The following is a 69,500-nucleotide window of genomic DNA, read 5'->3' as shown; positions in this document are numbered from 1 at the left end:
GCTGGTGTCAGGGACATTGCTCACAACCTCAGCTTTCCTGGTTACTGTATTTAACTGTTCATTTAAAGACAGTATTTTTACTTTTCCACGCCTTGTTTTTATTGGCTGCTGCCTCTTTATCCCCGTAAAAGGTTTTCTTGTCAAGCGGCAAAATAGTTAGTTATTGCAAAGCTGTGTGATATTTTGACCAACCAGAAAGGCACTATATTAAGTAAGGTCTGTGGCTCTTAGCTTTTCCTCACCTTTCCTGTGGTCGCTATTTCATACAATACCAGCTGAAAAATGGAAGTAGGAAGGCTCTGTGTGAGGGGACTTTAGCAGTAGTAAATACTGGCCAGCCCATCTCCTTTCTCTCGAATCCAGTGCTCCATAAATGCTGCCAGAAGTTGTTCAGGGGCCATCTGGGATTCCTCATTTAGATTATACAGGAAGTAGGAAATAAGACTAATTTAATGGCAATTTTCTTATAAATCAAACTGAATTACTAAAAAGACCTACCTGTCAAATTTAGGTTTTGTCAGACAGCAGTTTCTATTTACCTTATACAAGTCGGCTGGAGAGAATGAGATCATTGTGGACAGGCAGAACAGTCATAAAACTCCCTGAGAAGGGGCAGGAAAAGAAACTTCGGCCGAAACCATTCCAGTAACAGAGTATATGAAATCTGATGTCTTCCCGTAGGGGAATATTTGTGGGACACGCTTCTCTGCTCCAGCGGTTTTCCCAAATTGCCACTCTAGGAGTCTTCACTAGGCTTCTGAAATCACACCAGAAAAAAAAAAAGGCTTTAGGGTGGCTATTGTAAAAAAACATACTGACCTCCCCTCTTCTACTGGCCATACACATGTAACACTTCAGTCTGTTTTAGTACCACAGGCTTACTTCAGAGGAACATTTTTTACATTGCCATGGTTTGTTGACATAGACACAAACACTCCCATAGACTCCCAGCTTCAGACAATTTCACAAACACATTTTTCCACTAGTTCCTATTAATCCCACAGCAAATATTTAAAATTACTTTTCTTTCAGACAGTTTTCTTGAACGGCAGTTCCTTTTTCCATTCTTTTTCCATTTGCTTCTACATCCATAAACTATAACAAAAGCAAGGCTTTAAATTAGTCATTATGATTAACTGTCTGTTTCAACACCTCTCATTTGGGGCTCTGGGAAGCATTTTACAGTTTATTGGGTGATGGGACTGAAATCTTTACAAGATCAACCCCGATCAGCAGGGTTTACAAGATACACTCTGCAGGATTTAATTCTCAGTTTCTTTTTCTTGTGCCTATATAAATCACGTAAAAACGAATGCAATGAAAGCAAAAAATGGGGATCAGACCTTTGTGTCCACCAGAAGCAATGACAGGGGTCTAAAGCATCTGGTTTAAGGCCAGGTCAGCAGGATTTATTCTCTTATGATGCTCACTAACTTCTGGAGTGCAGATAGGACTTTGAGGCTGGAGCAATCTTGTCATAAATGCTAAAGGACAGATAACAGACAAAAACTTAGCATCGCTTTTCATGTCTCGTGTCTTGCTGCTTGGTCTCAGTAAAGGAATGTAACTCTCCTTTTAATTTCAAAGCCACTCTTTCAATCTTTTGAGTAATTATGGGATGACAGCTGATTATACCCTGGAAATCCCTGCTAACACTATTAATCTTTTGCTTGTATGGGCTGTTTATAGCTATAATTATAAATGAGTGAATTGTCCTGGTTTCAGCAGGGATAGAGTTAATTTTCTTCCTAGCCATTGGTACAGTGATGCATTTGGATTTAGGCTGACAGCAGTGTTGATAACACACACTGATGTTTTCAGTTCTTGCCGAGCAGCCAAGGATTTTTCAGCTTCTCATACTGCCCCACCAATAAGAAGATATGGGGCGCCCGTGAAGCTGGGAGAGGACACAGCCAGGACGGGTGACCCAAATTGGGCAAAGGGATATTCCATACTGTATGATGTCATGCTCCCTGTATAATTAGGGGGTGGTCCAGGAGGCATTTTGGCTTGAGAACTAGCTGAGTATCAGCTTCAGTTGGTGAGCAGTTGTGCCGTGCATCACTTATTTTGCATATATTATTAGTATTCCCCCTTTTTCTGTCCTATTAAACTGTCTTTATGTCAAGCCATGGGTTTTACCTTTTCAATTTTTATATTCAATTCTCTCCACCATCCCCCTGTGGGAGGAGTGAGTGAATGGCTGTGTGGCTGTTTCAGCTGCCTGCTGTGTTAAACCATGACAGTCAACAAAGCAAAGTGATTTCTGATTGGGTGGCTTGGAAAAGAAACTGTGACTATAGCCCAAAGGATTCACTCAGCACTCAAAGAAGAAAGGTGCTGAGCGTCTGTTGAAATCAGTGGGCTCTTGGCACCCCCAAGGAGTGTTCAGCACATCTTGGCCACAGATTGGACTGCACCCATAATAACAAGACTGGGGTGGGAGCTCAAAGAAAGGTTCTTATTGAAGTTGAGGATAAATTAGAGGGAGGCAACCAAAGAGAAACTATTTTCAGACAGCAAGAGTAGAATTTCAGTAACATTTAGCCTGATTCTTTGGAAATAAAATGTCTATGGAAGATTTCTTATTAGGGTTGAAGTACTTGAGAGGCCTTTATTAAAGTCTTGCATACACATACTAAGTCAGGCAATGTGATGCACAATTATTGCCAGATGGGCCTTTATATTCATATTCATGTATTACTTAAAATTATATATATTTTTTAAAAAATTCCTGTTTAGTTCTAGTGTTTCATTGACATGAGGTTAAATTAAGATCCACAAGCATCTAAATAAAATATATCTGAAGAACATTTTTCCATATGACTGAAAAAGGATTTTTAAGCTTTTAATTACTTTGGAATGTTAATTTCTTTTAGTATCATTTTATGATAATGAACCCCTACTTTTAGCTACCCGTGACTCATGTAAAATGTGTTGAATTTATAATTCTAAACAAGCATTTTCTTTTTAGTAATTACACAAGGTAACTCATTTAATTGGACAAAAAAAGTATTGCTTACTAACTTCAAGGTGTTTTACCAACCTAATCTCAAAGCTAAACTCACGGTTACTACTTTGATATAATAAATTAGATCAGTGATATAACTATATAAAGCCAAACCCTTGTGTTTAATTCTATAGTTTGCATGCACTTGTCCCAGACAGTAAAATCACAGGCCTTTGGAATTACCTCTAACACGAAGAGGATGAATTACCTCTAACATGAAGAGGACAAATTTTATGAAATTTTAAAGATATTGAGGGGTTAAGATAGGGTAGAATGGGAGAGGAATTCATTTATTCTTCAAAACAAATGATTAATGACTGCTGCTATTGAAAATACATGGGGAATGACTGACTTTTGTCCAGGCAATTGACTTCTGCTATGAGTCAAATTCATTATCTATTAGAATACTCTTTATGATCTTTATTGAAGAAAGTGACTAAGGATCCTTGGCAGATTATATTTTTTCTAAATTCTTGGAATAATGCTACTGATGAATTGTTGACAATTTCTTCTGTGTTATGGCTTTCCACAGACCAGTCTTGTTATTTTTCTCACCTTTTGATTTTATTACTGTTATGGGTCCTTCTACCTCATTATATTCCATGATTTCAGTGTTGCAAGATTAGGGAAGGAGTCCATGTGACCAACACTGCTCTGTTTTGTAGCTTTGTTTTTGTCGTTGCGAGGTGAGGTGAGTTCAAGAACAGGCAAACACACCGGGAGCACAGACTGTGGTGTTCTTAAAGATGGTGAAATTAAGAGTAGTTAGAAGATGTGAAAAAGGTCTTTTATAAGAAGCTTCTGTAGTTTAGAAGGCAGATTCCTATGACAGGATCTAGCACTGTCTGTCTGCAGTGACAGTCTGGCGTTGCAATGAACTGTGCCTCTTTCCATTCCACGTGGCACCAGCTACATGCAGTTTGAAACATAAAATGCTGGTGGTTGGAGAAGATGGAAGTTGCCAACCCCATAATGATTTCTTACAGATGATTAGGAAAGAGACAGGCAAAAGGAGGTAGGGATAGGCAAATGAAGACAGGGAGTTACTGAGATGGCAAAAGAACTATCTAGACATCCGAGGAAAAGGCACTGAAAGAATAGAGGATGCTAACAACTCCAGAAGCTGCAGAGGTCCTGTAGAATTTTGCCCAAATATCTGCTAGCTGAATCCTAGATCTCATTGCTGATCTGTTGAAAATGTGCTGGGTCAGAAAAAAAATATGTAACTTGGTTTGCCAACTGAATGTGAGGTTACAGAAAATTTGAGTTTTGCTCACTATTGCTGGAGTTATAGGACAATATGTCTACTCATCCAATCTGTCCCATGACTTACGGAGAAATTGCCTTGTTGCAGAGGAAAAATAAGGTGTTATTCTTTATGAAAAATGCTTGATAAAGTCAGAAGTTGAAGGAGTAAATACTGACAGTAGCAAGAACGTGAGACTGTCCTGGGACACGTGTATGAATCATTTTGGAGTTAACCTTTGTAGTATAGCATGCATATATATGTATTACATTGTACACTGTGTTGTTCTTTAAAATTATTTTGATTTGAGGCTAAGTTCCTACTTAGCAGTTCAGAGGTTTAAGTGCTGAGTACACTATAACAGTAATACAGTACTGAAGCCACTTGAAACAGCACTAGGAGAGCTGAAGACCCTTCTAACCACCAGCTGCTAGTTCAGACCTTTTAAGTTGGTATTTCTGGACAAAAGTACCATTTCTGACTCAAGTGTTTGTAGAGACAGGGCGAGACAGAGCCCTTGGGCACTGTGCAGCTGGCGGAGCTCAGTTCTGAAGTTTCACAAGCATTTTCCCTTCCATTGGCCAAAGTCCGAGTGAAGCCTCTGGGGACAGGAGATGTCTTGGCCACATCTGTCGCTTTGAAAGTAATGTTTTGGGTAGATTTCTTTGTTTTCTCTCTGGGGCAAAACTTGCATTTTTCTAAGAATGGTTGAAAATGAAATTAGTTTTCAAGAGACCAAGGAAAATGACAGGAGAATGTAAAGTTTGGGCTTGTACTTACAGTTAAGAGCTGTCGTTTTATATTGCAGTTCTCTCAAAACATTTAATAGAATAATAGACAGGTTGGGGTTGGAAGTGACGCTAAAGCCCACCTAGTTCCAACCCCCTGCTATGGGCAGGGACACCCTTCACTAGCCCAGGTTGCCTAAAGCCCCATCCAGCCTGGCCTTGAACACAGCTTCTCTGGGCAGCCTGTGCCAAGGTCTCATCACCCTCAGAGTAAATTTCTTCCTTAGATCCAACCTAAATCTACCCTCTTTCAGTTTAAAGCCATTATCCTTTGTCCTGTTCCTCCATGCCCTTCTAAAAACTCCCTCTCCATCTTTCTCATACGCTTCTTTCAAGTACTGGAAGGCTGCTATAATGTTTTCCTGGAGCCTTCTTTTCTCCAGGCCAAACAACCTAAATTCTCACAGCCTGTCTTCATAGGAGAGGTGCTCCAGCCCTCTGATCATCTTTGTGGCCTCCTCTGGACTCACTCCAGCAGGTCATGTCTTTCTTGTCTAGCTCTGGAATCCCCAGTACCCAGTTTTCCAGGTGAGGTCTAATGAGAGTGGAATAGAGGGGGAGAATCATCTCCCTTGATGTTCTGGTCTCACTTTTTTTGATGCAGCCCAGGACATGGTTGGCTTTCTGGGCTGCAAGTATCCATTGACAGGTCACGTTGAGCTTCTTATCTATCAACACTCTCAAGTCCTCCTTAGTGCTGTTCTCAATCCATTCTCTGCCAAGCCTGCATTTGTGCTTGGGATTGCGAGACCTTGCACTTGGCCTTGTTGAAATTCATGAGGCTTGCACAGGCACACCTCTTCAGCCTGTCAAGTTCCCTCTGGATGGCATCCCTTCTCTCCAGTGTTCCAACTGCATGATGCTGCTTGATGTCATTGGAAAACTCGCTCAGTGCGCACTCGCCCCTACCTTCCATGTTGCTGCTAAAGATGTTGAACAACACTGGTCCCAGTACCAATCCCTGAGCAACACCACTTGTCACTGGTCTCCACTTGGACATTAAGCCATTGACTGCAACTCTTTGATTGTGACCATCCAACCAATTTCTTAAACACTAAGCTCTCCATTGGTCAAATCACCATCTCTCCAGTTTAGAGACAAGGATGTTGTGCAGGACAATGGTAAATGTTTTGTACAAGTCCAGGTAGATGACATCAGGTTTTTTTCACTTATCCACCATTGTAGGTGGCCACCAAATTTGTCAGACACAATTTGGTTTTGGTGAAGCCATACTGGCTGTCACCAGTTATCTCCTTATTTTCTACACTCCTTACCATAGTTTCCAGGAGGTCCATGATCTTTCTGGGCACAGAGCTGAGGCTGGCTGGTCTGTAGTTTCCCAGATCTTCTTTTTTTACCTCTTTAAAAATCAGGGTCATGTTTCCCCTTTTCTGGTCAGTGGGAACTCCACTCATGCATTAGAAATCTGTCTTTGCCAGCTATTTCCTTTCCTCTTATTATTGCATGTTTACAGCCTTCTTTCACTAATCCTTTTCATTCTTCTCTGCTACCATTTACATGTACTTTTTGCTAAGAGAATGCCTCTTAGGATGTCTCTTGGATGCTGCCTCCTCTTTCACACATTGGTTTCCTTGTAATAGTCGTGTTTCAGGAGCTGTGTATTAGTGTCTGGTGAAACCAGCTGCTTCTGGCACAGGTAAAGTGCTGGGCTGTGATTTCTCAGAGCACAGTGTATGTATGTGGCACTCAACTGCTGATTGTACTTTCAGTTCTCAAGGCTGAAGCTTTGTCTGCTTCCTGTTTTGTCCGTGGGAGCTGTGACATCATCTCCGTGGTATTCTGAAACAATGACCAATGGTTCTTTCTTTTTCCCCTCAGATTTTATTGAAGAAATAAGTTACTCTAATGGTTGATGGCATTAGGTGTGTTCCACATGTCTCTTATGATTTAATTGCTTTTTGATGAGTTCTTATTTTTTCAGCTTTGTAATTACACATTCTCTATATCTTCAAGTGCAGGTGTAACTGCTAAGCTGTTTTGCATGTGAGGTTTGATCTGTTTGGGACCTCTTTTGAAATGCATGTTTTTTCTACCTTAAAACTATAGCTGTGATCTAGCAAGTATTATTTCCTTTTAAATTTTTATAGGCCTTATTTATTGAACATTAAAAAAAAACAACCAAAAGATAAAATACTGGCATTGCTTGATTTCAGTGCACGTAGTCTATGTACCTCTGTAAGTTGATCAGTAGCAGTAGTGCTGTTCTTGGGAGAGTGAGCAGAGGCTGTTCATGGATGTGTGCATAAATGTGGTCATACTGTCTGCGTTCAAAAGTTATTTGTTCTCTGGTGAATCTCTGCATGCCTGACAGAAGTGGCAGGAGAAAGTAGGTCATGAGTAATTGCCCAAGAACTGGAGGGTCTTTTCTGTTTTTCCTATAGTTGGCAATTGCAACATCTTCATTGCATGAATGCATTTTCAGCATTTCTCAGTGGTTATTTCCTGGGTCTCTTGTATTCGAAGAGGCCCTTGGGACCGATGACCCAGTCTGGTTCTTTTAGCTCTAGCTTCCTCCTGGCTGTGTGTGCTGCCTGGCCCAGCAAGAATGAGCTCTCCCAATTAGTCATAAAAGCATCTGGGCAAGTAACACAGGTTCTGATTTCTGTTCTGGGTTCCAAAGAAAAGTATGCAGTTCTTATGGTTGCAATAGCCAAGGTCAAGTTTTCCCATCTTTCCCCCTTTTTTCTTTCCAATGTGGCTCAAAAAAAGCACATCTGTTAGACCCATAGAAACATTTAGGATAAAAAATGAGGTGTCTATTTGATGATTATATAGGTGGATCTCAAATGCATGAATCCTGCTTTCAGCACTAATTTTTGTTTTGGGTTATGCCTTTGGTCCTCAAATAATATTTCCAAGGTGTAAATCCACACAGATTTCCATAGGCTGCCATCTGCTTTTGTAATTTTATTTGACTTTTAAACATTTAAGCTGTTGTTTACAGTATTATTTCAAATATTGCAATAGGAAAAAAGTGGAGGTGTGCCAGTACATCTCCTGCATCATCACCATGCTGGCCTTCAGCGAGTTGGGGATTTGTTGGATGTTTGAGGATAAAAGTGTAATAGCTTTGTGTGTTAAGATTGGGCAAATGAACTGTGTTCCTTTATGGAAATCTGAATGATAAAATGATGGAGTGTTTGACAGGTATGTCACTCACAAGCACAGCGCTGTCCTGCTGCCAACTGTGCTACCCCAGTACGTGACAGGGTTACATTTGTTTGTGTTGGCTCATGGAGTAATGGCTTCAGCTGCTCACAATCTCCGGAACAACATTATATTTTTAGGAATAAGTTCATCGGGACGTAAGGGTGGCCAAGGCAACCCCTGACGAAATGTTTTGAGGGGGCGGTGATCACAACTCCCCATGGGGCCGGCACCGTCGAGAACGTTTCCAGGACATCCTAAACTCGGCCCCACTCCCGAGCAGGTACCGAGAGCAGAGGCACGGCGCTGCACCGACCCACACTCGACTTGCCGGGCCGCACTTCCCGACGGCGCAGCCCTGCCCGGCCCGCTCCATCCCCGCAGCGGCGGGCGGACGGGCGTCTGCAGCGCCGCGCACCTACAGCGGCGGCCCAAGCCGAGGCGGGGCTTGGCCGCCCGGCCCTCCCCCGGCAGCGTGCACCCAGGCGCTGCGGCCACAAGCAGCTCCTGTTTCGCCGCCGGGCGCCCTCGCTGCCCGGGTCCTCCCACAGCCGTATAAAGCCTGAGGCGGGTAGGCAGCGCCCTTCGCTCCTACCCACAGCAGAGGAGGAGCGGCGCCCCAGGCACGGCGGCTCCCCAGGCACCCGTTTTTCCCGTCGTTTTCCACCCCGCCCCCTTTTCCCCCCGCTCTCGGGGGCTGGCTGCGCGGGGAGCGGCGGCACGCCGGCGGGTGCAGAGGGGGAAGATGGCGTGGAGCGGCGCCCGGCCGCCGCGCCTCCTCCTGCCGTTGCTGCTGGCCCTGGCGCTGCCGTCGGCGGCGGAGCGGCGCCCCGGGCCCGGCCCCGCAGGTGAGGTGCAGCGCGGTGCAGGGGTTGGGGGTGGGACGGCGGAGGCCCGTGGCGCGGTGCCCCGCGGTCCCTCGGGTGTGGGAGGTGTGTTTGAGCGCGCGGAGGGTGGCGGCGGGGACGCGCAGCCGGCCAAGCGGTACCAGCGGCTTTGTGCCTCCCGGCTCGGTAACCTCTGCCAGGAAGGGAATACCCTCCCGTCCCCGGTGCGGAGGCTGGGAAGCGCCGCTTTCTCTTTTATTCATTTGTTTTCCCCATCCCCCTCCGCCCCGCACTTCAAAACGCCGCTGTCGCTTGCCGGGTTGGGCTCGGCGGTGCGGAGGGGGCTCGGTGCCGGCCGGGGCAAGGCTCCCCAGCTTGCTCCCGAGAGGAACCGCTTAGCTGAAAGTGCTTTGACCCGCCGGGGTAGGTCAGAGAAACATAATCTCTCTCGGGGGAAGAAAAAATTAAAAATTCCTTAATGGGAAGTGACTCTCCCTTACTTTCTTCCCCTCCTCCCTCTTCCCTTTCCCTGAGACAAGGTGACGGTGAACATGTTTTTTCCGAGGCTGGGAAATGCATAGCCTCAGTCGCTTCTCTAAACTGTTGAAACCGCTGATGAAGTTTCCTACTTGACACAAAAGTCAGCTGGAGACTCGAGTGCCCCTTCCCATCCCGCAGAGACTCTCTTGCTTGTAGCTCATTGCTTTCTGTAGTCACTTTAGCTTTGAAAACCCAGAAGATAGGAAGAAATACTATCCTCAGTATGGAAAAGTAAAAGAATGCATACAAAGAATTCCCTCAGAGAGAGGCGCCTGAGTACATGTATGTCCAGCTATATGTGAAAACATATGTCTTGCTCTAATACTGATTTCTATTCTGGGCATACAAAGGTATTCCACCCCACTAGATTATTACCACATGGAATCCAAAATAGTTTCATTTCTTGGCTTGTTTACTCAAGAGTGTAATCAAGTTATTTTTAATGTCTAGCTTAATTTTCTTCTAGTGTGCAGAAGTGATTTTTGGGGTTTTTTCTCGGGAAGCAAGTTTTGTCAGCAAGTTCTGCTTTTCATAAGAGAACTTCTGGCTTGGTAGATTGCTAGTGTAAAAAGATAAAATTAAAAAATAAAGTCTGATGAATATCAAACTATACTCAGAGTTTAATTTCCAGATTTTTTAATGCTTTGTGGCTTTTAGTCGTTTAGATGATTTCCCCAAAGGTTGTGGTGTGGACTGGAGTTCGCAGTCTGTCAGGGGCGTGGGAGCATTACTTATTCAGCCTGCGCTGTCTCAGGGCATCTTTTCAGTAAAAAATTGAGCTCCTATGCCTGTCATCAGGGCACTGAGATTGCTGGTCCAGCTCCTTTGGAAATCAGGTATCACAATCACAGTTATGTTTCTCACATGGTTCTATTCAAGTAATGTTTGTTTTGGTTTGGTTTTTTTAAACTATGTACTTGAGTTGTGGGATCTCAAGCAGATAAAAGCCAATAGCTGGTATGGTAAGGATTTTTCTTTAATCCTGCTGATGTTCAAAGGTGTGAAAAGCTAAGAGTGGGTAGTCCAGACAGCACTCTATGATTCAGCAAACCAAAAATAGACTGCTGCATATACATAAGTAATAAAAATGATGCTACACAGCAGTGCTAATTTACACTACTGGAATGCACGGATACATTTATCTGTAGGTTTCCATGCAGGAAAAATCCAATTATTTTAAATTTAAACATTCATAGCCTGAATTGTAGCAGGCTCTGCTGAGTTAAAGCCACCCCTTGGGTAGTTTTGTGACCCCAGACACTGCCTGCTGTGTTACTTGTTTTTATTCCAGTTTTAACCCTTAACTGTTTTCCCCAAGTCTGTGCTGTATTTTTTGAAGAGGGGCAGACCTTAGTGTGCCTTCAGTTCTAGAAATCTGTTGTACTTTGTACAACACGGTGTAAAGCAGCACGGCAAAGACACCCTGTTAGATTTTAAAGCCATCCCTTAGTGGTGTTTGCTTCAGAAGTAAGCTGTAACAAGAGCGTCTAAAACTGACTGCCAAACTGGATCTTTGTTTCTTACTGAGACTTTACTGTTTCACTCAGAAAGTCTTGGAAAAGTTGTAGCAAGAGAATTTCCCACTGCCCAGCAGTGGTTACTTCAGCAGTGACCAGTCATCGCGGGCTGTGGCAAACCATGTTTGCAGACATGGCTCCTGGCCTCCTTTGCCTCGGCTTTGTGTTTCAGGCAGTTGCAGACAAGAGCACTGTTGAGCTCAGAAACACTGACTCCTGTATGGTGAAGATACAAAAGTTTCTGTGTTAAAACAGCAGCATTAATATTTCAATTGCACCATACTCGCTGTATGCGTGTTGCTTATCGTGTAACACAGGCCAGGGCGCATGGAGAGTGAGTGGAAAAGACATTTGTCATTGCACTAGAAGCAGATGCTGCTCTTGGCAACAGATGTAAATGATGTTCCCACCTAAAATGTTTTATTAATCAGCTGTTTGCATAGGAAATAGCTTTGCCGCCTTTGAGTCTGTTCCCCAGAGCAGCTGTGGGGACTAGGCCGGCTGAAGCATGCCTGGGTTGAAGCGTTGGGACCGCAGGTTGTAACGGTGGCAAATGCCAGGTTTTGAGGTGGGCCCCACTGTTCATTGGTGTCTGTATCTCCTCCTGAAATGCGAGGGGTGGGTCAGGAGGGGGACTGTCATGGAGGAGGTCCAGCAGTGTGGGTGGCTTTCCAGAGGTGGCCTGGCTAGCTGTGGGAGCGTGCCGAGACAGCCAGTTTTCCTCCACCCAAGTGTCCATAAACCACTGCTCTCAAATGCTTCAAGGAGTAATTGCTGACTGGCCTAGCTGTGCAAGGATGCACTTGGAGATACAGCATGTACTCTTGCCATTTCTGTTGGCTTTTTTTTGGGCTCAGCCAGAATGTTTGTTGTGATTGATAGGGTTTTCTTTCTGAGGGGCCCGTGAGGTGCAACTAAGGGAATTTGGTCATTCAACCATTTTGATACAGTAGGAGTACTGAAAGACTTGGCCTGCTTCATGAGGGAGAGGCCGTAAGTACATCAATCCATGCCTGCCTCTGTCTGTCTGCCTAATTTTGTTTCTTGCTTCTCTGCTGATGTTACTTTTGTCCCATTTTGTCATTACAGTATATGAAATTACTATGTAAAACTGTGTTGGGGAAAAACCTCTTCTAGGTTTCTTGGGAGTTATGTGCCCTTTTTGTAAGGACTGTACAAAAGGCTGCCACATGTCTCTTAGAGTGACATATCCAGGACCTGACCCAACAACATTTGGCTTGTCCCATGGGGCATCATCATCCCCACTCCCTGGAGACTATTTAGGAATGTGTGTAGTATCAGCGTGCACCATGTCAGATGGGTAATGATCACTCATATAGATACCCTTAGGCCTTGAAATAAATGGTGAATTACAAATGAAAAAGTGTGTAGAGGAGTGTGTATGTGTTTGGAAATTAGTTGAAAGTAAGTGAGCACGGCTGTGGAGGTGTAAAGCAGCAACACCATTCTTCAAATGCCTACTTTTCCTTTGAAAATACTTGTCCTTGAAGACACACAAAGTTGGCAGAGTTGGCTCTTTATAGCATATAGAGGCTGTACAATGCCAGTCTCTGTTGCAAAATAAATAAATAAATAAAGAGGGTTTTTTGCCAGGCTTTTCTTTTCTTCCTTAGGTGGAGGGAATAATTAGTGTGGAGGCAAACCATAGTGAGGGATGTGATTTTGCTTCTCTGTTTGATAGGCAATGGGGTTGGATAAGAACGCTACGACTTTGGCTGTAAAACGTATTTCTAATTAAACAAGAAGAACAGTGATGATATTTGTCATCGGCATGTAATGCAATAAATTACAGTGTGAAGGTACACTGAAATGACCACTGAGCCAGAGCAGTTCTGTGTGAAATGTGTTCCTGTCAAAGATCTAAGATAACAGATTATTTCCCAAAACATTGCTTTCTGTTGATGGCATATACTCAAGAGTCATGATTTGTGTCCAAGTTCTTGGTTTGTACCCTCAGTGATGCTTACTTAAGCAAAAATGACTGAGTCTCCTCATGGGGAAGTGCTCAGTTTGTCTGTTGAATTAGCACTATTACATTGTGTAATTGGAAGCAGTATCTTTCCATTTGTGCAGTGCTGCTAGTCTGAAATCTAGATGACTTGACATGCTGCTTAAGTGAATTCCCTTGTCATGAAGAGTAAGTATAGTCTCAGTAAAGGGCATTTTTGTTTTAATTTATTATGCAGGTTTTTGTAGTTTTTTAGGGACAATTTATAAGGCAAGGAATCTTGGAATTGAAGAATATTTTGGTTCCCTCTTAATGTAAACATTCAGTGTGGTTCTCCTTAGCATAAAACACAACTTGACCAACAGATGAGTAACAGGAATGTGTATGTGTGGGAATGTAGCTCTAGAGAATAAATGACACTTAATCATCAAGGAATACGTGCTTGCAAGCACAGCCTGACATCAAAAGTGTTTTTAGCTGGTTTAATAGAAGTGCTTCTGGACTAGTTCCTTAAGGTGAATGCAGTTTTCAAAATACAGATTATACTCATCACGAGGGGACTAAATATGTAAAGTCATGGTTTTACCCGAGATACAATTTTTTCCAGGAGGTAGAACTCCTTTTACAATTTGTAGTAGAAGGAAGACCAAACAAATGACATGTCCACTAGAGAAACAAATATTTTATTTGATGATCAGAGTTATCTGGCTTTATATTCTCACTGTGTGCGCTTTTAAAAAAAATACAGTAGTATATTGATATTCCATCTGAATACTGAGATTGCAGAAATGTAGGTACTTACTAATTGTTGAAATATTTACATTATTGACAAATTATACATCTGATATTTGATAATTTAATTCTGTTTCTGTGGAATCAAAATTAAAGATACTGTGTATTACTGTATAATTTACTTTAAAACACATGACTATTTATGTAATGGAGCACAAAGTAATTACAGACCTGTCTCCTTAATAGGAAATTGCCTTGGCTTAAAACATTTCATTCAAATTTACAGGACAGTTCTGAAGAAGCCCCCCTCTTTTTAGGGGCTGGCTCACTAGCTCATATGGTCTGCCCTTTAAAAGCACTCTAGGGTTCATTCTTGGACAAGTTGCAGATCTATTGATACACCGTGGATTCTCTTAGAAAATAGGTATGGGAAAAAAAAAAAAGGTAGGGTGGGGATTCTTTTTTGATGGTAGCACTGATTCTTGCAGTGTAATGGCAAGTATGTTTTTGAAGCTGATATATGAAGTGTTTGTCATTAATACAGCAAACTGTAAGATAAAAAAAGACAGGTCTGGCATTTAAGTGCCAGAGAGTTAATTCTGTACCTGTGGGTCCAAATGTTAATGTGCTGAATGAGCCTGTGAAAGGTTCTCACTGAAATCAGCTGTGCAGAAAATAATTAGTTTCTGATAGAATTGCTTTTGTAATTTTTTAAGTTTTTGCTAAGAAAAAAGTAAAAAATGATTTTTTTTATCTTCAGTTATGTGTTTCACATGGCATTTTAATACAGCAAAGTGTTTCCTTAGGCTGTCCTTGTAAGCAGTTTACTAATTCAGTTGCTTTACAGTGATGTAAAATAGTACACATGTAGATCAGAACCAGGCTCATAAGCCTAATAACTGAAGTTGCTGGGGCAAGTGTTTATTGTTAAAAGCATCTTTAAATGTACATCACACATGACATGTCATAGTATCATGTGTCAGAAGTAGGACAGAAGTTTTTGGTGTTATTTCATAATTTGAAGAACTGGGTTGTTCAAGACAGAGTATCTTACAAGTGGGGACTGTAAGCTGCCCACAGAAAAGGATCTTTGAAAATGATGGGGATTTTATTTTTCTGTTTCTAGAGTTGTGTGGCCTGTGTTTCTCTTTGGAGAGTTTTACACGTGCAGTATTTGGAAATAGGGCCAGACATGAAGCTGTAGGGCAGCTCTTTCAAACAAACCGACTAATAGGAGTGGTAGCATCTGCTGACAACATGAACACGGGGCAGGCATGAAGGACAGTTATGTGTGTTCAGGATGTCTCCAGGTGCAGATCCAATTTATCAGGGTGGATTTTTTAATTTTTTTTTTTTTTTTTTAAGAAAAGACTAGTCTAAGGAGAAATTATTACTACAAGTCTTAACTGTTGGCTTTCACTGATGGATTAATTGACTAGCTGTTGGAAAAATGGACTTCAACAATGCCTGGTGCTTAGTGTGACTGTTTCTGTTTAAACAGCTGGATTTGCAAAACGGCAGCTTTAGGAGAAGCCTGCTTCTCTCCAGATACATATTTATGAGAGACAGAGAGGGCAAGACTGCGAAACAGCAGAAGCTGAGTAAACCTTCGCACTTAGACAGCTGATGTTAATTGTGTCCTGCTCTCAGCTGCACAGCCCCAACAGTTTACAGCAGGGCCATCCAAGTGGTGTGTTCAAGCATGACCCAGCCTGTGCCATGACTCCATCCGCTCCCACTCAAGAAAATTTTTGTGGTTTGATTGCTATCTGGGCACTAATAAACAGCAGTAGCCTGATCTGTGCCTTGCTTGTCAGGAAGCTAGGCAGCTCTTGTTGGAAGAGTTGCTGCATGCATGGCAATGATGTAATTTGCAAACAGTTGATTTATTTTTTTTTTCTTATCTGGGAACTAAGGAACGTGTCTTATCTTTGCTTTTTTATGAAATAACTGATCCAGTAAGTCCACTGAAACCGATGTAAAAACTCTTGACTGCTGCTGCTTGTATCTGGTTTTGCTCAGCTACCATGAGAAAACCCTGTGTTAGAATGGGTGTGGACCTGCGCACCAGCAAGCGCTGCACCCAGGACTGATGTGGGTGATTGATGAGTGCACACACAGGTCTTAATGAGCTCTTGTTGACTATATATTCAATACTGCTAAATTAAAAGAAAGTAAATTAAAAGCTGAGACAGAATCAACTTTTTAAAATGTTTTGTGAAATGAGTTGTGTATTGGTTATTTAGTAATATTATTAAATAGTAATTAGTCTTTGTGGGAAAGTATGTGTATGTGTGTAGGCATTTACAGAAAACTAATTAAATACAGTTTAGAGGTGGTGGTTATTTATTTTCTCTGGAACTGGCTTTATTCAACAGTTGAGCATTTCCATGTAAATGTTTTAGATGCTTGTATCTGTGTGACACCAGAAATGATGTGATAAAAGGCAGACAGTAAGCAGCAGCTCAGCTGGCTTGCTGTTGCAGTCAGTATGCATGGAAGAAGGAAATGCCTCTTCATGTTCTTCTGGGCTGTGAAATAAAGCATGAGAGAATTTCTTTGTATGAGAAATCTTCAGTACTTTCTTATGAAACTTTAGATTCTGAAATGCGCAGTTGCTACAGCACTGCTCACCTCTTCATAAATGGATTTAGATTACAGATGGTGTTTAATAATAATGGGTCTCTTGAATGATAGCCTCTAAGCTATGGAAAGCTTCGATTTGGATTTGGTTAGAAGAAAAAGGGTAAAAAAACCCCAAAACCCCTAGTAAATTTTAGTATCCTGTCCAGGGGCTGTGTATTAGTGAGCACTTATCTAGCAAATTATCTATAAATTCTATATTATGAGAAAATTCAGGGCAGCTCTTACTTAATATGCGCTTCTGCTAATCCAGCTTCCTTTTGTTCCTATAGAACACATGAGAGGGAGGAGAACCTCGTAACAGGCAACATTTACTGTCACTGCAAAAGTTGCAACAGTACCAGCTACTTAAAAGTAACTGTAACTGGGAAATAGCACATTCTGTATTTCTTTCCTAGACAGCTTCTGAAAGCTTCCTGCCTTTACTAATTCTGTTCCCTGGCTCAGGACAATGTTGGGGATATTGATACCAATGATTATTGCTCTGTAACTTCAGTATGGTCTACAAATAACGAGGATGAACACAGGAAGGATTATTCACAGACAGCCAATGAGTGATCTCTGATAACCATAAATGCCAGTTGTGATCATAAACCAGTTGCAACAGTTTAAAGGAAGTACTATTTTTAATTTTTTTCCCCTGCAAGTTGACCCATTTTGTAGCAGAGGTGATACCTGTGTACCTACATTAGTTCTGCAATAATTATGCTTATATCATCAAAAGACAGATTTCTGTTTACTTTGCCTTAATTTATTATGTCTGGTTTAAAGTGGAGAAGGTAAAAGTCTGCTGATAGCTAGCCAAAAGGAACCTCATTCTTATTTTGAAATTACATGAATTATATTTGTGCTGCTTTCTGTGTTTTGCAGTAAGACATATATTATTGAAGTGCAGCAATTAACTGGAGGTTTGTGATACAGAAGAAAACAGACCAAACTTTGGGAAGAGGGTCTGTACAGGGAGTTGTGCTTCTTCAAAATCTGACCTTTAAGATTCATTTGAAGCTCTGGTTCTTAGAAATCCATTGCTCTCACACAGGGATATGTTGGTATAGGAAATCGATATGCACTATGGATTTGTACACACATGACTGATTCTTAACTAGCTATCTGTTAACTCTAATTTCAATTTTTAATTTTAAATCTTAGAACTTTCTGATCTTTCACAAGTTTTTTGAGCATGTATTGTCTCTCCTCCATGCTATTAAATTGAAGAGAAGCTGATCTTACAATGAGATCATGGCTATAGTTACTGGGACTTTCATCCCACAGCTTACTTTCTCTTGGAGAGGAAGACTGGTTTCAATGCAGGCATGTAGCAAAGTGTTCTGTGCAGGACAGAAGTTGACTGTATAATATATAAATATCAGATTAAAAAAACCCCAAACCAACACACCCCCCAAACTTCCAAAAATTAAATACTATAGTTTTATGTACCATTAATCTTTCCCTCTCCTGGAGTGTAATGCACATTTTTCCTGAGAAAAGATTATGACCATGTTTGCTATTTCAGCACATTATTGTGTTTCTAAAGAAGTCTGAGGGAAAATAAACAGCTGTTGGATGCTGCTGTCTTCTCCTTACGCCAAAATTTTTATTTAACCAGAAAATCTTCTGTTGGCTTACTACTTTTTTTGACAGTATTTACATCATATAAACTGTCACTGGCTAGATACATATGTTTAAAGTTTGTGTTTTTCATGTTGTGTACTTAAGATCTTCTTTGTTTGCTGATGGATTGCATTAATTGAGTATATGTATAAAGTATAATTTACAATCATTGTAACAATACATATGATGGGTTCCTCCTCTTTCCAGATGTTTGACATCTTTTCTGAGTATGAGGGCTTTCAAAAGTTTTATTTGATGTGGAATCTTTAAGTTTTGGCTATAACTCATATTTATAGGAAAGGAAGTCACTTTTCCTTTTGAGGAAAGGTGATATTTCAGCTTTTTAGATGACTTAACAGTTGGGTTTTGAACATATGGTCCAAGCCCATATAAAAAGGGAAGATACTGTTGGCACTATCATTGACACTCTAGCTATCTGCAGAGCTTCAACATGGCTTGGCAACATATGGAAGAATTGGTTTCAGTAAAGTCATCACAACTGTGTGGGAAGAGAATTGGTTATCGTGACTGTATTGACCATGTACAGTATTGTGTAGCCCAAGTAAGTTTTGTGGATGCTTTATTTACTACTCTGGGCTTACACCTTGTGCCCCATTCTCTTGAAAAGCTCTTCCACAGTTCTGCAATTAGTTGGGAACTCAGACTGTTATGTTACACAGTTTTATGGAGGAAACAGCAATTCAGCCTATAAATAAGGTATTTTCCAACTGGCTATGTATTAGCCATTTTCTTGGAGCTCAGTAACTTTCACCTTGTTCAGAAGATACTGTAGAGTATTTTATATTTTCCAGGATGTCTTCCAGAAATATAACTCATCTGTTAGAGAAATTACAGGAGGTTAGTTGTATAGTGAAACTGTATACTTAAATAGTGTTAAAGTTTTATTCATCCAAAATTTGCCAGTTTTATCACAAAGTTATGAGAAACTCTAGATCTTGAATCCCAGTTATAGGTCATGCCTTGACATACTGTGAGCTGACCCACACACAGCTTAACATGCGCTATTCTTATATTTTCTAATTCAAAAGTGTTGCAGGGCAATGATATTAAAATGGCATGCTCTCCAAAGAGGGCTGGTGACCTGCTGGAAAGCACCCACCAGGAGCTTCTGGTGTGTAAGTGACTACTCTGAGGGCAGAACTAAGGACTCTGATTTCTTCTCCAAGCACAGAAATACTCCCCTTTTTAAGGGAGCAGATTGGATAGAAAGGTCAAGGAAACCACTAATTAAGTTTTGTTTCTAACTTGGACTTTAAAAGTCTCTGAATGTGGATTTTGTTCATGGAGTATGTGCTTTAGGTGAGGTGTGTAAGGAACTTATTGAGAGCTTATTTAGGACAATTCCTCTAGTTCACTTTCTTTATTGCCTGAGTACAGAAATTGAAAGTGGCATGGCCCAGTCATAAACACTAGATGATTATGCATGAGGTACGTTGCCTGCCTCAGAAATAAACAGGCATAGTGAAAACTTTAATCAAAAAATGAACAAGCTTTTTCTCTCCACATTTAATTTCTTTCTCTTTCTTATTTTTTTTAAACATTATTCTGTGGAACCCATAATAGCGGAAATGCAACTGGAAGCCTGCAGTCAGCTGGTGCTGTTTCATGTCACTCTGACAGCTACTTTTCAGTTCAGCTTAGTTATGAACATTACTCATTACTGTGCTCTTGGAGTGTGATTGGAGCAATCCCAAGCTGAAAACACGTTTTCAGTTGTGTTGTGCTTTAGTGTGCCTCTCCAGTGATGGAGAAGCACGCTGCTATGTGGTACAATGGAGAGGTTGATGCAAAGTCGTTACTGAGTGGTTCTGGGGGGTGTAATCTGCAAACAGGAAAGTAGAAAGTGTTTTGTGTAGGCATGGGAACATGGATAAAACCCTATTCCAGGAACCAAGTGTTTGTTTACCATTGTAAGCCACTAGTTTTAAAGATAGTGATAGATTTTAATGGCATAATGTGGCACCAAGCGCAGATGTCTATTGATTTTACAGCTCACTCCTACTCCAGAGAAATCAACAGTACTTGAATCCAAGGATTAAACGTCAGCTCCTGTGTGGCTGTGAGCAGTATCCTCAGTTTTGGCTGATCTGAAGCTACTGTACTAGTGCCCACAACCCCTGGTAGAGATTATGTAGTAATCTCTGTCAGTGTTCATTCAAGATAAATAAGAACCATGTGGGTGTGAGAGGAATGACTGCAGTTCTTTGCATATTTCTTTGCCAAGGTACAAGGAGAGAGGTCACTGCTACTTTAAGTAGTCTTGCCGTGGCAATTCCTGGCTGAGACCTCTCCAGGTAATTCACTGAAGACAAAGGTTCTGGTTTATAGTTCTTGTTTGTGGAAATTTAAATATTTATGATGCAGCCAGATCCCTGATGGTAGAAGCACAAACGATTGAGTAAAAGTGAGATGTTTGGTTAATCTTTGTTGGATTTCCTAATACTTGGTGTGTGCTCTCTATGCAGTGTTGTCTTTCACAACTTGAGTGCTAAAGGGTTTTGTAATTTGCATGTGAAAATGAATTCTGTTTGTCACTGGATATACTTTTCTTGGCCAAATGTGTGCTCTCTTAGGCTTGTTTTCAAAACAGAACAGCTGTTTTGTGTATGTAACTATCAGAAAGCTGTCTGGAATAATTGCACTCTAATCAGCACCCTCATACCTGGCATGAAGCTCTTCAGAGAGGGTTGGTTTTTTTTTCATGCCTTCCTCTTGAACTTCAGCACAGGGTTTGCATTTCTTTTTGCACAAATTGCTTTTACTTGTGGAAATCAATGCCCAGCTTGGTAGTCCCCTCCAGTGGCTGCCAAGATGCCTCTGGCAGGCTGTGTGCCAGGGGATCCCAGCTCTGCCAGTCAACCAGTACCCTCTGCGGTGGCCCTGTACTCTGCAAGTGTGGAGGGCTGTGACTGCCTGCTGTGTTCTTGATTTCATATATGTTTGCCTTTGAGAATGCTGTTTGTTGAAAAATATTACTGAGAGTGTTTATTTGCCCCCGTGTGTGAGGAGGATAGTCAGGCTTAAGGACCTGGACAGCTCAAGTACATACCTATGTGGAGCAGAGCTCCTTAGGGTAGATACCTGGCTGGAGGGCAGAGATTTGTGCCAAAGTGGATGGTGAAGCAGGAACGATGTTGCTGCAGCTAGAATTCATTGTGGGGTTTTTGCAAAGACTGAAAATTTTGTGGCTTGCTCACTGGGGAGTACTGGGCCATAGTGGCAACTTGGGGTCTGAGTAATTGCAGACAGCTTTCCACTGCTATGCCTAGGTCTTCATTGCACAGCTGGAGCCCTGGAGCTGGCACAGCAATGATGGCAGAGTCTTGGGTCTAGGCATTCGACCTCTCAGTGTGACATTAACGTGTGACTTGGCCTGTGGTAAGGGCTCTGGTGCTGCACTGAACCTCTGCACTGGCAGGGCTCTCCATGGGACCAAACTTGGTCTGCACAGCAGGGACACTTTGGGTGGCTGCAGCTAAAATAAATGTAGCTGAACACATCCTGAAATGGAAACAGCACTTGACTAAGCTTACTCTCCTGGGGTCTGTATTGTACTTGTATGTTTATACTCTTGTGTGTTTATCAATGTCACTTTAGATTTGTGTTACTAGACACAAACTGGACAGGTTTTCTAAGTGGTTGTTACACCTAAATGTAGTAAAGAAGGAATAGATTTTTTTCAAAGTGAATGAATTTTAAAAGGTTAAAAAAAAAATTGGCAGGAGTATTTGTTGGTCAGAAGCATTCTCTTCACTCCTTGCCACAGAAAGGAAGGAACAAATATCTCTTGTGCTATGCTTAATGGAATTCTGCCAGTAAAACTGGTGCAAGTTGTCATTTACATCTAAATAAAATCATAGGAACCTACAGGAATTACATTAATATTTTTCTAGCATACTGCTAGCTAGAAGAGAATGGGTCAGCTTGTCTCATTTGATTAATAATTCCTTCTAAAATGTGCCAGTTACCATTTAGTGCGTTTTGCATTGCCTCTCCATGTGCACTATAGACAGAATAAAAGCATGTTTCATTGCTTTTTGGTCAGTCACAGATTACTTCAAAAACCCACACCAAACCAACCCAAACAAACCACAACCCCTCAAAAAAGCTCAACAAAGGCTAAATAATCTATAAAGAAACTCCAGTTTGTCAGGGCCTGGAACAGGCTGCCCAGGGAGGTGATTGGGTCGCCATCCCTGGATGTGTTTTAAAAAAGGATTGATGAGGTACTTAGGGATATAGTTTAGCATAGGACAGGAATGGTTGGATTTGATGATCTTAAAGGTCTTTTCCAACCTTGTAATTTTGTGATTCTCAGACTCTAAATGCTGTAATTGTGCTTCTGCCGCACTTGAAGATTATTTAAGTACCATGTGCACCTAAAATTCTGTGGTGCAGCAGAGACATGGAAACCTCTTAATCTGTAATTAAGTGAAGGCCATTGACAAGTGTGCTAAAAAGAAAACTTTTTCAATGTGAGTAATACTTTTATAAAAATAGTTTCTCATTTGCTCTGTGACTGTTTGCAAACCTGACTCAGGCAGTCTATGCTAGATTGCTTCATTGGCTGCAAGTTTAATACAGGTTGTCTTTCAGTTTCTTGTGAATTTAAACTGTATTGTTTGTCTGCTCAGCTTTCTCCAGTTTACATCACTCAGGTTGAAATCCCTGGCACATCTTTCTCTTTCTTCCTGTTCCACAAAACTCAAGTAACTTACCAGGCTCCATAATGAATCTTGAAATACATGAGTAATGTGTAGGTGGAATTACTGTGGGCTCCATTAAGAGAGTAACAGTATCCCGTAAAGAATGGTAGCTTATTTTTTTGTGTGCCAAACTGTATTTCTACATTGATTTACTGTCTGTGACTTACTGTCTATGGGAAGAACCTGATGCAGCCCACAGTTTGATGTTTACATCATGTTGTCAAGTACAGATTTTAGCAATCCTTGCTGTTAACATTCCTCAGGAATGTGTAGGTGTAAAATATGTCTACCCCAAACCAAATTCCACAGTTACAGTTAGTGCTTGGCTGGTTACTTAGGAAGCCTTCAATAGTGAATTTCATTTGGTGATGGTGTGGTGTGATCAGATATTTCCAGTTCCCTCTGAAGATACAGTGCTTCAACAACAACAAAAAAAATTGTAATTTTTTCCATATAGACAAATCCTGTACTCTGTCTTCAGTTCTGTTTTAGTCATATTCTAAGGTATCATATTCATTCTGTGGTGACTCCTGTAGAATTATGTTAGGTGACCTTTAGAATAAATGTTTTTGAAGGTGTTGAATCATATAATACATTGCTGTGTGTATATCTATTGGTGAGTCAGTGTGTCTGTTGAACACATTGCACTGCAATCCTCTGGGGAGGTTCTACTATCCTTCTGAGATGTACTTGTGGGATTTTCTTCTAATTTTTGCCTTCAAGAGACTGCCTATGCTTAGTCCAGAGAACGATGGAATGATTAGTCTTTCTAAAAGTTTTGGGTATTCAAATTGCTGATTGATGCATTTGAAGTATTTGCAGTTTCTTTGCTGTGTATTGTGTTGCAGGAGTGTCAGTCTGGTTCAGCAGAGCCAGCAGTTAAAATCTTCACTGGGACTGTTGAGATAAAGGAGCCGAAGGGAAAAAAAAACAACAGCTGTGACAGGATGTGAGATTCTCAGAATTGTGCATGGAGGGCAGGTAGAGATGTTGTCTGTAGTTGAAGAACTTGATCTGTGTCAGAAAAAAAAAAGTCACCTGCTTAAGTCATTGAAGATTGTTCTTCCTGGAGTAGGTACTGGACATGTGGTGCTGTCATTGCTTAAAAGTTCTATCAGTTCAATACATGATTAGATGAGAGCAATGTCACAAGGTGGACCAAGTGTTTCAGAATATACAGAAACCACACCCAGGTCAATAAACCCATAAACTGAGACTGATATAGCAGAGAAAGCATCATATATACTTGTCTTATTCTTGCTCTTCCTTATGTACAGTGTTACTGCTCTGTTGGGGATGGACTAGCCAGACCACTGTCTGACTTGGTATGAGTGTTCTTGGAAGTGAAGTGTTGGCTGGTACTGAATCTAAGCCTAATTTCAGTGGAAAGAATGTCAGTGACTCCTGACAGTAGTCTCCACAGTTTGCCTGCTATGGCTATGTTAGACAGACTTGAATTTCATTAGAAAAAAAAAATAAAAGTAATTAGGGATTTTTGCTTGACTGAGCAGAGGTACACATGGAGTACCCTACTACTTGGCCGCAGAACATCGCATGAGTAACTAGCAGTGTGCATTTCTTCTACAAGGTGGAAAGTGGATTATCATCTTGTGTGTGAATTTTGCTGGTGTCAAATGCAAAATGGCAAGTGGCAATTGATTTGAATATGCTCAGGATGACATCTTGGGTGTCTGAGGGCTGCTAAGTCTGATGGTGGATAAGGCTGAAAGGGTTAATAGGGATGGTTTTCCACAGTATCGATCTCTAGTACAAGTTACTGTACTGGTGAAGATAAACCTAGAGGATGTTTTTTAGGAAAGTGAAGCAACAACAGGAACCATATTGATCTCGTGGGCTCTGTTTAGAGGGCAGCTGTTGTGTGAACTCAGACCAAATTGGGGAACTGCAATGTGCCCTGGGATCCAGTCGGGTCTGAGCAAATACTTGAGGTTGGATAGGGGTACTGTCTTCCTCATATCTTGGAATTACACACCCTGATTATGCAGCATATTGCATAGGGAACTGAATGTTCAGTATTTTAATCAGGAAGTTGTTTAGTGGGAATTCATGGCTTCATTTGAACTGTGCCAAACGTTCTGGGATATGAAAAGGTTGCATGGTCATTTACCTGGATACAGCAAGAGGGCAAAGTTAGCACTGTTATAATTCACAGATGCTTTGAATAAAACCCCTCAAATGCACTCTTTTGTCTTTGCCCAGAGCCTTAAAAGCACAAAATGCTGACTGTTGGGGGATTGGTTTCCACAGCTGCTGCTTCTTCCCCCTGCCCCCCGATTTTAATGAAAAATATGAACCACCTGCTTTCAGGGGACTACCATTCAGTCCTTTGATAAGAGGTCACAGGATTAGTTCAGACTGATAAAGTCAGAAGTTATTTTTGTTTTGAAGATTCCTTCCTGTCCAGTAGTCATACTAGCTTGGTTTTCATGTCTTGAGCTGGTTGTTTACAGAATTAGATTTCTTTGCTTCCTTTTCCTGAGGATTATTTTAAATACAGTACCCTTGTCCATAGCAGTTCTGGTTAGATGATGTCTTGCACCTATAATACAACAGTGACTTTATCACTCTGAATGACATACAGAACATGAAGCCCCTCGATCCAGTGCTGTTCAGTGCATTTCTATGTTATAAACTGTGGCCTGGAAACATATTAATACATGTTCCTTCTTTTTCTCCCTCAGATAAACTACTAGTTTTTACTGTAGCAACTAAAGAAACTGATGGCTTTCACCGGTTCATGCAAACTGCAAAGCATTTCAACTACACAATAAAGGTATTGTATATTTTCATACCAAATATTTATCCTATACAGACTTTAGGATGCAGTGAAACAGTAACTGAAACAGTATTAGCTTCCTTGAATGCTGGAGTCAGTAAAACAATTACAGAGCTTGGGTGTGGGTAGGGCACTTGCATATGGCCCTGCTGCTGTCCCTGTTGCTTACCTGATGGTCCCCCTCCTAATGACCAAGGGAGGGTATTTCTTCCATGGCCTTAGGAACTGGTCTACAGACTAGTAGCTATTGTGATCAGTGCCCTCAGTCACTTATAGGTTCTGTCATGATGTATTCCATAGCTTTGCTTTTGAATGTGTCTGATTTTATTTGCATGAATGCTTCTGGAATCTGCACTGCACTCCAGGTGGGCTTTGAATGTCTCCTTCTTCAAACAAGGCTAGATTCCTGCTGTGGAGAAGGAGTGAGGGCCACAACTGAAAGTTTCAATGTGTTTCCTAGGAACCTGTAATTCTCTGAGAGGACAAAATGTTTCTATCCTTGTTAGCCTTTCCTGCTGCTCCATGTCTCTGTAAGTCATGTACTGAGGTTGGCCTCTGCATGAACTTGGGAAAAAGGAAGGGCACGAGCCTTCTTCTAAACTTTCTCCACAAATTGGTTCTGCAAGAGAAAATCCAGGAATTCTGATGGCTTTATGAAGTTTTTCTGCTTGCTTAACATACTGTCTACACTATAAATAGGAAATTATTCAAGAGTCTGAGGTTTGACTTCTACCACTGAACTTAGAACACTGAGAGAACTTTTCCTAATATGATAATACTGTACTAAGGCACCCAAGAAGCCTGAACTCTGGATACATCTATTAGCTTTGTGAATGTGCCCACAACATCATGGAATGTAGCCTTTCCAGGTTTTTGTAAGTTCCAAAAACATGTTCAAAAACCACAAAAAATGTAAAGATTTTTTTTTTTTTTTTGAGATGTAATTCACTATAGTGCTTGGCTAGGGAGGAGTTTTGTGCAGCTGATACAGTGGGGAGCTTATCCTTTCCTTGTATATGAGTGTTCTGGAGGGATTTCAGAAAGAGTGGAGTTGCAATTTTTATTAATAATGCCCTCATTCACCAAGGTCTCTTGCATGTCCTGTTCCTAAAGTGATTGTATTGACTTTTAAAGGTCTCATTCAGGATGTTTCTCTGGTACAGGCTTTGAAACAATTATTAGATTTATTTTTTTTTCCCCTGAAGGAAACGTATTTCACTAAATGGTGGTAGCAGGCAATTGCTTGATTCTTATTTGGTTAAGAAATGTCTCTCTCATGTTTTTGCAGTGATGTCATTGTGCTGAATGCTGCTTCAGACATGGAAAACTTACAATGCTGGAAATTCTGGCTTGCTATGCTTTAATGTGTTGCTTCTGCTTTAACATCTGCTTCCAATAAGGGTCTGCTTTAAAAAGCCTCTTGTTTTTGGGTATTAGCAGAAAGGGATTTTTTTTTTTTTTTTCTTATTCCAGGTACTTGGAAAAGGTGAAGAGTGGAAAGGTGGTGAGTTGCCTAACTCTATTGGTGGAGGGCAGAAAGTTCGACTGCTGAAAGAAGGCATAAAAAGCTATGCTGATCAAGAGGACCTGGTTGTAATGTTTGTTGAATGGTGAGCAAACCTGGCTTGTTGCCTTTACATTTTAGTCTGGTAGGCATGCAAAAGTAGCTGCTGCAACATGCTGAAAGTTGCATGCTGGTTTTCCCCCTCACTGTTTATTTGAGAGAGTTTGCTTCCATTTTTCTCCATTCATAAAAATAGTAAATTGCTCTTGGAGCAATTGTTGCTTTTTAAATGGATTTACAGATGTGAGAGCTGTTCATAGTTCTGCTGCCTCAGGGGGGATAAAAAGAATATTACTGGGAACTGACAGGCTTTTAGGCAAGCATTTTGTCATCTCCCTGTTCAGCTGTGGTAGGGACAGGACGTGGTTGTGGGCTGGGAGTGTGGAATGGGGTGAGGGGGGAGCAAAAGCAGCTTCAGAAATACAGTGGCCAGTAGGGACCAGAGCATGATCTTGTTCCATGAAGTAACAGTGATATGGAGGAAGCTGGAAAATGGACCTCTGGGGAAAGCACTTAATGGGAGAACTTCTTTTGCTTGTTAAGAGAACCAAAACAAAAGGTTTTGTGCCAAATATACCCCTGCTGCCTGTGCTGTACATGTGATGGAAGGATGAAGAGACAGTACTGCTGCAGGTGCCAGATTATAGCTCATAGCACAGCTGTGCTTGAACATTCTCACTGGAGGCCAGATAGGTTTTTCTCTGTCACAGAGAACAGGGAGCTCAAACATTTTCAAATCCTGCTTTTTCTGTTGCATGTCTCTCTCTGTGTTTCTCTTTTTTCTTCCTTTTCCCCCTCCTACTGTTCTTTTGCTCCTGTGACAAGAGCATGATCAGAGCAGCTAAGAATCCAGCTCACAGCAGCCGCCAAGCTCTTCCATGCTAGCATTAACCAGAGTTACCCAGACTCAGTTCTAAAGAATCCCTGCAAGGAAGGTACAGGCCCAAGTCCTGAATGGGGGATGTGAAGCCCTGATTCCAGACAAGCAGCCTTGAGGAGGAGGTACCTGAGTGCAAGCTGGGAGAGGTTTGTGCATGGGTTCATGCTGCTGTTGCCAAGTCATGTTGGAATGTCTGCCCCAGAATTTCTTTCATCTTTTAACCTGCTTTTTAAATTTACTTTCAAATTAAAAAACAAAAAAGTATAGCTGAAGAGTTTTAGGGAACCTTTTGCAAGTTAGAGATTTGGCAGGATTTATACAGCAGACATCAAAAGAGGGAAGGTGGTCAGACAGTGGTCTTTATTGGAAAGCTTTTTTTTATTGTTGAAAAATTAAGAATTTAGGCCAGTTGCTAAACTGGTAGCTAATTTAAAGATGCTGCTCTTGTTTGTTTTGGGGTTTTATTTTAATTTTACCTATTATAACAAGTAGAAGTTCGAGCTAGAAAGTGTCAAAATTGTCTTAACCGATTTATGAACAACCTTTATAAGGGAAACATTACACTGAATGTTTTCTTTATAAACTTACAAAAAGTAAAAATAACGGACTTTGGAGTTATGTCCAGTTTTTCATTTTTGATTTTTTTCGTATTGACTTGATCATTATTGCATTTGGTAAGCCGAAAAAGTGTCTTTCCAAAAGTAAATTTATTACATGTTTGTTCATATCGTTATTGTACTGATCATGCGATAACTGAAAAAAAATAAGATTAATTTGGAGATTATTTTGTTCTTTACTAAATGCTTGGATGAATCAAATGTTTCCCAAGTACTTGCTACTTGCATTGAATTTCTTTGTCTTCAAATGTATTATCCCACTTCATAACTATTTTCTCCTTATATGGTAAAATGTGCAAATTTATTATCAAATTTGGGTAGATTCTCCAGTACAATATATTCTCTTGAGGGGCAGGCTGTCTGCTGGCAGGGATGAGAGAGAGTACAGAGGACCATGTATAGTGGAGATGCTTAAGCTTCCTTGCCATGAAAAAGCACAGGATTTAAGGCCTCCCAACTGAGGTCCATAATTCCCATTTTGATTCAAAGCCAGTGAAACTGATTCCAAATAGGAGAAGGAATAGTTTGCTGATTCTAGCATTGTTTAATTCTAATAAGCTTTTTCATTTCCATGAATCCTGGTGTGCAATTCAGATGTTTATCAATGTTGCAGTAAGTTTGGAAAAGACAAATATGGTGAACTTACTTTTTCAAATGTTTTCTATTATGTTCATTGTAAAGCATTTGGAATATTAGTCTTGGGGGTTCACTTAATACAGCTTCTTGTCATTTTTTTTGGCTTTTTTTATATGTCTCACAATTCTGAAAATACTTTGAACTTATGGACAGCTTATGTCTAGGTGCAGATAGCAAACTGATTTGTCTGCAGATGGAACACTATTTAGATTAGGCTTATTTTTGCAAGAACAAACCTCTGGTTTACTTTGGACCATTTCAGACTGAACTGGCTAATGGCCAGTGCAGACTGGATAAAATGGTTGCTATTGTGACTACTCATCCAGAACTCCCAAAGCCATCTATTCTTATTGTGGATGACTTCTGAAGCTTCTCAGGGTTTTTTTTTTTTTGATGTGGGTTTTTTTTAAAAACATTTGTCAGAAAGTGAGGGATAATGAAGTTTTCTACATGTCAACTGTGATCACAGTGGGATACAGTGTAAATGAAAGAATGGCTGTGTGGCTGAACAGTTTTATACAGGATGAAAGACGGGACCTGAATTGCTGGTTACTAATAAGCTCTCTCTTCTCTATGTTTTGAACTCTTAACCCGTGGCTCCAATAGTAACATCTCCTTATTGTTATGAAAGTTGTGGATACAAAAATTGTATGTTCAGCTCTAGAGGACCTGAGCCACTGTTGCTGTTTCCCTGTGTATGCTGGATGCATAGCTGGGGTGCTCTGCTGGTCCAAAAGAGGAGGAGGGATGGGTGGATTCCAGCCCAAGCATCTGCCATCTGGCAGCTTCAGGAAATGGGATCGGAGTTGTGGAAACTTTCTTCTCCCCACACCCCCCATCCTTTCTACCTAATTGGAAGGTTTTACGAAGTATAAATAAAAGTATCTGAGCTTTTTCAGCTTGCCAAGGCAGCCTGCCTTTTCCTGGATATTTCTACATTTTTTTCTCCCTTCTCCCAGTTTTGAGGTGCTGTTCAAAGTAAGACATGTTCATCAGCCCTAATAACAGTATAAACTATCAGGGGCCCGTTTATGATGATCTTAGTAGTGTAAATCTGAGGTGAATCCTCCCTTACAGAAGAGATTGAGTGATGGATAAGCTGGATGTAATCTGACATAGCAGGTAAGCAAATGATGGATTTAATAGGTTTTATTCTGACTCCAGCAGTTTTCCTGTTGCCTGGAGAGAAAAGCAAGAGCATCATAAGCAGTGGATGGGAAGACTGGCAGTGAGGGGCAGAAGGCTGGTGGAGGTCCTGCCCAGAAAGAGTTGTTGTGGCAGTAAACCACCTCTTGACAAAACAGAGGGCTGTGAAAATTAGTAGAAAACATAGGTTCATACCCCTGTGTAATACCTGTGTGTAAAGTTTACAACAATTGCTAATGCAGTGTAGCAGCCCTGGACAGAGGTCTGTACTGTGCTTTTTATTATAAACTGTGCTGTGTTAAGTGGCACATCCCTCTCACAAGCAGGCTTGTGGCTAGCCCAGCATGTTGCTCAACTTCAGCTTTCTTTTCTAGAAAAAGAAAAGGGGTTCCAGGGGTGTTTCATTCCTTCCTTCAGCTGCAAGTCATTGCAGCAGCAGCACTAGCCTGATCAAAGAGGGGAAGCACAACCTGCCATAAGCTGTTATGTTAAAGCCTCAGACAAACCTCTGTTTTTGTCTGTCTTGAACTCGTCTCCTGTTTCTTGCTTGTTCTTCAGGCTCGTTCTGGCTTTGAATCAGGCTGCACCAACTGAATGGAAAAGGGAGGGAAGTATATTTCTGTATATTTGGGCAGAAACAGGCAGCTTTGCAGAACTGGGGAAGCTCCAAGATGTACAGTATTTTTTTTTTTCATCCATTCTTCTGCCAAAGTTACAGAAAAACAAAACAGTGAGAGTTTTCAGAAACCCACTTACTTTATATAGACTACATAACACACTTCCTCTCCAGGGTTCATACTTTGCTCTGCGGTGGAAGTCGTCTCTGTAGCATTTGTAAGCCAGCTGTTGTTCAGTTCTCTTAGGCCAATTGCATGAAATTTCCTTTGATGAAAAGCTTTTTGAAATAATTTCAGAAGTTCTGTAAAAAATTACTAGAAGTCAGCAGTGGTTGATCTCTTGGCACTACTGCTGAGTAATACATTGCAGTTCGAAAAGCTGCGTATCCTGCAGGTGAAGGTGTGGCTGTGGTTCCCTCAGCCCCACAAAAGACTTTGCAAGAAAAAAAATTAGACTTTTGATTTCTGGTACCTGCACTGTTTCTTAGCACTATATCAGGGATGATGATTGCTAAGGTAAATGTGTGGAACAAGAATATACCTTAGGTCAGATAAGGAAGCTCTGAGGCTGAGATGATGCTGAAGCAGCAGATTATCTGTGACATGATTCCAGTCACATTCTCTGTGTCACGGTTGCATGCTGTGTAAAAAGAAACTCAAATCAATTTGCACATTAATGCTTTTGTATGTAGATTTCAGGTAAAAACAAAGGAACCTTATGCTCTGAATACTCTGAATAATTTAATAATTAACACATATTTTAAAATTTTTGTTTTGTTTTGTCCTCCCTCCCCCCAGGCATTGGTTTAGATATGGTTCAACAAGAAGAAAACACTAGACTTGTGATAATTTGTTGTTTGAAACTTTGTGATAATTTTTTCTGTTCTGGGGTACTGCTGCTGACCTTTGGCTGTGGAAACCACTGTTTTTAGAGATGAGCCCTCCATCCTTAGGTCTTTGTCCTCAATGGGAGTTGTGAGGCAGATTTGATGAATACATAAAGGCAGGTGAAGTTTTCCTTAAATAGGTATTGCAAAGTTTAGAGCTTCCTGAAGACTTCAGCACATTGAAGAGGTTGGAGTAGAAATCTATATATTGTCAGGATGCAATACGGTTTAAGTTTATGGGCAACTAGACTTATTGAGAAATAGCTAAGTACATTCTTGATAAGAAGAAAGTCATTGCTGTTGTGTTGTGGACCATGATCATCTAGAGTTTCTCCGTGAGTCACCTAAATCATCTTTCAGCTCTACTCCATCTGCTAACTTTTGGGGTTTTTTGGGGGGTTGTTTTTGTCGTTCCTAAGCACATAAACAGTTTTCTAAAGGGGGCAAATGTATTTTGAGTAAAGATAGGAAAGGTGAAATTCAATTTCAGGTAGACAAAATCTGAGGGAAAAAGAATGTCTAAAACGTGGAAGGTTTGCTTTTGGTTTTTTTTAAAGAGTGTAAATAGAAAGGAGAACTGTACTGGACATATACTATTGATTGTAGTTTTTCTCCTAATAGGGTATAGGATTTTTGCATGATAGTAAAGTATGATTTAATGAATAAAATATGATGTAATGAGAAATTTTTCAGAATAAAGGGACTGCCATGTGACTTTAAAATTTGGAAATGTAGTTTTGAACATAGGAGCATTAAAATAAAACTAATTGTTATATTTTCTTTATTTTCAGCTATGATGTTATCTTTGCGGGGGGTCCTGAAGAACTCTTACAGAAGTTTCAGGAAACTAATCATAAAGTGGTGTTTGCAGCAGACGGACTGATTTGGCCGGATAAAAGGCTCGCTGACAAGTATCCTGTTGTCCGGAGTGGAAAACGATTCTTGAACTCAGGAGGCAAGTGTGATTCTTGAATGCATTAAACTCTTAAACACGACTCAGTTCTGTTATCTGTTTTATGCACTTGTATGAGGAACTATTCCTGAATTCCCCAAGTACAAAATCAAGGGCTGCATTTGCTGTCCTACTCTTCCCTTTTCCTTCCTCACTTGAATAGCTCCTCTTCTGCACTCAAAATCATTTTCAGTCAAACTTACACAGCATTATTTAGCATAATTTGTAAAAAGTAGGTAAATAAAGTAGCAGTCTAGGAAGCAACTGTGCCTTGCCATGAAATACTGTGCAGGGATGACTAAATTGTTTCTGAAGTAGCTTCAGTTGGTGGCAAACTAGTGTAAAAACCCAGTCAAATCAGTACGTGCTGTTTATAGGAACAGTTTAGTTGGGCCACAGAACTTTTGGCTACCTTGTTTTTGGGGATCTCCGTGAACAGTGTAGATGGGCTGATAGCTCTGCCTGCTCCTCAGCATGGCTTAGGCAGTTCATTCTGAGAAAAGTGTGGATTACTCCTGTTAATCTCAATGACATGTTCTAATTCTAGAGTCCTTTCTCCTTTAAACACCAGCTTCAGTAATAATTTTACAGTTGATTAATACACACACTGACACTGATACTGTTTAACTACTGCTGAGTATGTTACTTCTCCTAGGTTCATAGGGCTGGGTGGTGTGCACGTCTGTGACTGTCCCAATTCTTTTTTTCACCTCACCTGTCTGCCCTGTCAGTTTTGTTTTGGCTTAAATTTAACGTATATTGGATTTGAATTGAATTCTCTGTGTAGTTCTGGTACTATTACATTCAGGCTTCTCTGCCAGCAAGAAGTGATTGATGAAAATGAAACAGTTTCCACAGATGGGCTTCTTGGGAACAATAGTATTCTAATCTCATACTTTGAAGGTCTTGGGACAGATCTCTGTTCGTATTAACATAAAAATAACCCTTAACTATGAACTATTTAAAACAGAACTGGTACATATCACAGGAAGAAAAATGGATTTTCAGCCAAGTTATATGAATTTCATACTTTTCTGGCACTGAATAGTCAGAATGAAATCCCTGACTGGTGAACAGCATTGGCACAGTAGTGCTTTATATGGAAATAACTTGTGTGTGATATTGCAGGATTTATTGGTTATGCTCCGCATATAAATCGTATTGTGCAGCAATGGAATTTGCAGGATAATGATGATGACCAGCTGTTTTACACCAAAATCTACATTGACCCACTGGCAAGGGTAGGTAGTGACTGGCTTTCTCATTTCTTTCTGCTTGAAATAACATGATGCTCCTCACAAAACATCAGGAGATAAAAATAAAAGGAATGCTGTCTCTTTATTGCTGAGTGCCATGTTGACGGTCGTGTTTGTTCTCCAGAGGTTCCTACTGTCGTAGTGATGAACAGGCTTCCAAAGGGTCATGACTTGATATATGATTTCAGGCTGTCTGCAGATCCAGGCAGGTTGTGTTTCGTTGTTAGAAATAATAGCTCTGAGGTTTATGATTGGACTCATTCATCTCAATGAGGGTCCCATGTAGTCGGCACTTTGGCGGCTGGAGAGTGTGGCATTTTTCCAGGGTGTCACTGAACTACTTCCTGATCCAGTGTTTTATATTTTGGTGTGCTGCCATTTCGGATCCTGCCTGCAGCTGCCTCTGACTCTTCAGCTTTTTGTGCGGACACATTCAGTAAGGCTGTGTCATAAATTTCTTCTGAAGACCATTCCGTGCCCAAGCTTAACGAAGTTCTCTGCTGTGTAGCAACATTAAAGCATGATAGATGTCAGAGGCATGGCCCTGATGCTGCCAAAGAGGGCTAAGGAAAGTTAACAACATATTGGATGACACTTGGAAGCTGATACTGCAGAATTTTGAGGTTGATTTTGAGCATTTCTGTGCTTGTGAAGATTTGAAGTTTCTGAAATCCATGTTTCTCCATTGTTAGGCCTGAAATATCTGTACAGGTACAGAGATAAAAGAAATTAGAGAAACTGGAAAGGCCTATCTGTCAAACTACTGCATCAATTCAGGGCTGATAAAGGACATTATTAAGGGCTTTTATTTTCTTTTGTATAAGACTTAAGTCCAAGTGCCTTTTAAACACTAACAGGCTTAGGGCATCAACCAGTTCTCTAAGAAGCCTATTCCAGAGTTAGACCACCCTCTTGTTGAAGAAATCCTTCCTGATGTCCAGTCTAAACTTCCTCTGGTGCAGCTTTGAACAATTTGCTGCATGCATCCGGGAGCAAGAGCTCATCACCCATCTCTCCATTCCCCTCTCCACAGGAAGCTGTTGAGAGCCATGAGGTCACCCTTCTCTCCTTCTCCCAAAGTCCTTAATTGCTCCTCATAGGACATGCCTTCCAGCCCTTAATGTTTGAACTGATGTTATGCAAGTTAGGTCAGATGCTAGATATGCAATTGAAAGTACAGGGTATAGACACATTAAAGCTGACTTTGCTGTCTAAATAGATTGGCTTCTAGATGGAAAAAAAATGCACCTCTGCACAGTGCACTTACTGCACTGTGATTTAAAATGCCTCAGTGGTGCTTAGCTTGGGGTACTGTACTGTATATTAGCACTAATTCTCTGCATGGAAATGTGCAATGCTGTAGAAGATGTAACAAAATCTTGGAAGACCAAAACAAGATGTTATCTGTTATAAGGGTTTTAAAATGTTCTTTAAAGGTTTAACGTGTTAACACTTGAAAAAAGGTTCTGTAAATAAGAATCTGGGTAGGATTACTGATACAATATTAGGAATATGGTTCAAAACCACTGTTGTGGGGGTTTTTTTACACGATACTTGAATTTGGCTTTTGTATTTTTGACTGTGAAGCACACAACATTTTGTTGCTTGGCCAAGGCTTGTTAATAATTTTTTTAATATAGGACACAATTTGTTTTTGTTTATGCTATCAAATTTTGGTTACTTTAGAGATTTATGACCTTTTAAGTTTAAATAAAGTTTTTGTGTGCATAAATCTGATTACTATGCAGCCACACAACTCAAATACAGAAGAACATAACAGTATAAAATTAAGAATTATATCTAAGAGATGAATATGTAGAGTAGTTCTGCCTGATTACTTGCTGTCACTGCAGTATAACCATAAAAACATTGGCTTTTAGAATACCTCAACATCTTTGCTTCTTTTCTTTCAGGAACACATTAACATTACTTTGGATCACAAATGTACCATTTTCCAGACCCTAAATGGGGCTGTTGGTAAGTGTATGATTTCCATGTTGTGTGTTTCTCTGCTTAACTATTAATATTGTTCCCAAGACATATGTTTGTTTTAAAGAAATATTTGGATGGGTTAAAAGTTACAGGTCTTTTGGGTTTATTATTAATTGATTCCTTCTATTGACAAAATTTTTATTTAAAATAAAATAATTCAATAAGTGCAGTTAACATTGAATGCAAAGTTGAGAACCGTTTTTCCGTGTCTTTCACAAACGTAGTCACAAGAGTGAGATTAATAGTTAAAATTGCATTTTATGGGTTCTTAATCAAATGGATGTTTGTAATAAAATCCAATGTGGAATAATGTAGAATTTCCTTTTATTCAGCTGTCATGAATTTAAATTGAAAAATGGCATTGTGCAAACTTCCTCTCTTGCGTTTAACATCCAATTATGGAACAACTTTTTATAGTGAGATCATACCTGAAATAACTATGATTTCTCTATGAATGGCATTTGCACAAAATTAGTATTATTTTTAAAGCAGATTTTATTCAAATACTGAAGGCTGCTAAGGGCAAACTCTGGTGTAACCTTATTTAGCATAAAGAGCTTAGAATTCAAGATCTAGTGAAATAGAAAATGAACAAAGGCTTCCAGATAAGTAAAATAGATAGTGATAGCAACAGTGAGATCAAGAACTCTAAAATTATAGCTCATATTTAGAAACTCTTATTACCATACAATCTTTGATTTGCAGATGAAGTCCTTTTGAAATTTGAAGAAGGAAAAGTAAGAGCAAGGAATTCAATGTATGACACATTACCAGTCACAGTTCATGGAAATGGTCCAACTAAAGTGAGTGACAGTTTCTTTCTTTCTTTCTTCTTTTTTTTTGTGCAAAGACAGAAATTTTAATAGAGGCAAAAATGATAGTGAAAGAGTCGGAAACAGTCATAGAACACCTTCCAATTAATGATAATAAGGATTGCAAGGATAAACCCCCCACATTCTAATAGCTCTCTCCATGTTACTTTGCTGTCACTAACTTGGTATTGCTGGTGAAACAACTCACTCTGCTTCCAAATGCATTGCAGCATGGCATATGAGATGCAAGTAAGCAAATGTTAACTCATTCACTATGACAAAACAATTTATGAAGCTAGTGAAGAATGTCTATCTGATTATTAAATGGTAATCAGAAGAATAGGTTTTCAGGGCAGAAAAATCAAGGCAAGTGTCACAGGCTGTGGTATGAAACAGTAACACATCTGATCCTATGATAGACGTTAGTGTGTGTTTCTATATACGTATATTAAAAAAGTTGTATATAGGCAAAAATTTGTGTGTGTGTACATTTTGTTGTTGCATCTTCAGTGTCATTGATCACTGCCTGCAGTGTACCTATGGCTTGGGAAATTTGGGTTCATGGCAGAGCACTGACTTCACTGTGAAACAGCTGTTTCAGCAACACTTGTCTGTGTGTAAAGGATTCACTGGCATTTTCACAGGGAGGAATGGCTAAATTTTGGTTTTATGTCAATTTAATTTTTTTTTGTATGGCAAAGTATTGTAAAGGTGTATCATTTCTGATAGCTTTGGTTGGCTGAAGGATGGAGTAGAGCATGGTTACTTTCTAAGTTCTTCTTGAATATGTGCTCCTTATGCTTACTGTAAAGGTACTCTATTTATTTAGCATTGCTCTTTGAAATGGATGTTAAATTATCCTAACATGTAATTCCTTTTCTTTTTATTTTTTCTCCTTGAGTGTGATGACTTTTTTGTGAAATGCTCATTTTGTAGACTTTATGGTACATCTCTGAAACTAAGCTAAATCAGTTCTGGAAGAGGGCAGATTTAGATTAGTTTTAAGGAATAAATTCTTTACTATGAAGGTGGTGAGGCCCTGGCACAGGCTGTGGCTGCCCCCCTCCCTGGCAGTGTTCTAGGCCAGGTTGGATGAGGCTTTGGGCAACCGGGGCTAGTGGAGGGTGTACCTGATGATGGCAGGGTGTTGGCACTAGATGATATGTAAAGTTCCTTCTAATCCAAACCTGTCTGTGATTCTTTGAAATGGTTTGAGAGAAGCAACCTAAGTCATTCTATGATTTTGTGATTCTGTTCATAATTTTTCTGTAAACATAAACTAATGCCCAAATATGCTAAAATGCAGACTGACTATTGCACTGGAGTCTATTTTCTATGCAAAAATATATCCTGTCATTCTACTTTTCGCTGAGGACGATAGAGCAGGAATGAACATCAGTATACCTTCTGTCAGGCACACTTCCCTGGCACGTGAGCGCCCTTAATGTTTGCAAATGGCAGTAGAGAAGAATGAATTTCTGCATAAACTTCCAGTGGAATCCAGGAGGGCAGGGCAACCCAGGCCCTGACAGGAAAAAAGTACATCTTTCGTTCAGTGCCAATTAAAAAATGTGTTAAGCTAGATGCTGTTTTAAAAGATATCCCACTGGCTGGCTTCTCAATCTTGACACAGATTGTCAAAACCAGATTTTGCTGGCACCAGTCATCTTCATTTTCTTTCTATATGTTTTTCATGTGGTCACTCTGTGTTTTGCATAAAATGTTGATGATTATCAGATTTGAGAAAAGAATTTTTTTTATTGAAATCATGTCTAGCAACTTCTGAGAGCTGAATGATCTGTAATCTGTCTTCAAAGTCACACAAGCATTTATTTGGTAGTTATGTTTTTATCAACCTTTTTGTTTAACTGAAGTAATAATTGTAGATGCTAGGAGAATATAGTCTCTGGGTTGTAAATGAAAGGAAGAAAAAGCTTTTACCAACTATTTTTGTATGTTTGGCTTGTGGGGTTTTTTAATCTTAAGTAAAAAGAAGATAATCAGTTGCCTTTAGGTATAAGGGAGAAGATAAGTAAGTTTGAATTCTTATAAAGGTATTAATCACCATTCTCAAGCATGTTTCATTAATGTGAATTCTTCATTTCTTTACCAGATACACTTGAATTATTTGGGAAACTATATCCCCAATGCGTGGACACGGGAAACTGGTTGCAGTATTTGTGATTTAGACTTACTAGACCTGTCAACTGTAACGGTAAGAATACTTTTCAGAAGAATGAAACCCTTTTCAATGCATTTGACAGGTATATAGTCATTTCTGAGGCAAAGCTGCTTTAGCATGCAATATTATGTCCTGTAGACACTTCAGGATAATTTCTTCTGCTATGTGTAACAGTAAAGATGGATTTTTAATTTATGAGAAATATCGATACTTTTAGAAATGCTTTTTTGCATGTGTTTTAATACAGGTTTTCCCAATATTACTGAAGTTGATCCCATCCCCAAAAGCCCTCCAGATCCTTACATCTTTTCACTGAGGGTGAATGAATCCTTTTTGAAACATGCAATAGTGAATAGTTAGAATTTTTAGGAGGTAGAAAACCTCTTTAAGTATTTCAGATTTATAACTGAAGAGCTACAAAGAACTGGAATATGCATCTGTTTGATAATTTCTTTTACAAGTGAAGGTTAATAGTTAACTGACATGATTCGACTTACTATTTTCTGAGATACAAAGAGTTAAAAAGGCTTCACCATGTAAATTTGTATTGTGTATACAAATACGTAACTGCAGAATAAATCTGATGTAACTCAGATCAGATATCAGCTCAGTCTTCAGAGTTCAGATAGGACAAACTTACACGTAAACATGCATGTGTCTGTATATAAAATATTTGGCAACTTATTTTGACTCTACTTGGCTACAAGCATGAAGTCTTTAGTGTCTTTACAAATATTTTGGCTTGTACTCTAATTTTTAGGCGGAGTGAATACTAAAATTACCATATTGAAATGTAAGAATTGTACTTGAAAGAACATTCTGATTATTCTTAACAGGCAGTTTATAGCAGCTATTTCGTTTCTGTTCTGTATTGAAGATTTGAATGAGAACAGGTCTTAGAGGGCCGTGTTGAGGATAGCATGAAAGAAATAGTGGCTTGTTATCCTTGTAGTGAAAGGATAAAGTGAAAGGATTTCTGGATAATAAGCAGCTTATGGACTGGGATATAAGTTTAAAAAGTTACTGCTGTAATTGCCATAACTTTCAGATTCTTTACAAATACATAAAAAATAATAATTTTGCTTTGAAAATACAACATTCAGATGGTGTTCTGCTGAAAGTGTTTGCACTCTCAACAATTTTACCTGAGGAAAAGAAGTTGTTTAAGTTTTTCCTAATGGTGTTGGCAATTAAAACATGGTTGAGGACCAATTAAATCTTAAAGCTAGTAATGTGGAGTAACTTGTAATGATTTACTGGCTGGCATCCTATAGTTTATGTATATCTACTTGGAACATGTCTTCCTTACTGTAATTCATTCTTTGGACTTAATACCTCACCACTCTGCCAGCAAAAATAAGACGACTTTTCCTTGGACTCAAAGGAAGTGTTTGCTTCAGGCATTTCTGAGCGCAAGTAATACTTCATTTTCTGAACGCGTTTTCTGTTCTGGCCTGGTTGGTTGCTACTTAACAAGAAGTTTTCAGTGAAAATAGCAATACCAGCTCTGGGCCTCTAAGCATTCTCCCCATAATGTTTTATTTAACTTTCTGCACTGATGCAGTCATACCTGCTGAGGATTTTGCTTGTTCCTCTCATAAACAAGCTGTATGGAGAATTCCCAGTGCAGTTGGAAAGGGTGACCTTGCCCATTCTCTGACTTTACTGGTGCCTCTTGTGGCAAGGGTTCCTGGACTTTGTACTACTTCAGCATTGTCCTATATTTCTTCCAAAAATTGTTATATGCTCACCTACTGGTTGTGAAAAAGTAAACTTTGAAAGGTAAACATGAACTTAGTGAAAATGAGAAAACTGTCAGAGAAAGTGCAACTTCGTGGTGCAGACTAGGTATTCCTAAAGTGTTTTTCTGAGGCATAATTGGAAAGAATTAAAACTTCAGAGCTAATATTCTCAAAATGCTGGGTATAAGAATTGTTCATTCTGACCTAGACTCAGATTATGTGGTGGCAACTCTTGATAGTAGGGTGAACCAGGGTCTAGATTGATGAATCCTCTGCTAAGGTGAGATGCAAGAGAGATGGGAGAGATGGAGCAGAGAACTCCTTGCTTTGAGGAGATGCACTTTGTAGGAATTTTTATTCTTAACTTTTAAAAAAAACTTAGTTTGGCTCGTTCATGCTTCTGGGATTTTAGTGTAGACACTGGAGCCAAGCAGTTCCCACTTCCATGTACTAAAGGAGTGTTAGTAATCACACAAGGTTATAGCCCCTATAACCTTGCAGATCCAGCCTGAACCTGCTTCTCTTTGTGCTGGAGAATAAGGGGAAGATACCTTAAAATTAGAGAAATATGCAAAACAAATTATTGCAGCAGTTCAGTTATTGGTAGCACATGTGCATGTTCAGCTAAGCAAGCCTGATGGCACACGCTGTTTCCTCATTGCCTGCAATCAGCAGTACCAGTTGCCATGACACCAGCCTCAGTGGAGTGGTTGCCAGAGAATATCACAGTCACTTTTTTCAAAAGACATCAGTGTACTTGTCTTCATCAGCTGTTTTGAAGTTATTAGGATGTCTGCATGAGTACGTATTAGGTTTGCAGATGAAGTTGTGAATAGGAGGTAGTCAGGGTAAACATCAGTGCCTAATGTTTCCGCTCTGGTGTGCTTGCCAGTATGTTTCTGGATTTCCGATGCAGACAGCAACACAGTAAAATCTCAACATGTGCTGATGGCTTATCCAGATGCTTTTCTGGGTGTTGGCTTGCTTAAGGAAAGCTAGCTTGCTGCCTTTTATACTCATATAAGGTTTCTCTCTGAGGCTTGTAGTGGCTTAGGCATTTATGCTACCATCTGGTTTAGAGATGGAATTTTTTTTTAGTTTTATCAGTGTCTTTTTTGTGTAGGAGTCAAGGTGTTTGAAGGTTAAAAATCTTTGTCTCACAGATTGTAATAATATATTTTAGGAATACACAAAAGTGCTGTCTAGGCTTGTTTTAGTGATCACAATCTCTGTATCAAGCACATACAAACAGGAATTAATGTCACTGTTAAAAAGATGTGAATTAATGTTGAAATAAGGTGGACAAAACTTCAGTATCCTTGGATGCTGGGGCAGAAGCTCTAGTTTGTTCATCAAAGGTCTTGATAATATTGGTGAGTAGGGAAGTAATGCAAAGCCATCTTATAATGGTTGCATATAGAGGTATACAGTGCATATAAGCGTATGGAAGGGTATTGCAGTCTTTGGCTTAAAGAGGAGTAAAATATATTGTGGTGTTTATTATTTTCTACTTTAAAAAAACAACCTGGTCTTCCCTATATTTTCTTGCACATGTAACATATGTATGCTGATTTCAAAAATTTAATTTGCTGTGCAGTTCTAGGTGTATTTCCTGAAATACTTTTTTGCTGTTTTAATTTTTCTACTAAGAATGTAAAAATCCATAATATTTTATTTTCTGCTTCCAATTTTTGTTATTGGAATTTAGAGAGTTTTCTAGCAATATGAACTCCATTACCTTTTCTTATTTCGTGGTCTGTGAAAATAAATGGGGCACATAGCTCTTCTGAGTTACTTGGCTTTGATTGTTTGAAAGCTGTGTGGCCTAAGTTACTACAACATGAAATCAGTTGTTTTTTAATATAACTAATGTTAGGAGGCAAATCTTATTGGTTGTGTCAAAATATCATTTTTTTTAGGAATATCCAAGAGTAAAAATTGGTGTTTTCATTGAACAACCCACTCCTTTCCTACCTAAATTTTTAGACAGATTGTTGACTCTGGACTACCCAAAGGAGGCACTCAGTATCTTCATTCATAATAACGTAAGTATGATGTTACTATTGTGCAAAACTTCAGTTTTGGAAGCTATAGTGTGAATGAAAATGTATGGAGGAGTATATGGCTTCTATATGTGTACATCATTAAACTACAGAGGAAGAAATAATTTTTCAGAATTTAGTATGTTGTAGTGGAATAAATACACAAAGTTAACAGAAATTGTGGCAATGCTTACTGAAGTCTGTTCAAAGAAACTGCTTAGGTACTTTTACTAATGAAGAAGATTGTAAAGTGTTTCTGAGGGAAGTAATGATTGGCATAAAACAACAGGGAAGAATAAGAATAAAATTGCTGCAGTTGGAAGGGACTTACAACAATCATCCAGGCCAACTGCCTGACCACTTTAGGACTGACATAAAGTTACCGCACATTATTAATAACTATTATCCAACAGTTGACATTGGATTTGCTTTTCTGTTTCTCTTGGTGTTCCTGTTGGATACCATGGGAAAGACTGTTGTGTCCAGGTACATTTTGAATGGCAATACAAATAAGTTGCTTCCTGGAATATTTTTGAAATGCTCATTTGCTAACTGCCTAATGATCTGGTGTTGCTGATACTTCCATAGTGATTTTAGTGTTGTTATTTTTATGAGTGAGGTGACAGATATGTGTAAATCTTTTGTAAAAAAAAAAAACCCAAAACTGTACTGAAAGGAAAGTTGGAGGAAAATACAATTCTCCCCTTTTTCACTTGGCATGCAGTAGTGTTGATGCAGCACAAAAGGCGTGAATAATAGAAGTAGAGTTTATCTTTAAAGTCTTCAGTATGATTTTGTAAGGGGATATTTAAAGTATGTAGGAATTGTAGGCTATGCTAGGTTTTATTGCTTTAGCCAGAAGTCATATGGTATTTGAAATAAAAATAAAAGACTCAATAATATTTTTATCAGAGAGAGGGGGAAAGCCCTACCTAATACTTTAATTATTCTAATGTCTGCAGTAATGTGCAGAAGCAGGGCACTGTTTTGGAAATGTTGCATGTAGCTGAGATATCTTAAATCAGAGGTAGGGTGGTTAGAAATTATACAAACAATTGCTGTGACTACAGTTTAAAAAAAACAGAGTGTGACTGTCCCCTGGGTCCAAGTTGCAGCCCCCTCACTGAGGTGGTAAGATGGGTTTTGAAGATCATAAAGTAACTACCCTGAAAAAAATATTGCCTAAACAGTCTGTGATCTTGTAGCATTAGTCTGGAGGTACAGCTTTGATTTATATTGCTGATGTGTTGGATTATTTTGCTAAGATTTTGGATAGAATAGCTTCATTTAATGACATATACTGGAATATCTTCAAATACTGTTTGCCATCTGTTTGTTTGGGATAGAATACAATGTGTTCTTGGATGCTATGTTTATGATTTCACAGCAACTTGTACTTTTCATTCACTATAAACAATGTTAACATGATTACAGGAGGTTTACCACGAAAAGCACATCAAGAAATTCTGGGAAAAGGCCAAGAACATTATCAGAAACATAAAAATTGTTGGACCTGAAGAAAATCTGAGTCAAGCAGAAGCCCGGAACATGGGAATGTAAATTCTAAGTTATAAATCTGTTCTAATAATGTATTTGCTATCATTTTTTTCATCTTATGTATATTATTTTGCATTTTAAACAGTTACAGCTTTCCATCTTAAGATACAATGGTGGGAGCTTTTGTGTAAGGACAAGGTCTATATATATATATATATATATATATGGTTGAGTATTTTCTGTCTAACATAAAAAGCTCTTCGTCATCTCTGGCTTGGACTACAATAGTCTGTCATGTGGTCTTCTATTGAAGATATAGCCAATGGTAGACTACAGAGAAATTAAGTGGTCTCAGATTATTTTTACATTATAGTTTTCTCAAACATGGGTATATATTAAATTATGATGAGCATAAAGTTTAAAATTTTTTTTTAAAATAATGCCATTAAAATAAAATAGATGGTACAATATAAAAAATTGTTTCTATGTAGTAGTAATTACAAAAAAGGGAGAAGTTGGTGCAAATGTAAAAAGAAATTCTAATTGCCGTATATCTTCTGAATCTAAAATGTATTTAGTTTTATTTTTTATTGAAAACCTTTTCAAGCTAACTTACCACAGAGTGATTTCAGTAACTAGAAGTACCTCTTGCATTTAGCAATTCCACTCTTGTTGTCCTAGTCCCTCCTTTTTTTTTTTCTTTTAATGACATTACATTTAAGTAAAAATCTTGTTAAAGCTTGACCTGGGAATACTGTTCACAATTATATTTTTCTTCAGAGAGACAGGGATACTCTGGAAATGATCTAGCAGCATTTTCTGCTTTCAAGGAAAGAAAAAACCCCCAAACTTTTAAAGGCAGCAGACTATCTTATCCTTTCCACCCACCCCCTCCCTTTTTTGTCCTTACTAGGGAATCCAACTCTTCACCTTTTAAACCTAGCACTTGCCAGGCCTAAATCTGAACCTTATATCCTATGTCAGACCTGTCTGTCAGGGGATCTCTTCAGTGGCTGCAGCATTGGCTACTACCACAGAGCTGCTCGTGGCTCTCCCAGTATGTCCATCAGTCAGATTACGGAGTTTTATAGACCAGAATCCCAAGACCTCATGTGGCCCTTGAGCAGGCTTCTTTCCTGCATAGTTCTTTTCTTCTGAGTTTTCCATGAGTGTTAGAGCAGAGATATTATTTTCAAGAGACCCTTTTCTTTTACATTCAGAGGTTAGGAGCATAGTACAGGCTCTTCATGGCATCAACTGAAAGAATGAAGGACTAGTCCTGAATCTCTGTGGTTTTCTTGGAAATTCATTTGAATGGGGTTTTGTTGCACTGAAGCCTCCTGGCAAACTGATGTTTGGCTGAGGTCCAAGTATGTCCCATAGCCTTTCCAGGAAACACTACAGATGTCCAGTGAAGTGTAAGCAGCCATTCACGTGTTTATAAATAATTCTTTCTTTTTTTCCAGTAGTCTCTAAAGCACGTTTGCAAACTTTTTCAAGTAGTGTATGTTATATGTAACTGAGGTGGAATTTTTGGAGTTGCCTCTTTCTTTCTATAGACACCATAAAGCAGAATCTTCAGTCTAAACAATTTCTATGCTCTTATTAAATCTCACGCAAAATCTTTACACCTGTTACCTTTTGATAGAACCTACGGACAGAGGGTTTCATGTGATATATGGTCTTTGCTTGGTCTGTGGATAAAACAAAGAGTAGTTTAAATGTGTGTTTAAAATTCTGTTATGTAGGATCTCTCATGTGACCAATGTAGATATAAATTGATGGCTGTAGATATAAATTGACTGAGGCAGGTTCAGTTCATCTGCTTCTTCCTTTCCATGCCTGGTCTGCTTGGTTGCCTTTGTGAACATCAACTTTTCCTCAGAAAACCTAGCTCAAAAGTATGGGATGTTCATGGCAAAGCCAGATGCAATAAAAAAAATATTTGCTTTCAACCTTTGAGCCGGCTTCCAACATAACAACCTCATTTTTTCTCACTAATACTGCATTGGGAATAACTTGAAAAGAATGATTCTTCAAACCTGTTTAATGGCTTGATTTACAGAGATTCATCTATTCAGTCTTCTGATTCATTTTCTCCTGCCTCTCTGCATTATTGACTGCAAGTTTTGTTCCATCGGCCTCAAACGCTTGCTTTCTGCCTTTTTCCACATTAGCTGATTTTAGTATCTCTCTGTTAATTTCCAGTAGATTGAGGATTAATTTGGTCTCTTCACCTGCACCTTTCACACAGTCTATTTATCTGAAGCAGTTTAACTGACATTAAGTAGTACAGTTAAGTGCCTAAAAAAATAAAAAACCCAAACTAAAAAAAGAGTTTGAACTTAAACATTGAAGATCTGGTTCATTTACGGCAGAATACTTTTGAGTGTATAATGATTTGGGTCAGTTTTCTCCTTTTTCTTTTTGTTTCCCCTTTTTGGCTCAGTAAAAAGTGGTGATAAGTCACAGTGAACTTCTCAGTAAATGGGACTCTCACGTCAATAACTATACAAAAATAATGTTTTTTTAATTTTAGCTGTAATCATGCAGCATATGTGTATCTAATTTTCTCATTCACATAAAAAAAAATAGTTGAAGCATTTATTTTCTTGCTTCATCTTGACAAGGTAAGCCCTCTCCTGTGCCTTATGAAAATTGAGTAGGGTGGGAAAGGTCCCAAACTGGGCAATGAGCAAAGACTTGTTACAATTCAGTAATACTAGTGAACAGGAGTGCACAACTTTCCTTAGTGTGGGCTAAAACAGAATAAAAAGGGAGGAATAGAAATCAGAATAAAGAGAAGGAAAGTTCAGCAGTATGTTCACTGGGTATTTTTTCAATTTTTCTCTTCATGAACATCCCTTGAAACCCTGAAATAACACTTCCACATCTCTTTTTTGTTTTTTTTTTTTTTTTTTCCTTTGTCTATGGGGAATATATTAGAGATCTTACAGTTGCATCTTTTTTCTTTGAGAAAGAAAATTCATTTGTGGCTTTGCTTTGTTTGGAGATAAGATTTCAGCCAGCTGTTACAAAATCTGTTATGACATAAAATGTAAAATAACAATATGAAATATGCTCAAGCAATAAGATTAAGTGGAGAAATACAGGAATTTGAATCATTTGTTTCTCTGAGGTTATATTTATAATAAGCTTATTTTCCATAATCTTTTTCCCCCAGTACTTAAGGACTTCTTTTTTTTGGGGTTGTTCTTTTCCTCCCTCAAAAATACTAGTAAGAGAACTAGCTAGGATATTTTCAAAACTTTTTAAAAAAACTTGATTTACCTCTACTTTTAACAGGAATGTATACATTTTAATGAAAGTTCACATTGAAAGCTTTCAGAAGTTTAAGTAAGACTGGTAGAGAGATGAATATCAGAGTTTGACCTCAGTGTTCAATTTTGAGCTGAACTGGGGTCTTCTCTATGCTTCTTGAAAGTTAGAAAATGCTAAGTCTGTCTCTGAGCTCCCATTGGTGTTGGTAAGTGATGACATGGATGCAGGGGGACTACCTTTCAGTCCTGCAAGTAGGGCAAGTATCCTGGCTATAGTTGAAGGAAGAGCAGGGATTAATTAAATCTGTCTCTCCTAGATGCCAAATGATTTCTGTTGGACTCTTGTTTTTTCTGAAATGTAACACTTGATTAGTTTTGTGTTTCAGCCTCAGACAAGGAACACTTTGAACTTTAAGTGTTGCAGAAGAAAAGCAACTTTCCTACCTGTATCTGATTTCAGTAGCTTCCAGGTGTGGTAGCTGTGATAACAATACTTAAGCCTGAGATGCAAAACTAAACTGTGCTTTCTGTGTTTTGTGGCTACATCTGCTTGGTTTCTGTGATGGGTGATAAGAGTTTCTTTATACTGCTGTGATGCCTGGAATAATGCAAAATGTAATGCTAAATGGCAGGCAATGTCACCCAGTCTTTCAGTGAGTGTGGCTGACTTGTATCTGGGGCATCTTTTCTTTCAGAGGTCTGTCAAATGGTGTTAGTGCTCTGCCTTTAGGCTCACAGTCTATGTTTGGAATTGTATTTCCAGACTGAGATATAAAGATGATATATCGATCATTTGCAAATACACACTATGTCTGAGACCCCAAAGTGTCTTTATGGTAAAGAAATTGAATAGACTCTGTATCTTACTGCTACAAACAATGAGCCCCTTGGAATATCTCAGTGGAAAGTTTGATGAAGAGAAGAGCAGTGACACTTTCCCTTTTCAGATGAGGTCACTGTTCCAGATGGGCTTGTGGTTTATAAGCAAAGTTAAACATCGCTGTGATTGCAAAATGCCATAAACTGATCTCCTGAGCTTCACTTCACACTCCCAACAAAAAATCTTGGCCTTCTACTACGCTTTTTAATAATTGTTACACTGAAATGGCTTAAGCTATATACAAAAATATAACTTTCTTTTCTTATTTTAGTAGCCATGTGGAAGATAAAGTAACCAGATTAAACATTTTAGGCTTTGAATTTAGGTAGTAAAGTGACATATGAGAATTGTTGGAAGGCACTTTCCACTTCTTGCTGTAACCTGCATACACGTAATAAATAGTATCACATATAATCTGGGATTTCTGCATCTGAAGAGGTTATCATACACTGTAAGAAGGTAATGCTTTTAAAGCATGAGAGTATCCAGGATTACTTTTATTTCCTTGGGCTACTAGGCAACAATGAAAACCTAAAAATAATTTCTTTAGAGTAGGTTTGCTTTATTAATTTTGGCAGAAACTTTTATAAATTTTTTTTGTCTATCTGAAACTGGAAGTGCTTTATGGAGATTTTTGTTAGCAAATTTAAAGTGCAAAGGCAAAATTTCTACTTCATATTTGACATGGTGACGTAACCGGAAATGCAAGGAGAATTATGCTGTAAATGTGAAGTTTTGCAATTTGGTGATCCAGTCTTCAGTAGAGTTTAGAAAGAAATAATTGGGGAGAAATGAGTCAAAGTATGATCAGAGTAGTAAGTAGCCTTGACTTTTTGCCTTTTGAGATATATGTATATGCAGATATATTAATACATACATTTAATATTTGTGGTTAGAGGTTGAAATTAGAGGAGTTACATTGTGGAGCTGCAGCTGAATTTCCAGACTGTTAGAGGCAGTAATGCTTTCAAAGAGTTCTCAATAGATCATTGAATGACTGAATGTGACTTAGACCAAAACTTTTAATGTGTTATTTTGTATTTTGGATTACTCTGCGAATGAAGAACAGAAGGATTTTCAACAATAAACATATTGGACCACTTTTAATACAACATTTTGGCTCTGCATTTAAAGGAGGCAAAAATTGCAGAACTATATATTTTGAAATTATGTAATCAATTTTCCAGCCATGTTTGCCCAAAACTAAATATAAATCTGTTCCAACCCCCCTCCCCTCCCCCAATTTTCATAACTAAAACCATTAATTCTATTCATATTTTTGTTAGCAGAAAAAGGTTGAAATGCTTTTGGGGAGATGCTAGCCAGTGTTGTGGCTGGAATCATGGACTATCATTGAGTGTGTTGGTCTCAGGTTTAGTTTCCTCATTAGTAAAAAGAAGATAAATGAGCTGTATGTGTTCGGAAAAAAATCTAAGCGCAATAAAAGTCAGCTTAATAATAATTGTAATTATGCTAATGATAAAGCTATTGTGTTCAGTAGTTGTGAAGCTTTGAATAGGACAGGCTAGTCATGGAAAATGCCATAAAGGTATATTTGCTGGGTTGTGTTATGGCCAAAAGAAAGCCTGCGTGTGTCAGCTGATTATGGAGATTGGGGTGATTATGGAGAAAATGCTGATTAAGGAATTGCTGTCATAAAACCATGTATACATAAGATAGAAAACTGTCAGTGAACATCTCAGTTAAAGCAGAACCAGAGACTGACCAAAGATTTAAACTATAGGCATGTGTCCAGACACAGTGACTTCAGCTGTTACAGGAAGATTGTTTTGGTAGTTTGAAAATGTGGTTCAAGTAATTCCTACACCTTTAGCAGTCAGGTATGAAGAGGAAGGATTCCTAAAATTTATTGAATAAAAAAATTCTGCCTTATACTGTGATACCGACCTCTAAAGTACTTTGAGCAGAAGAAAGTTTGAACAAAACAACTAAAAAAGTGTTGATAAGTAGTAATCCTTACGAGAGACACAAATGCAGAGTGAGTGCTGTGTTGGGTAGTGGAGGGGGATGGAGAAGGAGCAGACAGGAGGCCATGGCAGTGGTTGCTTGACTTGTATGTAGCCTGTCACATCCACCCCTTATCAGAACTTCAGATGTGACAGAGATCTCTTCCTTTGCAGAAAACAGTCACAAACAATTTAACTGCGTGGAACATAAACTAAAACAGTGTTTATAGACACTTTAAAACAATAAAATAAAATAACTGTAATGTTTCAAGCTGTTACAGTGGAATTAATGCAAATTCCGTCGATAATAGTGGTAAAAACAGACAAAATCAATAATACCACCTACATGATAGAAAGGTACTGCTTGTTCCACTTCTAAAAGTATTTTTGATTTACTATAATTGCCTACTATTCTCTTGGCATAGGAAAGCTAAATCCACTATCCCAGATCTTATTGTAGCATGCTTACACTGCCAGAAACACGCAGTAGTAGTATCTGTGTCTTTTATATTTAGAGGCTGTGTGAATCTATGCAAATAACTTTTTTCTGATAGAAGTAGTGTATAGGACAAGTCCATTTCCCTTTCCTCCTTTCCATTCACCTCCTGTGCAATTGTTTTCTGTTTTGCTTTACCAACTGTGGTGTTCTTGTAGGTCACAAGATGACTAAAAGAAGGTCTTGAAATATGTATTTCTTTATACTTTTTGCCTTTCACTCTCCATAAGGGTTCAATTACTATTCAGATTAGCAAATCACATCTGTAGCATCTTTGCCTAAAGACAGTGTTACAGCCACATGCAATTACTAGAGGAGTTTACTTAAGCTCATACTTCACTACTAAGTGACTATACTGATATTCGGCTATATAAATCAGTGGTTTGATTTCTCTGCCCACCCCTGTTTTCCATTAGGACAGTGCATGATAGCTCTTACTGAACTTGGTAAAGGTTAGATATCAGTTTATTAGAAGAACAATGTAAGGCATCTGATCCATGTTTTTAAAATCTCCTTCAGTTTATCACACTGCCGTAGTCTATTTTACACTTCCTATACTGCACTGCAGAGTGCTGTTAATGCAGTGTATGAGTAGAGTGCTTTATTGTGGTTTAGGCATTTTGCTGTTTTGTTTTGTCTTTGTTGCAGATCTTTTCTGGACATATGTGAGTTAACCATTCTTTTTTGTCTTTTTAGGGACCTTTGTCGCCAGGATAAAGCATGTGAATATTACTTAAGTATAGATGCAGATGTTGTGCTGACAAACCCCAAAACTTTAAGAATACTGATTGAACAGAACAGGTGTAGTATATTTCTTGATTTTACAGAATTTCCTCCAACTTGAAGGGATTCTCTGGGGCCCATCCAGAGAAAATAAGATCCTGTCTGTTCTTGCAGAGTTAGATCCTCTTTGCTTACCTGTGGTACTTCATTGCTGTAGTTCATAATAGGCTTGGAGGCCAACTATTCACAAAGCATTTTATTCCTGTCAAACAACAGTTCCTGGTGTGAATTTCAAATGCTTCAAAGTTCCTCTGAAGAGAATGGTATGGTGTAAGCAGGTTTTATTAGATGAACTGAGTTTTCACTTAGTAATGGTTTCAAAGTTGGTTACACAAAATATTTTTAACACCCTCTCCCTCCAAAAACCCCAAACAAAACTAAACAGAAACTCCCTAGAGTTTATTACTTTAGTATTGCAGTGTTACTACTGTCTTTTTAAATCACAGATGCAATAATACAGTGGAAAGTATTGGAGATGAATCAGCTGCAATACCCAGTTTTTCCTTGTATAAGCATGATGTCTTAAATTTTACAAAGCTGTGACTGTATCAGCAGCAGCTTTCAGCAGGCTGTGCACTTCACTCCTCCCAATTTTTAACTTCCCGTGTTAGGCAGGTATGTAGTGTTTGCCTTGTTATAACAAATCTGGGAATCTCAGGTGTATCACAGAAAGATATATTATCAGTGTTTGCTTTGGCCTGCTAGTGAGAAGGGACGGAGCTTAAGTAAAGATATGGCTTTCAGTCCTTTGTACTATATTATTCCTTGTAATGTTTACTGTTGTAGAAAGAGGGTAAAAGGGACAATAGCTAGAAGAAACTGAGGCTTTGCAGTATGCATCTTAGCATAGGCACCCTTGGAAACAAAGTACCATTTTATTCTCTTTATTCTGATCAATTTAGATTTCCTCTTTTGACTCTATTAAATTTTGGATAAGCTAAGTCTCACTGTGGGGTTTTTTTAATATTTTTTTTTCATGTATTTGGCTTCAAGTTTTTCTTATGCTATGGACAGTATGTTTTTTGCTTGACTGAAAATCAAGCCAACTCAGATTTATACAAATCTTTGCTTCTGCTCCACTGATACTGTTTTTGGGCAGTTGGTACTTGGATATTGTTTCTTCCAGCTTAAATTCAGAATAAGTTTTCTGTGATTTGACAGTCATTGGTGTTTTAACTGCTCTATACTCCAAACTGAGGAAAGCCAGTATATCTTCATGTATGTTCTACATATAACAGTTCATATTTTCTTACTTGATATGTCACTTCACAGAAAGATAATTGCTCCACTTGTAACTCGTCATGGGAAGCTTTGGTCTAATTTCTGGGGTGCTTTAAGCCCAGATGGATATTATGCTCGATCAGAAGATTATGTTGATATTGTCCAAGGAAACAGAGTGTAAGTAATTTTAATGTAATTTTTACAGTCAAGACACCCAATATGCTTATTAGCAACATATTCTTACATTTTCATGCTATTTGATATTCCGGAATAACTTAGGTTAGTTTTATTGTTTTGGGGTTTTTTTTCCTATTCAATAGGTGTGTTTGTTTTCCCATTCACAGCTTGAATAAAAAAGGAAGGTGTTTAACACGATGCAGTGGTATTAGTAATGGACCTAGCTGTTATTAGTATCTGTGTGTGTCTGCTTCATCTGGCAGTACATAATACAGAAAACGGCAAGACAAAAAAAAATAACAAACCCTATGCTGGAACTTCAGTCAAAAGAAATGATTGTTGCATCTTTATCTCTTTGGGGCAAATGTTTAATCAGTTGAAGAGCTAGAAGTCTCCATGTGTTTCTTCTTGTATATTATATCAGGTATATCCTAAGGAGCTCTTGGGAAATACTTCTGTCTGCCTTTTCATTTTGTTCTTCCCCTTAATGAATGTGGTGTAATTTGTTCTAAGCTTGACTTTTCCTATGTGGTGATAGCTTTCCACTGTCCTGGAAGAACAAAACAGTCTGAACCAGATTGACTGCTTGAATAGGAGTGGCACATTTTCAATCTCACTGAATGATGTGCTTGTGGTGCTGGGAGGGAGGAAATCTGCAGAGCGAGCATTCTTACAGCAATGCAGTCTTGTTTATATTGGCCCAACTGACATAAATATGTGGCCTGCTGTGGTCCATGGGTATTTGTCTGAGGAGGTCAGACCAGCTGTGCAAAGCCTTAGTGAAGTCTTTAAACTCACTTAAAAATCTGTTTTAGAATCACTTTCTCCATCTGGTAGTGTAGAATAATATTGTAAGAGTTTGACTGATTGCCTTAACTATGGAAACATGAAGTACATTTGTAGTTAAATCTCTAGAGAATTTGACCTTTCTATTTTTTTTATAATAATACTTCATAAAAGTTGAATTACTGCCTATGTAAGAGATGTCCACAATGTTCAGCAAATGTCTTGGGAACCTGTCAGCTTAATTTCCTTGAAACTTGCTCGATCTTGTCAGCAAATATAAAGATGCTGATTTGACAGACTAGGCAACAGATTAGTTTTCATGGCTTTAAACTATTTGCATTTTCTAATTTTTAATTTTACAGAGGAGTATGGAATATTCCTTATATGGCTAATATATATTTAATTAAGGGACAAACTCTCAGATCAGAAATGAAAGAAAAAAACTACTTTATGCGTGATAAGTTGGATCCTGATATGGCTCTCTGCAGGAATGCCAGGGAAATGGTAAGGTGTATCTGTAACAGCTTGCTTTTAAATACACACTGACTTCCTTGTGTCCTGCTATACTTGACTGCTTGACTTGATTGATCTTGGATATTGGATTTTTACTTCTAATTCAAAGTACTGGCCAATTTTTGTGACATAGAACATTTTGGGTGTATTTGTTTAAATTGTTGAAAAGAGAGGTTTTTGCAAGACCTGCAAGACTGCATGATTTAAGTGCACTGAAAATTCTCATTGAGGTTAAAATACTTTTTTCATTGGTGCAACCTCTACAGGATCAAAGAAGGCTCAACTTCTCTGTTGTGTATGACTCAGAGATGCTTTAAAAGCACTGACATTATGCATGGTTTTATATTGTGTGAAACTTCTAGCAGACTAAGTTGGAATACTTTTCAATTTTGTATTTCAATAGATAAATATTTGAACTAGTGATGGGCAGTGTTGATATAAAAAGCCAAAGTGATTTATGAAATTGTACAAATCTTCTTAGGGAACATGAATTATTAATTTTTCCAGATAGATTAAAACTGTATCAGAAATTTGTTACTCGCATTGAGCTGTAAGTAATGAAAGAAAACTTACTTGTCCTGTAAAAATATGAATATGTAAATCCACATTTCTATTGACATTTACGCTAGTTTCAGCACAGAAAAAAATAAGACCTAAACCAGACCTATTTGCAGACACAATAACATTGAAAATTAATTTTGCTGAATTGAACAAGAAAAGTTGGCAAGTATTAATTTTTTTATTCCTTCATAACAAGGCATGATCTCCTCTGTTTGTACTGATTCTTCAGAACATCCCCGTCCAATTCTGTTGTTTTCAAACCTCAGCAACAGTTACTGTGATCTTGTGCTTCCCCTTGCTCATTAAACTAATCTGACTGGCTCATCATAAAATTGCTTTCTCTTCTCTTTCTCAGTCTGGGCTGTAAGATGGTCTGGTACATGCTTGGTTTTGTATTGCAGCAGATAAGAAGGGGCTGGTGGAAACAGCTTTGACATGCGTATTATGAGCTTTGCTTGGAGATGCATGTTGTCTGTAAAGGCATATCAGCTTTAGATCAAAGGCTGCTATTTCCCTCATGTAACTGTGGAAAGCTAGTAGTAGTCGGAAATAGAGAAAGAGATTATGCTTTGGAAAACTGATGTGATGATTCTCCTTCATTTTAGACTTTACAAAGGGAAAAAGACTCCCCTTCTTCGGAAACATTCCATATGCTCAGACCCCCAAAGGTGTTGCTTTATTTTTTATTAATTAGTTATTACTATGTGCAGTATTATTCTACCACAGGAAGATACTTCTCCTCTGTCCACTTCCTCTAATAAAATACTGCTTTAGCTTTCTCTTCAGTCTTGTAAGGTTCAAGTTTTTGCCAGCGACAGGTTCTTCTGACCAGCTCAAAACATCTTAGAGACACTCATTGTTTCCTCAGGGAGATTTCTCAGTGCTTCTGAGGTCAAGGTGTGCTGAAGTTGTGCTTCCATAGCTAAAACTTCAGCAGTCCTAGGAAGTACTGGAGCTCAAATCACTAGCATGTCAGCCTGGCCCCTTGGTGACCCCACAGGGCAGTTGTGAAATCGGTCATTTTTAAACTGTTTTCTTGACCCAGACCCTCCTTATTCTCCCTGCTGCAGCTGTGTAATGATTTGATAAGTGCCTAAAACCAGGCACATGTTTAACATAATAATTATCTTTCTAACAGTTTAACTCTTTTTCAGACAGAAACATAGACACAAATACTAAAATATCTAAATAAGAATGTCATCAACTGCTGCAAATCCAGAAGTCACAAACACTTTTGAAATGTGGTTTTAGTCTGAAAAACAGTAAACTGAGGGGGAAGAAAGCCCACAAAACCTATATTTCTTTAAGAAGAACTATTTTCTGCTACTATTTCTAATCAAGAGAGTTTTGTTAATATCTTCTGTTAATAGCTTGATAATAAAGCAGTATCTTACCACACTTGATATCTTGCTCATATTTTGTAGTGTTCATTTAGACAAACATACTTCACAGTGCTCAGCTGTTTTGTACACTGATCTGAATATTCTTTTATGCTGTATTTGCAAAATTCTTTTTATTTCAGGCCAATTCACCAGAGGATCATGTAGTGAATACTCTTGAAATAAGTTTCTTGTTCTGACTTCCATTATCCCATGAAACCCCAGATTTTAATTGGAAACTAAATCCCAGATGTTGGTTTTCTTGTAGGAGTATTTTCAGTTTTAGAACAGGTGCTTCCAGTGTGTCTGCTTAGGATTTCTGGAAAACAAATCAACCAACTGCTGCTCTGTTTTTTCCTTTCTCTAAATATATGTGTGTTTACTTTATGAACAATATATATTTTGTGTTTAGAAATATGTTTAGAAAACAAGTTCAACCAAATGCTTCTAAAGAAGAACTTATGAATGCTAATTGATGGTTAGAATCAACCGTTTGAAATTTAAAGATGTTAAATTAGCAGCGCATGTGTAATATGTATGTGTAAGTGTGTTATAGATCTTATGAAAGAATGGGCATAAATAAATAGACTTTTACAACGTGTTTCTGCTAAGACGGGCAGTTTTTCTAATGACACTTTCTCTACTTGGTATAGGGTGTTTTCATGTACATTACCAACAGGCATGAATTTGGAAGACTTATTTCTACAGCAAATTACAATACCTCCCACTACAACAACGACCTCTGGCAGATATTTGAAAATCCTGTGGTATGCATCTAATTAGTGATGAAATAGCTATTTTACATTAAAAAATTGTGAAGTTTATGTATTGTAAAGGACTTGGGTTTTAAAGACTTTTCATGGAGAACATTTGTTTGTTATGCACTAAATACTGGTGGTGTACTAAAAAGTGTTCTCTACCAACAATTGAAGTCAATGACAATCTATCATATCAAAAAGCCAACTGATTGACTGGAGTAAGGAGATGGAGATACGGCCCTGATGTTACAGGTTTCATTATTTGACTTCATTTATGGGTACGAGAAATTATTTGTTTCCAGTGCTTTCAGTAGAGCAAATGAATAGAATAGAAATGATGTTTTGTAACAGAAATTAATTTATTCTTATCTAATGTTTTAAATTTATATTTTTTAGGACTGGAAGGAAACCTATATAAATCCAAACTACTCAAAAATCTTCACAGATAATATAGTAGAGCAGGTGAGTATAAGTAGTTTTCTTGGAATTTGTGGGGTTGACTGATAATCAGTTGACATACACTATTTCCATGCAAATGCTGTTTTGGTTGTGGCTGAAAAACTGTTTGATGTTTTGGGTCAGAACTCAATTTTTGCCATTCTGAAAAAGAGATGAGAGGAGTCCAAAATCAATCACTAATTTGTCACAATAGTGTAGTTGTCCAAGTAATTGCTGTCTTCACAATACAGATACTTGATTATTTATATTTATCTGAATTATGGCTCAGATGAAAACAGCTGATATCTTTCAGTCACTAAGAAGACTGAAGAAATCCTTATTTGGCAGTTAAATATAAAAGATAGCTGTCGAAGCTTAACATGTTTTTTTTTGGTTTTTGTTTTTCTTTTGTAGCCATGTCCAGATGTGTTTTGGTTTCCCATATTTTCTGACACTGCCTGTGATGAATTAGTAGAAGAAATGGAACATTTTGGACAATGGTCTGGTGGAAAACACCAAGTAAGTGTCAGCCTATATAAACATGACCTTCATTTGTGAGTACCTTTATAGTAAGACGTCACAGTGTACTGCAGCAAATAAACATTTCAACAATTGCCAATGACCCAAGACATCTGATTCACGGTATAAAATGCTTAGTTTAGTCTATCATGTAGCTCGTACTGTGGATTTAGAGACATTCCTCAATTAACTTTACCTAGAAAATTCAGAGAGTAACAGTGGTGCAGTTGCTGTAGTAGTTATCTGACAGTTATCCAATCCTGTCTGAGATAGCTGTAGATAACTGTTTAAAGTTGTACTCATTTAACCTCTTAAGTACTAATTTGTCCCCTTAAGGAGTTACCCACAAATCTTACAAGCAGTTATGTTTGTGCTTGCAGAAAGTTGAAGCTATTCATTAACTACTGCTAGAATAGGAGGAATGCTTGTCACTCACAAATGTGGTACCTTGGAAACGAGATAAATTGCAGTCATTATTTTACTACAGGGAGGAGCCTCCAGAAACATACTTTTATCTTCAGATTATTTCAACATTTATTACCATGTCAAGTTGAGGCCTGTAACTCTCTTCATTTAACTTCAGTCACATCTGTATCTCAATAAATAAAACCATTGCCACAGGAAGCCTTTATTTGCTGGCAAAATATCCAAATATTTACTCACCTTGTAAAATTTTTTCCAATTTTTGCTCATTGGGATGTCAGCTTTTTTTTTTCTGCAGCACTTATCTGTGAAATCACTGTACAGCAAGCTCACATATACCAAATAAAGCACTGCTTTGTTGCAGTTTTGTGATTCTGCAGAATCACAAAATGCCAGAAGCATTCCATGTCCATATTTCAAGGGTATTTATGGTGTTTTCATTAGGACAGCCGTATTTCTGGAGGTTATGAAAATGTCCCAACTGATGATATTCATATGAAGCAGATTGGACTGGATAACGAATGGTTGCATTTCATAAGAGAGTTCATTGCACCAGTAACGCTCAAAGTGTTTGCTGGATATTATACTAAGGTATGTGTTTAAAATATTGCAAATAATTGCTGCATGTCATGAGTAATTCTAAGTGAATATACCCTAGTTATTTTGCTTTGGTTGTTCCTACATGATATACCAGTAGTTATAGAGGAATGCTGTTGAGCTTTAAACAAAAAAGCCCATCCAAGAAGACATGTGTAACTTGGAAGTTCACGTGTTGATGTGTGACTATATGTTTTGTTTCAGGGGTATGCTTTATTGAATTTTGTTGTAAAATACAGCCCAGACAGACAACGGTCACTCAGACCCCATCATGACTCCTCTACATTCACAATCAACATCGCTCTCAACAAAGTCGGAGAGGACTTTCAAGTAAGTTGACAATTTACTGGTTTAAAAATTTTTGTTCTTTGAGTTCCTAATATTATTCCTTGCTGGTTTTTTGACAAGTACTAAATTTGCTTGGTTATGGGATCCAGAATTCATCAAAATGGTTTCAGATGGTGGGGGGAGTGAGGGTTTAAATGAAAATTGTGAGAGATTAGGCATTTAATTTTTAACATTTCTGAAAAGCTCCAGTTGAAAACAAATTTCTCAGAATACTTCAAATAGTCCCAAATTATCTCAAATGGCAGCTTCTAAATTATTCTTTTTTAGATGAGATACAGAATGAAAATTGTCAACTGTTGTTTCTGTTTGTGTGCGTGTGTGTGGGTTGTTTGTTTTTTTTTTTTCCTGAGATAAATTACTTTCTTTGATACACATTCAAATAAATCACTCCCCAGAGAATGGGGAATAGGCAGGGCTGTGGTAGTAATATTTGGCTTCAGCTAGTAGAGAAACTCAACCTGTTTTGTTAATAAACCTGTATTATATACCGTTCTACTCAACACCCTGAAGTATGTTTCTCAAACTTACTACTTCAGAAAACACACCTTCAGTTTGAAAGCAACAGCCAGATTGATTAATCTAAGATTTTTTAAAATGCTGTCCTGGATAGGGATGCAGTCCTGGAACAAAGCCTCTAGAATACAATTTGCTTCTCTCTGGTATCACCTACAGTAAAGTTATTGCAGACCTGTTTGTCAGAGTTGCTGCTTGAGTGACTTTTTAACCAAGGAATGCTAAAGCAAAGCAAAGGGGAAAACTTTGCAAATGTGTGTCTGTTACGTATTGCTCTGAAGATGGTGCCATTTAAACAACGTTGTTAGAATTCATAGTGAAAAAACCCAAACCTGTCAGCAATAGGCTGTTATTAATAGCAAAATGCTTGAAGTTATAGATAAATTAAAAGAACTTAATTAAAAGACAAGGTAAATGTTTGGGGTTTTGTTTTGTTTGTGTTTTTGTTGCAGGGAGGTGGATGTAAATTTCTTAGGTACAACTGCTCCATTGAGTCTCCCAGGAAAGGATGGAGTTTCATGCACCCTGGAAGACTTACTCATTTACATGAAGGACTTCCTATCTTGAATGGCACAAGATACATTGCAGTATCATTTATTGATCCTTAATTTTATTTTTTCCCTCTTCAGCAGTGTTTGATTCTTTACATAAACATTTATTTATAGATTTCTTGAAGACGGTGATAAAAGAAACTTTAAGTTACCATTCCTAGACAGCAAAGTTACTTTGGGCTAAAAGAATGAAAAACAGAAAACATTCTAAAATTGTTGCAGATTTCTCAATATCTGCTCTGAGCCTTGAGTCACAAAGTAAACATGTCCTGCTTATTTTTCCATTCTGCTGTCTGAAAGAATAGGTAAGAAGGGAAAATGGAAAAACTTTTTATAGTGAAACTGTTTTGTTGTTTAAAAAACAAAAACTAAGAAGCCTTGATACAAAATTATCTGAAAATTTTATTGTGGTTTTCATTCAGTAAAGTGACACAGCTAAAGTTTTTGTGGTGTGTGTATTTGGTAGCAACCAATTAAAACCCGCAGCATAAAATCAAAATCAAGTGGATCTTGTATACAGTTGTTGAGGATAAGCAATAATTCCATATACTGGTATACACTGAAGGGAAAACATCTCAGCAGCCTGTTTTTGTAATTAATTTTCAATACTGAAATGTATGGCTTTGGAAGAAAAATACTATTTGCGGAGTTGGAGCAAGGATCACACATTTTAGCTAAGAAGAAATGGTTTATCATTTGTTTTAAAAGCACATCCTGTTGAAAATTTACTTCACCAAGTGACCTTCATTTAAAATGAGTTATTTTTCTAAATGTGTGATTGCACCCAATTGATACTGGAATTTTGATGTTTATTTTCAGAATGCTGGTAAATTTTCATAATAGGATGTTTTATAAAGAGAATTTTCTACTCTTACTAAAAATTACTTGAATTTTGTATCAGGAAAATGGAATTGTGGCAGTCTCTTTTGAAGCTAAGGGTTTTAACTTGCCATCTATTTTAAAGAAATTTGGTTTAAAATATTCCTACTGTATCTACTGTTTGTAATTTAAAGAAACTTGAAGCAAACTATCTCAAAGTCTACCGTGTCAAAATGCACATTTTGGAAAAACTTGTGAAAAATAAAGGGTAATTTTAAATTAATGTAACAACTTTTACTTGACTCTTAGGTAGTTTCTTTGCATGCTTCTTATTCTCTTACAGAAAGTATATTTATTGATGAATATTTTTAAAAGAATTATAGAAATATTTATGTTGGACGTTTCTCTAAGTGTCAGGTTTTGGTTTATTTGCTCTGTTACTATTGAAATGATTTCTCATGTGAGTTGGTGCCTGGGTACGTTATGGAAAGCGCATTTCAGGATGGCCCTAGCAGGATGAAAGTTTCTTGTTTTCTGTACCAACCTTTTCTTTTTTTATATAGTGGTATTTTGAATGGTCTAAACAGTAATTCAGTTTTTACCAGCTAATAATTGAAGAAATTTTGTAATGCATGTCCTAAACAGAAGCTTTACTTGAAACTGAAAGGATTGGGTGAGGAGTTAAATGATCATTCCGTTACCAAAAATAAGCATGTCTGCTTATTTCCTTGTTCTGTTTGGAGGAGTGGGTTGTAACTGTACTTGATGTTATGCTGAAGAAAAAGCATCAAAATGTGGTAATTTCAACAATGTGTTGAAGTGGGCTGGCTTGAGCAGGAGTGGCTTTTCACAGGAAGTTCTTTGTTTTAATTTCTCTTTACACTGTCAACTTTTCTCCATTTCAGCTTAAGGTTTGGAGGTTGATACCCCCCAGACATGGAACACTTCTGCCTTAGTGAGTGTCTCTAAACTTAGCTAAACTTTACAGATCAGAAAATCTTCAGACCTTCAGAATGAAAGCAGTCTTTGTTAATCGCTTTTCCCAAGCATTTCCCTGTGGTCTCATAGGCTAACCCAGAACAGAATAATATTTTTACCCCAGGATCAATTACAGACAGTTTGCTCTTATGAGGAGCTTTCTTTTGCGGAATATTTTTTGCATAACTTCTATTTTAATTACATATTTTTTGTTCTCATTCACCTTTTTATGTGTATTTTTTCACCTCAACTTCTATACTTTACTTACTTAAATTTCTATGCTTGCAGCTATTAATTTCCTCTGTTACATAGTGACATGTAATGCTCTGTTTACTGTGCTGCATGTTTTTCTCTCCTAAGAAATGAACCTTACATGCTCTCTCTACTAAAATCCTCTCCTGTTTTTTCTTTTGATGAAGTATTTTCAAAGGTAATACCTCCCTTTCAGGTGGACTGCAACACATAGAGAAGCGTCTTCATTAATTTCTTAGGTACTGACAGATATCAGAAAAAAGTTTCTTCCTAACAGTTCACTTGAATTAGTTCTAAAAGCTTTGCTGTGCTGTTAGCATGTGAGTACATGAGCAGTCACAGGCTAAACAAAATTCTACTATTAGGAAATTATTTTTAACTTTCATTACTTTAAAAAGATCTTAAAGAACCTTGTGTCTCCTAACAAATTTTATTTTGGGACACAGGACATACGTGCATCAGGAGGAAAGCAGCAAACTTTTAATTCCAGCAGGAGTACAGGGGCATAAAGGAGCTCTGCAACAGATGAGGTGTTTGTAATATTTTTGATTTTTTTTTTTCTGCTTTCATCTAGCTCTCTTTCTCACTGTTAAGTGCTTGAGACACTGGGGTGGGTAAAGGGTGGCTGGGTATAGTTTGGTATTATTTCATATTTATGAGCTATTCTGACTCTAACACTCCTAAAAAAGTTTCAGGACATTTGGTAGTATTTTACACCACTTAATCTTCTTTAACATAGCTGTGCAATGAGTAATTCCAATATGTATTTGTCATTTCTCTGTTGTTTTTTTTTCCTGCTGAAGGATTCCTGTTGCACTCTTACTATGATCTGATAGGCATAAGACTGTGACAAGCCCAAAAAGACAGCTTTTCAGTGAGACAATACTAATGAAATCTGTCTGTCCCTTTTTCTTTCATAATGGCTTTTCTCCCATATCCACTATATACATGGAATAAATGTTAATTCAATGCAGGGCTTCCACAACAGATTGTCTTTTGCAGCATGTAACAAATATGGAGATAAAGACATTTAAAGAGATGCAAAAGTCTAGAAAAGACCCTTATCATTCCTTCCTCCCACATGCACATGCTAGTTCTGCTTCTGTTCTTCTGCTTGAAATAATTTGTTCAGATTTTTCTTTTCAGCTATGGCAATGATCTTTTAAAAAGAATATATGCATTTCAGTTTCCTTTGATTTATTTCTGATACGGTCTTCAGTGGATTTAGTTCTCAAAGAAGGAAGGATTTTTGAATCTCCGGTTCCCTGAATCCTCACTTTCTTGCATGACAGCAGGCTGCTCTGCTGGGTTTGTGAGTGAAAGGGAACACAATACCTGTCTCAGCAGTCCTCTGTGACTGAGGTGTCAGATAAATTACTTTATTATTTTTGTGAAATCTGATAGTTTTTTTTATTCCATAGCAGAGCATGAATGAGAGGGCAGAGCCTTTATAAAACTTATTTGTAGAATTGATATTGGCAGTTCTTAGAGCTGAGATTTGCACTAGTAGAGTTAACTGTAGGATTGCAGGAATAAGTAATTAGTTTCTGACTAGAAGCCCCAGTTGTTCTGGTTCTTCCCTCTAGCAGCTGCCAAGAAAGATGATCTCTGACAGAAAGTTATTTTCAGCCAACAGTAAAACTGAGAAGAAAATAGATGATGCATGATGTTGGTGTACCCAAAAAGTGGAAGTGTCACTTCAGGTGGCTTTCCAACATGGTTTCTCAATCTTTCTGTATCTTTCTATAAGTTACTTTTGGATCTGATGAAGCAGGTAATCCTATTCACAAGTACTGAAGAACCTTGTTCTTGTATACAAATTAAATGTTAAGTAGAATTGGAGCAAGATGCTTTTATCATTTTTAGTGAAATGATTTAGTTGTATTCTTTTTTTATTTCTTTTTGTAATTATCTTCCCCTTTGACATAGTTTTTGAGATCTGTATAAATACAAGCAATTTATAGGATTATGGCTTTCTTTTACTGCATTTCAGGTTGAGGGAAGGGTAGATTGAAATGGGGAGGCACTGGGAAAAAGGTGCCCAGGAAAGCTCAAAATTCACCACACAGAATTCCTTCCTCAGGCAGCACTTGACACAGATGTGCAGTGTGTTCCTACAGCACCTTGATCCTAAATTAACAGGAGGAGGTCTGGGAAGCAGTTGTATCCAGATATGATGCTAAGGCTACTAAATGTAGAGATCACTGTCAACTTTCTCTTGGTAATTTATTGCTTTTGGAAGGTTAATTTTATGGATTGAGCTTCACTTCAGAAAAGCTGTTTTGGCTGCATTTAAAGCAATGGCCTTTGGGGTTATTTTCCACAAGAATCAAATGTGAGATCAGCTATCTGATAAAAGCATGTTCCTCTTTCAAGTATTTAATAGAGTAAGGCAACAGTTCAAAAATTGGACTTTGCTTGGCATGGTTACAGCATTTATTGGTGTCAGTGCAACTTCGAAGTAGCAAAGCTGAGTACCTGACCAGCATGGAGCATATTGGCTGTCTGCAGGCAGCACTACAGGGTGATGCCAGGCCCCCGAGGTAGTGGAGAGAAAGGAATTTTCTTGAAAAGGCTCATTTGTGTTTTGGGTCCTGCATATTTTTCCCTCTGCACCATCCTCCTACATTTACTACTGGATTACGGTTGTTGAATGTCTCAGAGTGGCTGAAGTTGGCAAGGGACATGAATAGTCACACAGTAAGAAATTTATTCAGGAACTAGTCTTTTGGCTTGAAACTGGAATTATTCTATTTCCAAGAATTTTGTTTAGTTGTGAAAGGAGTTACTGAACTACTGATGGCTTTATACAGTCTTGTTTCTGCCATCTTTTGGGAATGGGGAGCAGATTGAGGAAGAAGGTAGCAAAGCATATTTAGTATAAGATTCTTCCTTACTACAATGTCTGTGGTACAGATGGGACACAAAAACACTGCATTTTCACAGCTTCAGTTAGAATGACAGTTAATGTGAGATGGTTTGTTATATTTAATACCTTAAGACATCAGGACCTCCTCTTCAAAGTGTGCTTGACTAATACTTCAGGCTTGAAGCCCTTTCAGACTTGGGTTGCTAATCTCTTGCAATGTACATTCATTTACTGGTGGTGTGTGAAGAGGAGGTTTGCAACCTTGCTGTTTTCTGCTTTATTTTGTAGAGTAGTGATTTTAATTTTTAAAGCATATTCTTCCAAGCAGATAAAGTAAATTGTCTTCGTCATCTAATACTGCAGCAGGAACTAGCAGCATAGCTGCTCAGGTCTTCGGTGATTGATAGCAATTGTTATTCTTCTGCAAGGGGAAGGTATGTCCAACTTTGCTGTTAATATTTAAATGAAGGTCTTTCTGCATCCTTGTGTGGTAGCTGGAGCTGGTCAGGGTACCTGAAAGACGGAGCTGTATCCCACTCCAGTCCCTGGTTGCACTCAGGACTCTTACTATGGAGAAATTTGTTTGTCTCTGGATCCAACTTGGTTGTTCCCAGGTTGTGTATAAAGACCTTGGAAAAAACTTTTAAGGGTGAACTACTCTGGTATTTTAGCTCATGAGTTGTAGTAGTTTATAGCAGATGAGGATTTTGGGGGGGATAACTTGATTTTTTTCCCCTCAAAGACTTCAAACATGGATGTGGTGGTAACTGAAGGCATTTTTGTAAGAGGTGGTGTCCCTTATTAAGTCCCAAAAGTGCCAGGCCATTACAGCTTTTTAAAGGAAGGTTCTGCAGCATGAAGTAAACGCAATTCATGAGAAGCTGAGGCAGAAAGTATTAAGTAGAAGCTATTGAAAGCAATTTTTTCTCTCTGGAAGTTGTGGGTGGGTGCACAGTTCATCTAAAAACTTCTGGCACAGCTGAATTTAGACTGGTCATCTCTGAATCACTTTTGCAAATTGTGATTGGCTGAGGACTTGTTTCAAGCATTTGCTGTTCTTTCAAACATTTACCATGTAAAGCAGGACAGATCCTGGTATATAGTGATTTGCCTTAGAATTTCCAGATCCGTATGTCTTTGTTGTGCTGTCATGAATTGTAGAGTGGAGATCTTCGGTCCTAAGGAACCTGATTTGGCAAAGGGGTTGCACCCCATGATCTCTTGAGGTCCCTTCCAACCCCTAAGATTCTGTGATCTTTATTGCACTACCTGCAAAAAGCGGGAATGCTCAGTACGTGTACTGCGGTCACATTCATTAATCTGCATGAGAACTTTTTGGCCACATGAGGTAGGAACTTTCTGTTCTCTTAGACTCCTTGCTTGTGCCCCCGTTACTCAGGCATACGTGTACATGCTTCTTTCCACCCAAACTGTGCCCCCTTCATGTCTCATGTGTTTGCCAGATGTCAACTTTCCAGCAGGGACAAAAAAAACCCAAAATAAAGCATGGGTGGCCAACGGCTTTTGCATAAACACTGGCAGGAGCAAGGAAGACAGAGACAAGGGATCTTTATTTTAAAATGCTCTTGAAGTGTATATATTAAACTGCTGGTTCTGTGGAGGTGAAACATGCCTTAGGATCATAACTAGTGAGCTATTATATATCAAGGACATAACTGAGAGAAGCTCTGTAGAAAAGCATAGAAGATATTTCCTGATAGAGCTTTTTTCTTGTAGTTTATACAGTCGGTGGGATGAGAGAGATACAGACATGGCGAGTGCAGTTTCTTAGATCCCACAGGTGAGCTTTTCATCCTGACCTGTGGCATCGCTGGTGACTGCTGGAGAGGGTGACTGCTGTGATGGTCCACTGCTGTGGTGTGTATTTGGTGAAGGCTTTTTAGTCTTTTTCTCATTATCTAGCAGTGTATGCATGCGTGTGTATGAACACAAATACATGCTTGATCTTTTCTGTAGCCTGGCTGTATCTTGGCCTTGTTCTATAAAGAGGGTTTTTTTTTTTCCCCATTGTGCTGTTTAGACTACAAAAAAGATTTTCTCTTATTACAAAACTTATGGTGAGTGAAAGAATACACAGGCAAGACTTGATTTTTCTCTAAATATCATAGTCACAAAGAGTATATGAACTTTCCACTAATTAATTGATGTATATTAGTTGTTCAAATGGCAAAAGTGGAAAAATTAGATGCTCTTTAGCTGGGCACAGAGGTAGAGGAAATACGCATTTTTCATCATTAGATAGACATAATCTACCTGAAACAGGATAACACAGACCTGAAAGGCTGAATGGGGATACCAATATGTTTCCAAAATATCTGTGCAGGTGTTCCTGAAATGTTGTTTGAGCAAACAAATGGATCTGCTGTTGGTGAGTTGTTCCCATTCTTATTTACTTTTAGTCTGAAGGGAACAAAAACACATTATAAAGCTATAGCACCATTCAAATGCTGGGAAAGAGAAGCTCATAAAAAAATAAAGTAAATGGAGATTATATTGCAGAGGAGAGGAAAACTTTGCAGCCGTTAAGACAACAAAACAGCTCCCTCCATGCAGTATTTTATGAGCAGAACCCTGAGGAGGCACTTGAGGAATGTCGTCAACATACCACAGGCTGAAAACCTATCTTTATTTTTATACAAATTTAACTTTCTTTAAAAATAATTCTTAAAATATATATATAAATGGGAGGAGCTCCTAGCTGCAAGCTTTGTTTCTGAACAGTCTTTTCTTCATGTACAACAAAAAATGAGAGATATCATTCAAGCATACATATTCAGAAATAAAGCCAAACTTCTAACCTTAGCTGAGAAACCTCCAGCATGCAGTACTGCTGTACTGCATGCAATGCTAGGACTGTTGCCTACCAGGACTTTTGCCTGGCATTACAACGCTACAGTTACTCAAAGATAACAGGAAAAAACCAGACAAGCATAGACACAGGTGGGTTTTTGACAGGTTTCATGCAGGAAGTGGAACTGACCACGTTTGTGAATTCAGAATGCTGATGCAAGTATTAACTTCTGTTAGAACAAGCATGTGCCTCCAGCTTCAGCACGTCCTTTGCTTGGAGGTACCTAAGACTTTATAAATTTGCAAAATACTCATATCTAAAATGCTAACTTACCTGCTTCCTGCAAAGCTGGTGATGCCCTTTTATACTGAGAGCATTGAGGCCCAGGTTGAGAGGACTTACATCCACCATTCAGTTCTCTTGGTTTTCCTGTATAAATTCCACCTTTAGGATAAATAAGCCAGTTGCTAAATCGAAGAAATCTCAAAGGATGCTGAAATTTTATTTGACTCTTACTGTTTGGAATTAAGACACTTTTCTTGTGTACAGGGGCAACTGAAGCTTTTATTTTCTTGGTATTTTAGAAATCCAGCCAGAGCTCTCTGTTTCCGATGCATTTCTTGAGAACATATAGGAACTGACTGGCAATTGTAGAGTAGCACCAGTACTTGATGGACATCTTAGTAGAGGTGCTAAGACAGAGCAAAGCCTCTGGAAGAGAGGAGACTGGCAGCATACTCTGTGGTTTTCAACAGTGTTGATGTGGAGTGTTTTACCCCATGCTTTTGTGGATTTGTGTTTTGGTGTTTTTTGTGGGTTTTTGTTTTTTTTTTTTAACTTGGGAAGCAAATACAGTTCTTGAGCAATGTAAATCACTAAAGCTATAGAAATGTGTTAAGACATGAGAAGCAAATGCTTTCTTTCAGGGAAATAGATAAAAAGCATGATCTGAATGTTCAAACATAAAGAAATTCCTGTTGACAAGGTATATGCAGTATGCAAATATTATTCTTTTTGCTGGAAATGCCCTTACAGAATTATTTGATTTCTTTAGATAATAGACTTAAATATGCACAAAGTATAACTGTAGCTCTTTGCTAACACAAAAAGAATTCATTTCATAAGGCTGAAAAATATTTTCTCACAGAGAAACTTTAGAGAAGGGTACCCTCACTCAGGATA

General features: G+C 38.4%; 1 protein-coding gene across 1 annotated transcript; it reads left to right on the top strand.

Moving 5' to 3' along the window:
• Positions 1-8,912: 8,912 nt before the first annotated feature.
• Positions 8,913-61,679, top strand: PLOD2 (procollagen-lysine,2-oxoglutarate 5-dioxygenase 2). The gene is given in 20 exon segments (XM_084267540.1): positions 8,913-9,060; positions 25,481-25,572; positions 27,049-27,185; positions 32,714-32,882; positions 34,005-34,115; positions 36,044-36,107; positions 36,828-36,925; positions 39,048-39,149; positions 42,778-42,903; positions 44,335-44,456; positions 51,718-51,822; positions 53,077-53,202; positions 54,351-54,492; positions 55,668-55,730; positions 57,095-57,208; positions 57,596-57,661; positions 58,052-58,156; positions 59,024-59,170; positions 59,381-59,506; positions 60,490-61,679. Coding segments are annotated over 20 exon segments (2,274 nt in total). The 5' UTR covers positions 8,913-8,957; the 3' UTR covers positions 60,646-61,679.
• Positions 61,680-69,500: the final 7,821 nt, after the last annotated feature.

The sequence above is a fragment of the Gallinula chloropus genome (assembly GCF_964237585.1).
Source record: "Gallinula chloropus genome assembly, chromosome: 8".
Classification (NCBI taxonomy): domain Eukaryota; kingdom Metazoa; phylum Chordata; class Aves; order Gruiformes; family Rallidae; genus Gallinula; species Gallinula chloropus.
This window is presented reverse-complemented; position numbering and strand designations above follow the sequence as displayed.